Source organism: Ahaetulla prasina, chromosome 7 (assembly GCF_028640845.1).
Source record: "Ahaetulla prasina isolate Xishuangbanna chromosome 7, ASM2864084v1, whole genome shotgun sequence".
NCBI classification, from domain to species: domain Eukaryota; kingdom Metazoa; phylum Chordata; class Lepidosauria; order Squamata; family Colubridae; genus Ahaetulla; species Ahaetulla prasina.
Genome location: NC_080545.1, coordinates 32988323 through 33060411, shown reverse-complemented (window position 1 = coordinate 33060411; position 72089 = coordinate 32988323).

Here is a 72089-nt window from a genome sequence, read left to right as displayed (position 1 = left end):
TGGTCTTTGGAGACAGCCAGTCTGTTACATTTCTCTCTCTGCTCCTTGGGCCCCCACCTCAGGAATTTTTCCTCATGGCTTCTTCATGGCGCTTATTCTCTTCAGCAATTAAACAAGCCTTTAAGGCCTCCAAACATAATTCCTGCCTTGGTCTGCACTCAAATACTGCAGAAACTATGTCCCATGTTTCATCAAGACTATTTAACATCAACAGCACTTTTTGAGATTCAGGAACCTTCATTCCATGCTGTTCTAACGCAACAAATAAAGTTTGGATTCGTACCAAATGCTGCTCCACAGATTCTTCTGCTTGCAGACGGGCTCTGTATAACTTTCTTGATAATTGCACAATATTGCATGCTGACACACTCTAATGCACACTTCTTAACTTCAGCCAGACCTCCTTTGCAGTCTTTAAATTAGCTACATTGATAAATTGTTCATCTTCTAAACTTAAGATGATGTAGGCCATTGCTTTATCATGATGCCTCTGCTCTGCAGCTACTAATGGTGCCTGGGATGGATTAACAACAATATCCCAGAGCTCCTTAGCCTTCAGGAAACATTCCAGCTTTACAGCCCAAACAATATAGTTCTTCTGTCCCAAATGAGGCAGAGAATTCTCCTCAATTCCAACAGCCATCCTGCAAACCTTCTCTTTTTTAAACACAGGGAGTCCCTTAGCTTAATTACAGTTTTATAGCAGGGTACAAATGTAGGTCAAAAAGATTGCTCTTTAGATAACAGAAATGTGTGAAGAGAATGGAAAATGTCAAACTTCAATTTTGCAAGTTGTATAAGCATTGAGATAGCCACAAGATTAGTTGTTGAAAATGTAGACATTTCTTGCAGGAAACCTGTAACCGCATCCTGGAGAGGAGGGGGGAGCGAGATATTCGGCTGCTTTAGCAAAGCGACAGGAAGCCATAACCAATTAATGCTGATATGCTGTATTTTGTAAAGTATATAACTGCTTGTTTTTCCATAAGGAAGTTGTTCAGATGTCGCTATGGCTATATTGCTCTGAACCCTTTTTGCGCAAATAAAATGCAGCTCCTTTGATTCCAAGGTCTGAGTCTCATTATTCCTGCAACAGTTCAGTCTTTCTGTGTGCTCTGGGCCCATAACCTGTCAGAGTTTGCTGCAGAAATCCAAAAAGCACACATAGGTAACTGATTCAGCAGGATTCATTAGCTTCTCTTTATATCCATAATAACACATGAAATAAATATACAATACCAATGGCAGATTCTCCAATACGGTAGTAGTTACAAGCAAAATACAAGCAGAGGAAAGAACACTTTTTTGTTTCAATTCAGCAGACAGACTAATTTTAGCTTTAGCACTCAGAGCTTTATACAGAGCTAAAACACACCAAGGCTCCAAACTGTTTCAGTTTCCAAACAGCCCTTATTGGCTGACTTACTTGCTATGTCTATTCATTGGCTGACCCTTGTTACCATGTCTTCCCAGTCATGGACTCTCATACACACTAACAAGTTCTCATTCAGGAAGAGCTGTTGCTGCCACCTTCACAAAACCTACTTACTTACTTACTCCCTCCCTCCCTACAAGTCTCTAAGCAGTTTACAGAATACTATAAACATTAGAGTAAAAACATGGGTAAAAGAAAACAACAGGACACCAAGGAACTACCATGAGAAGGAGAGACTCTTCATCACAAATCTATTCCCCTGATTCTGTGAAATACTCAGGTTTTAATGGCTTTCTGAAAGCAGAATAATCCATTGGGTATCAGGCACCTGGAGTTGAGCAATGAAATTAGAATATCCTTCCTGCAAGATCTGATGGCAACACTCATAACTATAGCAAAATTAGAGTAATCTTACTGTGACAAAATCAGCTGTTAATAGCTTTGACTTTCAAATCACGTTGTGTGTGTTCTGAGACAAAAAAAAACCCCAGGTCTAATACAAGGATACTCACATGAATCAGGATCAGAATGATGCCATAGTATGCATGAACTTCTAGGCTGCTTCCAAACTCACCTCAGGGATGTTAAATTGAAAGCCGTCAAAACTCCAAAATAGTATTGTCAACCAGCTCTCTGCCAAATATACCTTTATGGCCAGATACACTTTAGGCTGCGTATATGATTCGGAAGAAATTGCTTCAGAATGCATGGAAATGTAGTGCAGCACATCATTAAAAACAGCAAGGTTTTTTTCTCCAGTCTTTTCTGTGAGCATGAAAAAAGAGGCATCTGCCTTAATGAGTTACTGACATGTCAGCTTTGAAGAAATGCTAGGCTTGTGTTTCCTTATGATCCAAAGAACCTGTTCAAAATCATGTTTGATCCATGCATAACCTACAGAGTACTTTTTCATTTCTTGGTGTACGAACATTTTCTTAAATATTTCAATTACAGCCAGCAACCAACATACTCTGAAGCAGCCTTATTTTTAGATTCTTGTAAAATCTTGTAAAGGACTTGAAAGATTGCAGTTATATTGAAAGGACAGCTTTGCCCATCCCCAAAGGGATAAGGACATTTTATAAGGACTAGGATAGCAAGTGGAAAAGAGAATGGCTTCAAACTGGTAGGATGAACAATCCATTGGGGCATAATTGTTTGAGTAACACTTAGTTTTTACTGCAGGAGGCTAAAATATGTGTTAGGTTAATTTGAAAGACAAAGCTAAATTGAACTCCCTAAGAAAATAGTTTAAATAGATGAACTTCCTGGAAAAATAAACATCATAAGTAAAAAGTGAATTTGCTTAATATAAGAAGTTATTAAAAGGGGAGGGGGTTAAACCTTAATGCTTCGGGTGATGAGAGGGTCCTTTCATAGAGTAATAAAATATTAAAGTTCAAATATCCCACAGGGACTGATTGAAAATTTATACGCTAAATTCTTTTTCTGGTATAATAAAGGAACTTCTGGTTTTAGCCCTGCAACTACTCTGACTTCATGTATTATTTGAAAAGAGGTTAGCATGTTGGAAGGACTCAAGACCAGCTTTTATGATACTTTTTTCTAGGAGGATTTCTTTTGGGGGCTTGGTTTGTACATGCAATATCAATTGAAATGTAGCAGTATCTACTGCTTCCCAGGATTACATTGTGGCATTGTATTATGGTTGGTGAATTCATTTGATAGTTCACTCTCCAAAGTACAGATACCTGTACTGTATCAAATTCATTGCTAAAATATTCCAGCTGAACCAAGGTTTTCCGTATTCTCTTTTTTTAGCTCATAAACAATCTTTATGTCTATAAACTGTGGACATAAGAAATTGTAGGGACATCAAAATTTCACCTTTCAGGCCCAGCTGCCAACAATGGACCCTACTCAACTGTATCTTTTTTTAGGACTATTGTACTGATCTCTTTGAAGTTAGTCTAGTGACAAATTTCTAAAATTGATCCAGTCTTTGAAATATTTAGTACTCACCTCTACATCACACACTGCATAGCTCCAAATTATCCACATCAGTTATCTTAGAATCATCATGTTTAATCACTCATCATTGCTGTTATAAACATGGTGTTGAAGGTGTCCAGTCTTCCTTAGTGTTTTTTGCCCTACAGTATTGCTTTTAAACAGTTAAAGCTAAGCCATGCCACAATTGTTCTTTAAAGATCCCAAATAGAAAATCTGCACAATTGGATGTAATCTTTATGTTTTACATTTGTAAAATAAAATTGTATGATTTTTATTGGAGTTTGTTTAACCTGCTATGAATTGGTATCATGCTCCCAAAGCACTTCTTCAATGGCAAGTGTTTGGAGGTAAACAATTTGTATTCCATTTTGATCAGGGATTCTTACATGGCATGTATATTTTTAAAAGCCTGTCAGTTATTTTCAGTTGTGTTTACCATTCTGATCCTTGTTTAAAATTGGGTGTGCCTGAACTCACTGATGTGTATTTTCAAATAGTTCTATTTTTTAACAGAAATCACTCTGAATACAGTTCTATGAAGTCTAGGGTTGACATCCACCTGTGTTGATCCAGCCAACAAAACAGGAAAAGAGGTTGGAGAAAAACAATCCAGTTGCCAAGGTACTATCTTCACACACTTCCTCCCTGGCTGTGGCTGCCCGACCTTCTTCCCATCTTCCCAGGAGTATGGGACTTCTCGCGACCAGGCCCTGAGCTCCCCTGCAGTTTGTTCTGCTGTTGGAGGATGGGCTGCACCTTGGCCCACACTAGCTCCTTACAGTCACCCATGCCAGGATTGCTCCAGTCTCCCCCTTTGGGTTCTTTTTGTGCAGGTCAGAGGGGACAGAAACTCCTTCAGCCTCCTGGTGCGGGACTTTGGGCGAAGGCTGGAGGGAAGCACTCCTGGTGGCGAAGTGCTAGAGGGCCTCATTCCAGTGGGACTGCATCATGGCCTGGAATTGGCTGACCATCTCAGCCTGCTGAGCTTCCAGGCACCAGCACCTGGCCTTGCAGTCCTGCAGATCTTCCCTCTGCTTGGAAAGCCTATGCTCACAGTCCTCAGTGAGGTGCTTCTGCTTTGGCCAGATCCAATTTGAACTGAGACAGCTGTTTTGCCAACACTTCCTTGTGGTGGCTGCTTAGCTCCAACAACTGTTTCCTGTTGGGGCCCTAAGAAGCCCATGTGGTGAGGTGAGGAGGGGCTGGGAGGGTAGGGGCGAGGAGACACCAGGTGAGGTGAGGCGCCCCTTAATGTGAGTGATGTTGAGTTGGCCACGTCCACCCAGCTATGCCCATCCAGCTGGTTATTAGGGCAGAGAACCAGTTATTAAATTATTTGAATCCCACCACTGCATCTTTAATATTTTTATAATTAACTCAAGGCGGCAAACATAGCTAATACTCCTTCGTCCTCCTATTTTCCCAACAACAATAGTCTTATAATATGATTTGGGCTGAGAGAGTGTGATTGATCCAAAGTCACCTAGCTGGCTTTTATGCCTAAAATGAGACTAGAACACACAGTCTCCCGATTTCTCGCTGGTTCTCTAACCACTACACCAAACTGAATGATATTCTATTTACTTGTATTTGTTTCCTCCTGCTTTTTTGTGATCTATTTTATACCTCTGCCCTTATGCAACTCGTTGTATTATTATTTGTTTTTGTGGAAAAGTTATAAAATAAAAGTGAAACATGAATTTAAGCAAAACCAATAGTGCTGGTATCCAGTATAGCTATCATCAAAAGAAGGCAATGCCCAGCAACCAAAAGGGAGGGACTGTGCCTCTAATAGCCTAAAGTGACCAATAAGAGTCAGGCAGATTCTAATTCTTGGCTGCTTTAGCAACCAAATGGTCAGTTATGCAAAATCACACCTGTCTCAGGAGAAAGGGCAAAATCTACTTTAAAACTGGAACAACTGAGCACAACTTTAAGGTGTCAGAAGTTAGGGCTGGGGATAGCAACATAATGAGGACATTGCAGAATATGTATTTACACAAAGCAGCACCTTTGTGGTAAAATTAGGGGCAAGTGAAAAAGAGCCATTGATACGGTATTAGATACTGTGGGCAGAAGTGCTTCAAAATATTTCTAGGAGTGGTATAAACAAGTTGGCTGTAAAGTCTATAAAGCATAAGAAATTCAGCGATACCTAAAATAAATGCTAGGTGTATTGGGTATTCAAAGTTCATATTCATGTCTCATTTAATAATTCTCCCTTGACTGCCCCATAGACAAAGTCAAGAAAAGTCATCCTTACTTTTCAACAATTGAATTAGAGATGGTACGCATGTTACATACCCTTCAGCCTGACAGGTTAAATCTACTCTAAGTGCACTTTATCCTGTCCAGGAGAATTGAGAAACTAGGGCATCAAGTTGAATTAACAAAGTAGTTTGCTCTGTAGTCTTTCAGTGTACAGGGATTCTTATTTTGCATTAAAAAAAACTTGATGGAAGAAGAGCTAATGCATCCAGAGGAGCTCCAAAGGTGTACAGTATATTGATAGTCAAAGCCTGTGTGGGAAGAAATATCCATCTGGTTCAGTTCCAAGTTGGGAGAAGGACACTGGAAACATAGAGGCTGACTGGAAAGATGGTTTATTGATGAACCACATGTGATTCTGGGCAGCTGACAAAATGGAATTGAGAGTGGGGCGGGTTTATACCTTCTTTGGGCTTTGTATTTGGGCTTCCTGTCCTGTACAAGAACATGGTCTTTAATATTTTATTGGCTGTTGTCAGATTCCTATGGTCATGTAGGGGTTATGTAGGGGTCATAGCTGGCTCTATAGGCAAAAGAGGAAAAGCAAATCCTAGGTGTTTGTCTGAACTAATTTTGTCAACCTTTTGTTTATTAATTATCTGAGTTACTGTCTTGACCCAATCTTACTGAATGGATTCTTAGAATGGATTTAGAAATCTGCATTTCTAAAGCTGGCCTCTTCAGTTTCTGCTTGGGGCACAGAAACTGGGACTGGTTTCTGAATAAGTTGGCCCAATCTTTCTTAATGAGGACAAAATATCTGCTGGGGGCTATTAAAAAAGACCGAGTCTGCTTTCTGTCTTTAAGAGCATGTTTCTTCATTTCTCCTTTAGGGAAATATAATATTCTGCCTTTTTAATATTTCCCAAAATATTTCATTTTTCTGGGGGGTAGGTGCTGACTTTCTACACTTGCTTATCTCTTTCTTTAGATAAAAAAATCATTCTTAGAAATGGAAGGATACATGGCAACTTAGATTATCTAAATTTAAAACAAACTAGTCTAAATTATGTATAAACAATTTAGTATGGTGGAAGGTGTTGCAGATTTTTGTAGAAATATGCACAGACTGAATTTTCAAGAAACCACCTTTTATATGATTGTGGATATGATCAAACCTAGATGTTACTACTTTAGAAGAAGTTGAATTATTACATCTATGAATCAACAGAGTATTCTTAGTGATACCTCAGTATCTGAAATTTTCAGATATATAGAAAAATCCTTCTGAATCTATTTTTAACAACTTTTTGAAGATTATTATTTCAGTCCGCATTTTATTAATTACACTCCAGTGAATATTTTTGTACTACATTTTGAAGATGTCTTTGTTTATATTATAATGTCCGTGTATATGTATATATGTATGTATATATTCATAGGTATATATTGAAAAAATTATTCTTGGACAAAATTGACATGAAAGAAAAAGGAATAAAAGCAACTAGAATGGAGGTGGAATTACTATAGGAAAGGATAGAAAGGATAGAATAAACTATAGGAACTCAATTCATGAAAGAATTAATATAAATATCAGACCTGCTCACATCCAATCCCTTGGGAAAGAAAAGCTTTCAACTCCATTTGGTTAAAGCGGGTGTCAGCAACCGCATGTGGCTCTTTGGGACCTCTCCTGAGGCTCCCTGTCCCATCACTGGCTGGCCTCGCCCTCCCTTCCCAGTCACTCCTCTCCTGGCCTAAGAAGGTAAGGGTGACGGCGGGGGATGGAGAAGCGGCAGAGGCTGATTTTATGGTGCCTCACTCTTGCTGGAGTGTCTTCCATCCTTATTGGTGCTGGGTGTGCTTCGTTCACCTGGGGAGATGCGCAACCTGCTCTCTGCCCCGAGACACTGGCCAGACCTGGCTGTGACTGACGCCAGCCTCACTAACATGAGGGCTGGCAAGGTGGGTATGGGATCTATGAGGAGGAGATGACAGAAAGGGAGATGGGCCGCAGTGCTCAGCTGCAGCTTTAAGAAGCTCAGGGCAGCAAGGTAAGAGGGCTGGTCCCATCAAACCTCGCATGTCGACCCTGGGAATCAGCTCGGAGAAAGCAGGAGTGCCCTTGCCAAAGATGCTCACTCATCAGCAGGTCTCCCCCTCTCTCTGTATCTCTGTGTGTTTGTGTGTGTGTGTGAGAGAGAGAGTGAGTGTGTGTGTGTGGGTGTCTATCTCTCTCTCTTTCTTTCTCTATTTCTATGTCTCTTCTCACTCTCAGAAAGGCTAGCAACCTCTCCTTGAGGCTCCTTGAGGCTATTCCTTTTCTTCTTGGCAACTTTTTGGAAATTTGGGCTAGCTGAAGAAGAAGCATGAGCCATGGTGGAGGCTTCCCACCTCCTCCACCTCCTCCTCCTCTTGCAACCCAGCTATGGCGGAGCCAGGAGTGTGTGCACGAGCGGGGAAACCCTCCTCAAGCTGCACTTTGGCTGAGCCCTGCTGCTCACTTGAGGAGGGTCTTTCTGCTCGTACCATGCTCTCCAGCCGGCCAGGGGATCGCAAGATGAGATGGATGGGGAGGGGGAGAGGGAGGAGAAGGAGGAGGGAAGCCACCACCATGATTCGTGCTTGTTCCTCAGCCAGCCCAAATTTCCAAAAAGTTGCCAAGAAGAAAGAAAAGGAGTAGTGAAGTGCGCCAAGGAGAGCTCGCTGGGCTTTCCAAGAGAGTGAGAAGATACACACAAACACACAGAGAGAGATACAGAGATACACAGAGACAGAGACAGAGACAGACACACACACACAGAGGAGGAGAGGGGGGGAGAGAGAGACATAGAGAAAGACACAGAGATGCAGTGAGAGAGGGGAAGAAAGAGGAAGAGAGAGAGTCAGATACACAGGGGGAGAGAGACACACAGAGAGATACAGAGAGAGGGGAGGGGAGAGGAAGAGATATGCAGAGAGAGATACAGAGAGGAAGGGAGAGAGGGGGAGATAGAGGGGGGGAGATACAGAAAGAGGGTAGATAGAGTGGGGATGAACATAGATACAGAGAGAGAAGGGGAAAGAAGGGAAGATACAGAGAGAGGGGGAAGAGGAAGAGGGAGAGAGAGGGGGGCGGAGAGGGAGGAAGAGAAGAGTTTTGTGGTTCCTGGTGTTGTGTTTTTTTTTTAACAGCTGCTTCTCTGCCCTAATGACCTGCTGACTAGGCATGGCGGGGGGGGTGGGAGTGAGTGACATGGAGTTGGCCATGCATACCCAGTGGCTCCCAGTGTTTTTTTTTTCTGTGGGAAACAGGTCCAAATGGCTCTTTGAGTGTTTAAGGATGCAGACCGGGGGTGAAATCTAAAAATTTTCCCTACCAGTTGTGTGGGCATGGCTTAATTGGTGGGCGTGGCTTGGTGGTCAGATGACTGGATGGGCATAGTCAATAACAATTAATAATAAAAATAATAAATGAAGTATACAAAACAATAAGAGGTACCAAAAACTTTCACACTTTACACACACACAACACAACAGACTCTCTCTCTCTCTCTCTCTCACACACACACACACACACAAAATGCCACATACAGCTTTGTGAGATTTTGTGTGTTTGTGTAGTTAGAGTGAAACACTACAGAAACACACCAAATCTCAGAAAGCTGCACAAATATTTTATTTTATTATTTTATTTTATTTATATTTTTTAGTTCAGAGGTCTCCAACCTTAGGAACTTTAAGGTTTGTGGACTTCAGCTCCCAGAATTCCTCAGCCAACAAAGCTGCCTGAGGAACTCTGGGAGTTGAAGTCCACAAGCCTTAAAGTTACTAAGGTTGGAGACCCCTGTTTTAGATAAAAGCAGCTAAATTTAAAACTTCCTTAACTTTAAATTGCTGTCTAAAAAAAAAAACTCCTTAAAAAAACCCCAATTAACTATTTTTAAAGCTCCCCCTCCCCCATTTAGTTACCCAATTGGAGGCAGGCAGATTGAGTTACTCACCGAGGAGATGGATTGCAGGCAGACAGATTCAGTTGCTAGCTGATGCAACTGATTGAAGCAGCCAAAACAAAGCAAAGCTTAGTGAGCCCAAAATAAGCAGCAATTAAGTAGGTGGGGAAGGGGTGATTGCCCGGGCAAGGGCGGGGGCTGTTGTAAGAGGTTGTAAAAAAATGATTTTAAAAGCCAGTGATGATTAGTCAACCCAGCTGGGATTGCCAGAGACTTTTAAAAGCTTTTTTTTTACAACCTCTTCGGCCGAAGAGGTTGTTAAAAAAAAAACTTTTAAAAGGTTCTGATGATCCCAACTGAGCCGCGTGATCATCAAAGGCTTTTTTTACTTTTAAAAGCATTTTTTCAGCTGAAGAAAAAATGCTTTTAAAAGTAAAAAAAACTCCTTAAAAAAACCCCAATTAACTATTTTTAAAGCTCCCCCTCCCCCATTTAGTTACCCAATTGGAGGCAGGCAGATTGAGTTACTCACCGAGGAGATGGATTGCAGGCAGACAGATTCAGTTGCTAGCTGATGCAACTGATTGAAGCAGCCAAAACAAAGCAAAGCTTAGTGAGCCCAAAATAAGCAGCAATTAAGTAGGTGGGGAAGGGGTGATTGCCCGGGCAAGGGCGGGGGCTGTTGTAAGAGGTTGTAAAAAAATGATTTTAAAAGCCAGTGATGATTAGTCAACCCAGCTGGGATTGCCAGAGACTTTTAAAAGCTTTTTTTTTACAAGCTCTTTGGCCGAAGAGGTTGTTAAAAAAAACTTTTAAAAGGTTCTGATGATCCCAGCTGAGCCGCATGATCATCAAAGGCTTTTTTTTTACTTTTAAAAGCATTTTTTCCGCTGAAGAAAAATGCTTTTAAAAGTAAAAAAAAAAACAACCTCTGATGATGGTGCAGCTCAGCAGGGGCAGGGGCCGAGGCCAGGGATTTTTGCTACCGGTTCTCTGAACCACCAGCCGCCATCGCTACCGGATCGGGTGATCCGGTCCAAACCAGGAGCATTTCACCCCTGATGCAGACCCCTGAGTTAAAGCAAAGATTCCTTTACTAAGGATGTTGATTGCAGTAAAATCAAGCTAGCTCTGAAATCTCCTGTGCTCACTAGATACAAAAATAGGGTGTAGGTTGGACCCCAGCCCGTCCCTTCGCCCTCCATGACCAGTTCGCTTCCAACCAACTGGAGCATCTTCAAGATTTTTTCAGAACTCTGAGGTGTTTGGGGGTAATCCACATATTTTTCAGAGTTCCTGACCATGGGATGCTGGTACAAGCAGGACCCAGCTGCTCTGGTCCTTGTCACCTATCATTCCCCCCTCCCAATTTCCTATCACATACAAACAAATCACATACACACAAAGTTTTATTCCCTTTCATCCTTCCCCCCTTTTTCACCCTCTTATCCTTTCCCCCCTTCTTCCCTTTTCCAGCTTTTGATGGCAGGATGCCTGTGAGGCACCAGGCCGAATCAGGCAGATCTGACATTTATTTATTTATTTATTTATTTATTTATTTATTTATTTATTTATTTATTTATTTATTTATTTATTTATTTATTTATTTATTTATTTATTTATTTATTTATTTATTTATTTATTTATTTATTTATGAGTCCCTAGGGAGGGACTCGTTTATTATTTATTTATTTATTTATGAGTCCCTAGGGATATAGGGCGGTATATAAATGTGAAAAATAAAATAAAAATAAAATTTATTTATTGTATTTGTCACAACATTATATATAAGCATAAGCATGGATTAACTATACAATATATAAACATATATATAATTTGTTTTCTGAGGTTTTCGCGGGTGTTTGTATGTAACCAAAGATCTACATATATATCATTATAAGTATATAATAACTATATGAAATTGGATACAATCAAAGGGAACATTTGGACAGGAACGGTAGGCACGTTGGTGCTCTTATTCACGCCCCTTACAGACCTCTTAGGAATGGGGTGAGGTCAATAGTAGATAGTTTTTGGTTAAAGCTTTGGGGATTTTGGGAAGAGACCACAGAGTCTGGTAGTGCATTCCAGGCATTAACAACTCTGTTTCTGAAGTCATATTTTCTGCAATCAAGATTGGAGCGGTTCACATTAAGCTTAAATCTATTGTGTGCTCGTGTATTGTGATTGAAGCTGAAGTAGTCTTCAACAGGAAGGACGTTGTAACAGATGATTCTATGAGTTACAGAGGGTGACCATCCACTTCCCTGCAGCCTTCTGTAGCTATTTCAGGACCATATTCTTGCATATAGGTTCAAACCTGGGCCAGGAAGAACCCCAATTGCTGGGGATCCCCATCAAAATTCACATCCAGTGGCGGGATTTTATGACTTCTTCTCAATGGTGCCATTCATATGCACCTAAAATCATTTGGACAACACATATAGTATTCTATCCCTCAATCAGTCTAGCCATGCTTTGATCAGAAAATTGGGAAAGACAGAAGTTTTTCAATAGTCTTGGGTCTGGCCAGGAATTCTTTCCCCTCACATCCATTTGCTTAATATTGTATTCTACCAGATTCCAGTTGCTTGGCAATTTTTCTTCTTCCCCCTTGTGGTCTAGCTTCCTTGTCCTAGTTAGTTAATTGCCAGTCTTTTCTGTGTATGTCTTACCATTTTCTCTATATCAGGTCATCTTTAGACATAATATCTTAATTTTTGGTTTAATGTCATAAGATGTTCTATCCTGATGTTAAACAAAATTTAACAGGACATTGTTCAATATAAATGAGAAATGTGAAAAGCCATATTAAAACTTAACATGTGGGATAAAAATCCATATAGCATGAACTGAATGGTGTTTAGAAATAAATAATAGAAAGTTAAAAATGAATTGGAAACTTTATTATGAGGAAACAAATTAATTAATTAATTATTAATTATTATCACTAAGATTTATAAAATATTATTGAAACTGAATTTGGGAAATGAACATGTAAAACATTATATGATTCAATGGGCAAGGAATTTTGGATATAATGTGATGCTTGAACAATGGGAAAATTTGTGGACAAATTTACATTAAATTATAATCTAAAAGAAAATTTCTATATGATGTATTGTTGTATTTAATACCTGATAAGTTAGCTAAGATGTTTAAAGGTATGTCAAATGAATGTTGGAAGTGTAAAAGTAAAGAATGGACTTTTTATCATTTATGGTGGACATGTGATAAGCAAAAAAAGAGAGTATGATTCATATTTTAATACAGGAAATTTTGAAAATGAGGATAAAGATAAAACCAAAATTTTTCCTTTTGGGCTTAATGGAAAAAAACCTGGAAATTTTTTTTTGAAACTTTGTTACTATATATGTTGACAACATATTGTGTGCATGACTGTTGTATGCACAAAAATGGAAGGACACTTTGATTCGTACCATGGACGAATGGTTGCAGAAGTTGATGGAGTTGCTGAAATGGCAAAATTGACTATTTTGATTAAAGGAAAAATATAAGTACCTTTGTTTCCACCTGTTCACTGCTTCTGAACTTTGTGCTTGAAGTGGAAAAAAAATAAAACTTTAATTATGGGTTTTACCGATTACATTGATAGATCCTTATAGAAATGGTTTGCTTATATTATTATGAACAAACTAAAAGTTGATATTTATGTTAATGCCTTATTTTACTGCAACAGAGAGAGTTGGAAATCAATGCTTCTTTTTCTTTTTTCTAATCCTTCCTCACTTCTCTTCCCCCTCTTCCTCCTCACAGGTTTCCTATTTACTTTTGTAGTTTGTATCTTATAACTCAATAAAAATGTTAAACCGAGAAATAAAGTTGTAAACCATTATAGCTGTAAACAGCTGAAAAAGTAAGCTTCATACAATTGCTTATAATTAGTAATCTTGTATTAGATTACTAGTACAGGTAGTCCTCAATTTACAACCACAATTGAGCTCAAAATATCTGTTGCTAAGCAAGACATTTGTTAAGTGAATTTTACTTCATTTTATGACCTTTTTTGCCACAGTTGTTCAATGAATCACTGAAGTCATTAAGTTAATGACAGGGTTGTTAAGTGAATCTGGCTTCCCTATTGACTTTACTTGTCAGAAGGTCATAAAAGGTTTAGAATAGAATAGAACAGAATAGAGTAGAGTAGAGTAGAGTAGAGTAGAGTAGAGTAGAGTAGAGTAGAGTAAAGTAGAGTAGAGTAGAGTAGGATAGGATAGGATAGGTTAGGATAGGATAGGATAGGATAGGATAGGATAGGATAGGATAGGATAGGATAGGATAGGATAGGATAGGATAGGATAGGATAGGATAGGATAGGATAGAATGTTTTATTGGCCAAGTGTGATTGGACACACAAGGAATTTGTCTTGGTGCATATGCTCTCAGAGTACATAAAAGAAAATATACCTTCATCAAGGTACAACACTTACAACACTTAATGATAGTCATAGGAGAAACATTTAACAATGATACAACACTTAATGATAGTCATAGGCTACAAATAAGCAATCGGGAAACAATCAATATAAATCATAAGGATACAAGCAACAAAGTTACAATCATACAGTCATAAGTGGAAGGAGATGGGTGATGGGAATGATGAGAAGATTAATAGTAGTGCAGACTTAGTAAATAGTTTGACAGTGTTGAGGGAATTATTTGATTAGCAGGAAAAAACTGTTCTTGTGTCTAGTTGTTCTGATATGTAGTTATCTATAGCATCGTTTTGAGGGTAGGAGTTGAAACAGTTTATGTCCAGGATGTAAGGGGTCTGTAAATATTTTCACAGCCCTCTTTTTGACTCGTGCAGTATACAGGTCCTCAATGGAAGGCAGGTTGGTAGCAATTGTTTTTCTGCAATTCTAATTATCCTCTGAAGTCTGTGTCTGTCTTGTTGGATTGCAGAACCAAACCAGGCAGTTATAGAGGTGCAGATGACAGACTCAATAATTCTTCTGTAGAACTGGATCAGCAACTCCCTGGGCAGTTTGAGTTTTCTGAGTTGGTGCAGAAAGAACATTCTTTGTTGTCTTTTTTGATGACATTTTTGATGTTAGCTGTCCATTTTAGATCTTGCGATATGGTAGAAACTAGAAATTTGAATGTCTCTACTGTTGATACTGTGTTGTCTGGTATTGTGAGAGGTGGAAGTATGGAAGGGTTTTTCCTAAAGTCTACCACCATTTCTATGGTTTTGAGTCTGTTCAGTTCCAGATTGTTCCAGTCGCACCATCAGGCTAGTCGTTTAACCTCCCATCTGTATGTGGATTTATCATTGTCTTGAATGAGACCGATCACTCTTGTGTCATCTGTGAACTTCAGTAATTTAACAGATGGATCATTAGAGATGCAGTCATTGGTATACAGAGAGAAAAGAAGTGGGGAGAACACATAGCCTGGGTGGGGGCTGTGCTAATTGTACAGGTATCTGATGTGATTCTGCTTAGCTTCACCTGCTGCTTCCTGTTTGTTAGGAAGCTTATGATCCACTTACAAGTGTGTTCAGGTACCTGTAGTTGGTTTAGCTTAGTTAGAAGAGTATCTGGAATGATGGTATTGAATGCTGAACTAAAGTCTTCAAAAAGAACCCTTGCATAGGTCTTGCATAGGTCTTACAAGATGTTGTAGGATGTAGTGCAGAGCCATATTAACAGCATTTATTATTTATTTATTTATTTATTTTGTCACAACAATATATGTAGGTATCATACAAAAAAGATTATATAGTATATAAACACATATATGAGTAAATATAAGGAGGTATAAGCATATATATATATATAGGAAGAAGAAAAGAAAAACAATAGGACAGGAACGGTAGGCACATTTGTGCGCTTATGCACGCCCCTTATGGTCCTCTTAGGAATGGGGTGAGGTCAATAGTAGAAAGTTTTTGGTTAAAGCTTTTAGGATTATGAGAAGAGACCACAGAGTCAGGTAAAGTATTCCAAGCACTGATGATTCTGTTATAGAAGTCATATTTTCTGCAATCTAGATTAAAGCGGTTGACATTAAGTTTAAATCTATTAGTTGCTCTAGTATTATTTCAATTAAAGCTGAAGTAGTCTTTAACAGGAAGGACATTACAATAGATGATTCTGTGAGTTAACTTAGGTCTTGTCGAAGGCGATGGAGTTCCAAGTTTTCTAAGCCTAGGATTTCAAGTCTGGTGGGATAAGGTATTTTATTGTTTTCAGAGGAATGGAGAACTCTTCTTGTAAAATATTTCTGGACACGTTCAATTGTATTGATGTCAGAGATGTGGTGTGGGTTCCAAACAGGCGAGCTGTATTCTAGAATTGGTCTAGCAAATGTTTTATATGCTCTGGTTACTAGTGTGGTGTTTTTGGAAAAGAAGCTACGCAAGATTAGGTTTACAACTCTTAGAGCCTTTTTTGCTATGTAGTTGCAGTGGGCTTTGGCACTTAGATCATTTGACATGAAAACTCCAAGGTCTTTAACGGGATGGGGGTCGTCTGTAAGGTAATGTCCATCTAGTATTTACTTAGTGTTTGGGTTCTTTTGTCCTATATGTAAGACTGAGCATTTGCTGGTTGAAATTTGGAGCTGCCAATTTTTAGACCAAGCGGTTAGATGATCAAGGTCATTTTGAATGATAGAAGTATTGTCTGTGGTGTTAAATAGTTTGACATCGTCAGCAAAGAGAACACCATTACTTGAGATATGGTCACAAAGATCATTAATGTATAGTATAAAGAGTGTTGGTCCAAGGACGCTGCCTTGAGGAACGCCACTCTTGACAGGAACAGGATTTGATAAAGCATTGCCAATTTTGACCACTTGTTGTCTGTTAGTCAGACAAGCAGATATCCATTTGTGAAGAGGTCCTGAGATGCCATAGGATATTAGTTTTAGGAGAAGTTTATCGTGTACTACTGAATCAAAAGCTTTGCATCATCTGTTGATCTATTTTCTCGGTATCCAAATTGCAAGGGGTCTAACAGCGGATGCATAATGGTTTTCAAGTGGGACAGCACTAGCCTTTCAAAGGTTTTCATCACTACAGATGTTAGAGCAACTGGTCTGTAGTCATTCAGTTCCTTAATGGTGGGCTTCTTTGCCACTGGGATAATAGAGCATTTGAAGCAAGAAGGAACATAGCACATCTCTAGTGATTTATTGAAGATATGGGTGAAGATGGGGGCCAATTGGTCAGCACAGACTTTTAAGTAAGAAGTAGTTATCTTGTCTGGGCCTGGAGCTTTTCCTGGCTTTTGTCTGTGAAATAGATCCTGCACTTCCTTTTCTGTTACCACGAGGGATTGTGAACCCAATGAAATGGGGTCAGTTGTAGGAGGCTTGGCTATTGTTGGTGTGTCTGAGATGGGGGTTGTGGAGATAGGTGGCTGTAGTTTCCTTTCAAACCTGCAGTAAAATATGTTCAGGTCATCTGCCAGTTGTTGATTTCCTTCAGCCTGGGAAGGAGGTTTGCCATAGCCAGTGATATTTTTAAGAGTTTTCCACATGTTTGCTTGGTTCATTTGTTGAGAACTGATTCTTTAGCTTTACAGAGTAGCTTCTTTTTGCTGCTCTGATCTCCCTTGTTAATACATTTCTGGCCTGATTGTACAGCATTTTATCACCTTTTCTGTAGGCTTCCTCTTTGGAATGAAGTAGCTCCTTAAGTTTAGCTGTGAACCAAGGTTTGTTGTTACTGTATATTCGCAAGTTCCTTGTTGGTGCACATAGGTCTTCATTGAAGCTGACATATGATGTTACAGTATCTGTGAGTTCATCCAGGTCTGCAGAGGTATCTTAAAAAATATTCCAATTAGTGCAGTCAAAGCAAGCCTGTAGCTTTAATTTTGCGTCCTCAGTCCAGGTCTTCATTGATTTAATTTTTGGTTTTGTGGTTTTAAGTCTTTGCCTATAAGCAGGTACAAGGTGAATCGTGTAATGATCAGTGTGTTCTACAGCTGCTCGTGGTAAAGACCAATAAGCAATTTTAGTGTTGTGTAGCAATGGTCTAAAGTATTCTTACCTCTAGTGGGACAATTGACATGCTGAAAGTATTTTGGTAGCTCTTTACTTAAGTTTGCCTTGTTTAGATGTCCCAAAATAATGGCCAATGAATCAGGGTATTTGGCTTCATCCTCCATAATTTGGTCAGCTAGAGTTTGTAATGCCTTGTTTACGCAGGCTTGTGGTGGGACATAAACAGCAATTAGAAGATGTTTCTGCAATTCTGTTTGATCGTTGAATCTGAAACCCTGGGATATGCAGGCTGCTATCTTCAATTGATTCATTTAACCAGGTTTCAGAGAAGCATAGGACTTCTGAATTGTGAAAATCAGAATTGTATCTCTTTAAGAGGAGTATTTCATCCATCTTATTAGAAAGTGAATGTACATTGATTAGGAAAATTGAAGGCAGAGGAGCTATATTTCTTTTATTTCTTAGCTTGATTAGAATTCCTGCCCGTTTACCTCTACTTGTTTGCTTCCTCTTTTTTTTTTTTTTTGGGTAATCCATGGCTCTGGGGAAATTGCTTCTTCCTGTGTTAGAATCTCCTCCATGTTTGTAAAGACAGGTGGAGGTGAGATCACAGAAAGCTGCTCCTTAAAGAAACGTTGCTTAATTTTTAGCAGATGGTCTCGTGAATAAGAAATCCGTAGTGAGTCGCAGAGAATAATTAAAAATAAAGAAACCATTAGAGAGCATTTCACCAAGGCAGCCTTCGGCGGCTCCATCTTAGATCAATTTAGTTTACTTTATTGATTAGACCTTGGGCCATATCAAAGTGCAGCATTCCAGACACAAATTATTATTAAAATCTAATAAAAACCATTTAAAATGGAATTGGATAAAATATGATTTAAAATGAAATTGGAATAACATACGATTTAAAATGAAATGAAATAAAATAGTTTAAAATAAAACTGAAATAAAATACAATAATTTAATATATAGATAAATAAAATATGATAAAATCATATTTTGGTATCACCTCTACAATCTATCCCAATCAGTCTCACATATGCCAATCTCAACCAAACCATTTTGCTTAAATATTGTGCTGTGTTAAATATTATTTTCAGATTCTGGCCACACATAAGGTAAGTTGTTTTGATATGGGGATCCCAATGGGTCATTCATTTGGTATGTAGACCAAGGTACCTTTCTCTCACCCTCTTATACAGGCAACAATCAAATAGGATGTGAGCCACATCTTCTACCTCAGCTGCTCTGCAAATGCAGAGATGTCCATTGTAGAATGGAATCTCCCATTTCTAACCATCGTGTCAAGCTGTTCAAATCTCTCTTCATAAATATCCCCCTAAGATGTTTTGGCAGTTGTAACTTTACATAGCTGCCTATTTGAAAAGTATATTTGTATTTGCTCAGCCATTTCAAGTTACCCAATTTACTAAAGATAGCTAAATCATTTTGTGCTTCTATATTCTTAATGCTTTGGGCAGCTCTTTTTTTAAAATTGTTCTCATGTTAAGCAAGAGACAGGAAGGCCACAGCTTCTTACAAAATTTGTTAGTTTGGTGATCCAGGAGATTTGTGATTGTGATTTTATTTGCTTTAGTAGACATAACTTTAGTAGACATAACATCAGTCTCCATTTCATTGACTTTGTGCCAGTAGTTATATGCTCTAATTTTGGATAGTGCATGAATTGTATGAATTCCCAATTCAGCTCTAACTGCTGCAGGAGATGTTCTTAGATCTACAACCAAAATACATCTCAAATGCTGGGACTGTGTTTGTTCTAGTACTGTAGTTGAGTATAGATCCCAAACGTCTGCTCCATACAAGAGCATAGGGGTAACTTTAGCTGTATATACTTTAATTAATGGGGCTAGGGACCCTGGGTAACTATGATTGTTTAATTTAAGCAGTAAATTAAAATGAGATTTTGCAAAAGGTGACCCTGGGACACTGCAACCATCATAGATACGAGTCAGTTGCCAAGCATCTGGATTTTGATCACATCACCGTGAGGGTGCAGCAGTGTGAAAAACAGTCATTAGTCACTTTTTCGGTGCAGTTGTAACTTTGAATGGTCACTAAAAGAATTGTTGTAAGTTGAGGACTATCTATATTCCTTACAGCAGAGATGTCAAACTCGTGGCCCATAGGCTGGATGCATCATGTGCTGGTCCCACCCCTGCACAGTTTAGCAAAGTGGGAAAAAGCACTGATACGTCACAGGACGATGCCATGACAACACGAGTTTGACACCCCTGCCTTAGAGTCTTCTTCATGCTTTCCTGTGATTAGCAGAAAGTTCAAAGCAGAGAGGGGGGAGGGACTTTTACTTCCTATATCAGCCGCTTGCTCCATACATGCTTGCTCCATGCCATGACCTCAAGTCCAAATCTTTTGTAAAGAAAATGTATAGGATAATGGGATAAGGTGGTCACGTTTTGTGAAAAAGAACATGGCCAATGTACAATATATAGCATTTTCCATTTTTAACCCTTATATATGTTTCTGAATTCATTGTCAACACACATGGCACAGTGTGTGTTGTGTCTTGTCCGCTCTCACCGCAGCCGGGGTCTTCTTATCTGCTTCCGAACGCTGAGGAATGTCCTAGTATGCCTCCCGGCCCCAGCCCTGGCTCCATGCCCAGACAGGCTGAGGAGGAGGGGGCACCTCCCGGCCCCAGCCCTGGCTCCATGCCCAGACAGGCTGCGGAGGAGAGAGCACCTCCCGGCCCCAGCCCTGGCTCCATGCCCAGGCAAACGGAGCAACTAGACCCCTCCCCCTCCCCCACAGCATGTGAGCCTGAGGGAGGTCAATTACCAACAGCTGCCGACTGGAGTGACCCTCGCGTCAGAAGACTTGATAGGCGGAGGCAACAGAAGGAAGGGAGGGGCAGGCCTGGATAAGTGCTGAGTCATGGAGCCACACCCCATGGCCTATATAAAGGATCTGCTTTCTGGCATTCTCTGAGTCAGGCAAAGTCTAAACATATCTTGCTGAAGTCACTTTCTGGTCTCCTGTCTGCCCTGAGGACTTTGCTAGGACTTTGGCAGAGCCGCAGAGGCACACCTGATTCGGATTTCCCTGACCCGGCCGTCAGCGGAGGAGTGGGACACAACAGTGTGCTACAGCACTTGGGTTATGTTTTTATGAGGTTTTCAGAAGTTTAGCTCTTGCAGGGCAATGTTGAACACTGTTACTCAGAAGCAATTTCTAAGTTGTTTAGTACACATATAAACATGAGCAGTATATAATTTTATTTAAGGTACATGGTGGGTTTTTTTGTTTTAGCTAAGAGTGAAGAAGAGTGAGATGCAAGTGTTTTAAATAAACGAGTTTCATGATTTAACATGGCACCAAACCCATCTAAGTCGCTTGGGAAAAGCTGAGCTTTTTCTTCTGTTATTATTTATCATGCTCTTAGTATTTTTAGTTTTTTCATCTTTGCTTTCTGATTGCATAAGGGCATCACTTTCTATTTGTGTCATAATTTTAATTAACTTGTAACTTGAATTAACTTTGATGACCTTTCTTTAACTTCCTCTGGTTTCTACTTGATGCTTAATGTCCCTGTTCAGTTGTTCAGTTTTTAACTGAATAATCTGGATTCCATGTAAGAATCTTGGTAGTTTCTTTTTAAAAGGACAGGTCTTTTGTTTAAAAGTTTTCCAATATCATGTCTGCTTCTTCAGATGCTCTTGTGTGAAAACAAGTACTATTTAAAAAAAAAAAAAGCACTATTATTTTTTATTTGAAAATCCTGCAGGTGTAGGATTTTCTGACTCACATTTCAAAGCCAACTGCTTCTTGTTATCATCTTGTCTACTTTCCTATTATAGTTTATACATTATAATATTGAAAGAACCTTTGATCATTTTATAGTTTGCTTAGGTCCTTGTGTAATACTGTCCCTCACTTGTCTGGGAGCATGTTCACATGTTTTGCTGGAAGACTGTATCAGGGAGGGAAAAATAATATCAGTCGAAACTTGTCAAATGATTAAAAAATAGATATGTTTTGTCTGGTGTACCCTACCTGCTTTTTTTCTGTGTTTTAACTGTGTCTTGTTAATTAATATATCTATAGTGGGGACAATAATTAATGCATTTCTTCATTCCTTTTCCATCTTCATTCTGTGATGCTGCAAAATAAAACCCATTATTATTTTTGATATTCTTTTCTTCCCAACAATACCATTATGTTTCTGAAGTAAGCCCAAAGCATCATCAATTCATTTTGATGTAATATAAATTGAAGCAGTTTGGGGATTTTAGCTTTCATTATGTTGGTGTTTACCCTATATTTCAGTAGTAAAACACTGGGTATATTTGTTTCTCTTTTTCAGAATATTTGATAATGTTTATGATAGCAATTGTAATTCTAAATAATTTCACTGTACAGAACATATTCAAAGTTAGAACCAATTCTGCTACCCTAAGACACTGACTGGGTTCACATATAATGCTAAACCTTTGTGTAGCTGTAAAAGCTTTTTGCTCCTTTAATACATCTTCCATTGATTAATCTTCCACTAATATTACAACATTACAGATAGTCCACATTTAGTGACTTCCCTGTTTAGTGCCTATTCATAGTTACAACATTGATGAAAAAATAACTTTCTGATCAATTCTAGCATTTACAGCCTTTGTAGGTCTGTAAAGAAAATCCGAAGTAAGATCATAAGCAGAGTCATAATTTTACTTAATGACTGCTTTGCTTAACTGTCCAGTTGGCAATCCCAATCATATTTTTAATTAATTTATTAATTTTTATCCTGCCTTTATTACTTTATAAGTAACTTGAGGTAGCCAACATTCCTCTTCCCATTTTCCCCACAAGAATAACCCTGTGAAGTAAAGGGCTGAGAGAGTTAACAACTGGCCCAAAGTCATCCAGCTGGCTTTCATGGAACTCGTCATCTCTGGGTTTCTAGGCCAGCACCTTAACCATTACTCCAAAGTGCTTGCTGAATAAGAGCTACCTGTACATTTGAACCCCAACATTAATTGATCTTATTATCTAATTATTTAATTATTAAAGCAGATGAGCTTCATAAACTTAGTATTTTACAATACAGTGAAGTTATTCCTGTTTTTGTTTCTGTTTGTCAAATTACAATAAATAAATAAATTGATTTTAATAAACCCATGCTGACTTCTAGTTATTACTTTACTCGTTTCTAGATTTTGATGGATCTGTTTATTTATTATCTTTTCCAGTATCTTCCAGGGTATTGATGTTAGGCTGATTGATCTGTAGTTTCCTGGGTCTGTTTCCCCCCCCCCTTTTTTGAAGATGGGAACCACATCAGCTCTTTTCCAGTCCTCTGGTAATTCCCTAGTGCTCCAGGATTTTTGAAAGATGTGGTGCAGTGGCTCTGATATAATATCTGCCAGCTCCTTTAGAACTTTGGGGTGTAATTCATCAGGTCCTGGTGATTTGTATTCATCAAAATCAGACAGGTGTTCTCTTACCATTTTTTTTTTGCTTATTTTAACTTTTATTTCTAGTCTGTCTTTTACAATTACATTTTTGATAGGTTGTTCTATTGTTTCTTTTTTGTGTGAAGACCGATGCAAAGAATGAATTAAGCAGCTCTGCCTTCTCTCTGTTGCCTGTTACTTCCTTGCTGTCTTCTCTTTAGTGAACCGACCATTTCCTTGATTTTTTTCTTGTTATTTATATGTTGAAAGAAACTTTTTTCATTATCTTTTACTTTTGTTGCAAGTCTTTGTTCATTCTGAGCCTTTGCTTTCCTGACTTTATCTTTGCAGATTCTAGCTATATGTTGATAGTCTGCTTTAGTTTTGTGTCCTTCTTTCCATTTTTTGTACTTGTCTTTTTTGTCTTTCAGTTTATCAGAGAGATCTTTGTGCAACCGTGCTGGTTTCTTCTTGGATTTCTTGCTTTTTTTTTCAGTGATATTGTACTGGACTGGGCTTTTATGATCATATTTTTCAGAGTTTCCCAAGCTTCTTCAGTTATTTTCCCCTTTAGAATTTTGATCCAAGGAATCTTTCCAAAGTTCCCTCTGAGTTTGTTAAAATCAGTTCCTTTAAAATCTAAGACTCTGGTATCATTATGTTCTATTGCTTGTGTTTGCGTTAAGTCAAATCCTAGTATGACATGTCACTTTCACTCATGGTTCCTGTGGTTTCAACTCCCTCCATCACTTTGTAAAAATTAAGTTCAGTATGGCTGTCCCTCTAGTTCCCTCCTCTACATTTTGGACAACAAAGTTGTCAGCTAGATTGGTCAGGAACCTATTCAATTTCTCACTTGGTGTGGAATTAGTATTTCAGTTGATGTTAGGGTAATTGATTCATTGACATCAATTGTTAGATATTGACAGTTTGCATAGTTTTCTATCTGCTCCGTTGTTTGAATGGGAAGAATATGTAAACATGATTGGCTAAGCTCTCTGGCAGCTCCCTATATAAGGGCGTCAGAGAGGCTAGCTGCTGGATTGTACATAGTTGCCAAACAGGCTTCAGCTTTTGTCTGAAGCCTGTTTCCAGTCTCCTCATTCTCCCAACTTAACACTGGCAATGAGAATGGGATTCGGAGAGGAGAACTGAAGCAAAAAGAGCTGACAATGAACATCCAGCCAAGTGTACATTGTGGAACAGCGGCCATTTTGTGTGCCAAATTCAAATGTGAAAAGAGCGGCAATGATGTCTGTGTTCCACCCGCCTATGATGTCTGTGTTCCACCTGCCTATGCCCTTCAATCCAGCAAAAGAAAATTGGGACACTTACATGACCCAATTCGAGTGCTTCATGGAAGCAAATGATCTTCTGGGGTTGTCAGACAACCGGAAAAGGGAATTATTTCTCAGCCATTGCAGCCACAAAATATTTGACATGGCAGAATCTCTATCTGAACCAACCCGGTACAATCTGTAACATGACAAGTGCTTCAGAATGCGCTGAAGACACACTATGCTCTGGCCTCATCGAAGATAATATGTAGCTATGAATTCTGGCATCAAATGCAGAAAAACGGCAAGTCTATCAACCAATATATGGCAGCACTGTGAAAGGCCACTGCCAACTGTGAATTCAGGGACTTGAATGACATATTGTTAGACCAACTTATCTGCAGAGTACAAGACCTCTGCTTACAAGGAAGGCTGTTTGTCAAGATGAACCTGACTCTGCAAGCCGCCTTGGAAGAGACAAGGGCCTCCGAATCATCTAAAAGAGCATCTGAGTCACTCTAGAAGCTCGCCACAGCCCCAGCGGTGGTGAAACCTACAGCCACCAAACATAAGGGGAAATACCACGATGATGAATCTGAAGGAAGTGAGATTGAGGTTTATCACACTGATAGAAGAAGGGCCCTTGAGCAAGACAGAAAAAAACAATCATGTACTAGCTGTGGGGGTCAGCACCAAGAGCCTCCTGCTGTTACCGCGATGCCATCTGCAGGAGGTGTAAGGGGAACTTGGCTAGAGTCTGCTGGGCACCCCTGCCTGGGCACCCCTGCCCAGTAAGTGCAGGGATTCCCTAGAGACTGCTTCACCAGAAGCACCAAAACTGTATAGACAGGATACATGGAAGCCAAAGTGGGCAAATAATAAGGCAAGACCTCCAGACACCAACCAAACACCATCTCAAAAGAAGCTAAGTGTGACAATAAAACTCGAAGGGTCGCCATGCGAGATGGAGATAGATACGGGGTCCTCAGTGACCATAATATCATGGCAAGCATTGAAAAAGGTGGTACCGAGGTCCCATAAATGACAGCTGACTCAGCAACAACTAAAACTAAGTGACTACCAAGAGAACTGTATTCCTGTGTTGGGCTGCAGATGGTTCAACATAAAATACAAGAAGTTCCAAGGAAGACTGTCCTTAATGGTGGTCGATGATAACCTCCCAAACCTGCTCAGACTGGACTGGTTCAGTGCCCTCAGATTGGGGGTTACTGGCATCAATGCCGTCACCAGCACTGCTGGAGACAACCTGATCCAGGAGTTCCAGGATGTGTTCAGCCCAGAGCTCGGCAAGTATGTGGGCACCCTTATATCTTTTAGCTTGGACCCTAGCATTGCTCCCATAAGAATGAAACTACAGAGAGTTCCATTTGCATTAAGACCCAAGACTGACTTGGAACTAGACAAGTTAATCCAACAAGGCATTCTAGAACCAGTCAACCATGTCAAATGGGAGACTCCCATCGTAACCCCCATTAAAGGAGACAGGTCTGTGCATATCTGTGCTGACTATAAGTCCACAATTATTAAGGTACTTCAGCAGAGCATCTACCCTGTGCCAGTCGTGCAGCATTTATTACATTCTGTAGGCCCTGGAACCATTTTTGCAAAATTAGACCTTGTGAAGGTGTATCACCAATTGCCAGTAGATGGCGCTACTGCCGAGACTCAAACCATCATAATGCATAGGGGGCATTTAAATGTCACTGACTGCAGTTCGGGGTTAGTGTCGCCCCAGGAATTTTTCAGAGTGTCATGGAATGGCTGTTATTTAAAATCCCCAGGGCAGTGTCTTACTTCTATGACATGCTGATAACTGCCAGTAATGAACAGCAGCTTTACTCCCAGTTATGGGAAGTACCAACAAAATTCTGCTCCTCAGGACTCCACATAAAAGGCAGTAAATGCCAAATCAGAGTCAGGGAGTTAGAATTCTTGGTGTACAGAATCACCAGGGAGGGCATTCACCCGACAAAAAGTAAAATCCGAGCTATACAAGAGGCACCTGTGCCAAAGAATCAGATCGAGCTGAAGGCATTCCTGGGGTTGCTGAACTTCTACAGAGACTTCCTCAAAAACAAAGCTACGGTTGCAGAACCCCTTCACAAACTCTGGCTATGTGGTCCCCATGGGTTTGGGGGCACAGAGAAGCTGCTGCATTTTCAGCAGCCAAGCGGCTGCTTTCTGCTGACAGATTTGTGATCCAGTACGACACGTTGTCCATCTTGGTGGTTTGTGACACTTCCCCCTTTGGTGTGGGGACAGTTCTCAGCCACTGCCTCCCAAATGGAACCGAAGTCCTGGTACCCTACTTCTCCAGAACTCTGTCTAGCACGGAAAGGAACTACAGCTAGCTGGACAGCAAAGCACTGGCTGTGGTTGCCAGGGTCAAGAGGTTTCATGAGTACTTATTTGGGAAGGATTTTGAGTTAGTGACTGACCACATGCCACTGTTGGGGCATTTGGCTGGGGATCGTCCGACTCCTGTGGCCATATCGCCTAGATTCATGTGGTGGGCCATTTTCCTCTCAGCTTACAGCAGCAAACTTTCCCACCGGCCCAGAAAAACTATGGGGCACGCTCATGCCCTTAGCCATTGCCCTCTGCCTGAACTGTTGGATGATCCTACACCAGGCGATCCAGTTCTACTTATTGACTGTCTTGCTTCTGGACTTTTGACTTCTGCTGAAGTGGTCAAGCACTTGGTTAAAAATGCTATGCTTCAGACTCTTTTGAACTGGGTGTGGAGGGGATGGCCAAAAGGCCCGGTGGGTGCTGAATTTGCACTGATTATTACTAAACAGCACAAAATATCTGCTCAAGGGTTTTTTTTTACTGTGGGGTGGTCGAGTACCCCCAAGCTTGCAAAATGCTGTTCTAAGGACATTACATGAGGGCCATCTGGGGATCGTCCAGATGAAAGCCCTAGCATGAAGTTTTGTATGGTGGCCCAAAATGGACCAGGAAATATGGGAGTGGGTAGCTACTTGCCAGCCATGCCAGGGGTCACAGCCAGCATCCCCGAAGAAATGGGAACGACCCTGAGCCCCATGGTCTAGAGTCCACACCAACTTAAAGGGCCATTCCACAGCCAAATATTCCTAGTGGTCGTAGACGCCTACTCTAAATGGCTGGAGATTATTTTAATGGGCACAACCACTGAAGACACAGTCATTAAGATGCTCTGAAAATTGTTCACCATCCACAGCCTACCTGATGTAGTCATTTTGGACCATGGTCCGCAATTTACTGCCACCCAATTTGAAGGTTTCTTGGCAGACCAGGGTATACAACATGCCCTCTCTGTGCCCTTTCACCTAGCCAGTAATGGTATGGCTAAAAGGATGGTAAAATCTGCCAAGGAGGCATTAGGAAGACTGGGGCCTGGTGATTGGCAAGGCAGGATAGACAAATTCTTCTTGTACCAACATATAACGCCCAGCGCAACAACAGGGAAAAGCCCAGCCGAACTTCTAATGGGTCACCAACTTCGATCAGTCTTAGACCGGCTTCACCCAAACTATGCCCCAGAAACAACAAAAGAGTCAACCAACCACACCAGGTTCTTTAGCATCGGGGACCTGGTATTCACAAAAAACTTTGCTGAAGGTCCCCTATGGCTATTTGGAAAGATAGAACAAATAATTGGACTTAAATCATACATCATGAGATTAGACGATGGGCGACACTGGAGGCAGCACATAAATCAAATCCATAGCCATCTCTGCCCTAACTCTAACAATCATGAAAACACCGAACTAAAATTTACTCCTTCCTTAGCAGATTCAAGCCCAATGGAGACTGAGTACGCACCTGAAGAACTGGGATCCAGCACAGCAAACTGATTCCAGTTGAGACCAAGACCCCTCCCAAAATGTTCCAGGAGTTTCCATGGGTAGATCAAGAGGCAGCAGCAGGCACTACCTCTCAGGCTGCTACTGCCACACCAACTGAGCTGTGCAAGTCCAACAGGACCTGTAAATGCCCCATCTACTTGTGCGACTATGTATGCAGATTGGTTTGTTCCAACTAAGAAGGGAGTGGTATTAGATATTGACAGTTTGCATAGTTTTCTGTCTGGTCTGTTGTTTGAGTGGGAAGAATACTCAAACATGATTGGCTGAGCTCTCTGGCAGCTCCCTATATAAGGGCAAGCTGTCAGAGAGGCTAGCTGCTGAATTGTATATAGTTGCCAAATAAAGAGCTGTTGTGTGAAGCCTGTTTCCAGTCTCTTCATTCTCCCAACGTAACGTCAATGAGTCCCCCATTACTATTGTAGTGTGTTTCCTTCATATATTTGTTAGTAGTTTGGCAAAAAGGACATCTACTTTTTCTACTTGGTTGGGTGGCCATAGGTATACACCTATGGCAATGTCATTCTGTTTTTTTCTTTTATATTGACTGATATGCATTCTAGGAGGTTTTCATCTTTGGTTTTGTGTATTTCTCTAGCAATGTAGTGGTCCTTTACATGTAGTGCAACTTCACCTCCTCTTTTATGGGGTCTGGTTTTTTTTTGAAGTTTGTATCCTTCTATCAGTATGTTCCAGTCATGCGTTTCATCCCACAAATTTGTAGTAATTCCAACTATATCATATCTACCTTCATTATTAATAATTCAAGTTCACCCTGTTTGTTCCCCAAACTTTGTGCATTTGTATATAGGCACTTGAAGTCTTGAGGTCTGACTCTGGGTATGCTTCCTATGTCTCCTATTTGGTATTTGAGTTTGTCTTCCTTCCCATCCTGCCTTACCTCATTATTTGACTTTTTTTCTAGGGGTTTTTCCTTGGAATTGGGTCCTAAAGATTGGCCCCCTCCCCCCTCCAAATTTAGTTTAAAGCCTTCCTGATAAGTTGAGCCATTCATTTTCTGTAAACATTCTTCCCAATCTTTGTGAGGTGCAGCCCATCCCTTGTCAAAAGCCCATCATGGAGGTAGTGCAGACCATGGTCCAGGAATCCAAAGTTTTTTTGGCGACACCAACCCTTTAGCCAGTGGTTCACCTCTAGAATCCTTTGTTCTCTTACCGAATGTTGACCTTTCATTGGACCTAACTCCTTAACTTTCTTGCCTAGCTTTTCATAATCACTCAATATTGTTTTGAAGTCCTTTTTTGTGTTATTTGTCCCTCCATGTAATAGTAGAAAAGGGTAGTAATCTGTGGGTTTTATTATTTTGGTTAGGTTCTCAGCCACATCTTTGATTTTTGCTTCAGGGAGATAGCATACCTCCCTAGTTTGTATATTTGGTTTGCAGATGGCTGGCTCTGTTCCTTTGGGAATAGAATCTCCTCTCACCAACACTCACCTTCCTTTTTTATGGGATGCAGTCTGGGGTGCTTTTCTGTTTATCTCAGGTGAGTTTGTTCATGTGACTTTTTAAAGGATATTTGATGATGTCTCTTTTCTAAGTGTTTGATGTTTTCTTTGAGGGAGAGGTTGTGGGTCTGAGTATTTTCAACTAGGGGGAGAAATTGAAATGCTCAGTTTTAATGGGGCTGCTTCTGTTTGGGTTAGATTGGGTAGCAGGGATTTGTTATATGAGTGCTGTTTTTTTCTTTGATTATTGTATTTTCTTCTATGTGTGACATACCTCCATTTGTCTTCCTCCAAGGGTTTATCAGAAAGGTCAAATCCTCTGGGAGTTATTTGTTCATTATTTGGTTCAATTTGGACATAGCTTTCTTGTGTAGGTTGGAGTTTGGCTAGAGCTGCCTCTAGTTCTCTTACTTTCTCCTCTAGTAGTTCATACATCTTACATTAAATACATGTATAATCTGGGTGTTCTTTGGGCATAAGTACATACATGGAACATACATTGCATACCACAATAGTATCAGTCACCTGTTCCATGAGTTTGTTTCTTTTTGCTGATTCTTTTAAGGGTAAAAAGTTTTTTTCTATCCTTTTTTTGGTGGTCTTTTTATGCTTGTTTTTATACCTTGTTATTTATTTTACTTGCTTACTATTAGGTTAGTTTTATTTATCTTTTTCTTCCCTATATTTTTAAAATTATTTCAGCTCCACTTCTTCCCTATCTTATTATTTAAGATTTGCCTTATTTGATTGATCTTTATTAATCCTATTCTTCCTTGATTTCTAATTTTCCACTTTTGTCATTATTTGCCTATTTATTTATCTTATATTTTCTATCCTGTATTTATTTTTATTCTCTGCTGGGATCTTGCCTCCCTGCCTAATGGAACCTCAGGCTTAATTTGTTGCTTTCACTTCTGTCATTTGTTGCTCTGGCCTCTCTCTGTTTTCTCTACCAGCTCCCTTCTGTCCTTCAGTGCTTGGATCTTTTCAGCCTTATCCCTTAAATACATTTATGGAGGATGCATTTCTCAAAAAGCTATAGTCATAATGTCTGTATGCAGGATTGTAGTTGGCACATCTAAAAACAATAGTATGAATGTCCTTCTTCCACCTTTTCTAGAAATAGAGTGTATTTGTGAATTTCTGATCCAGATTCCATGGTTATTGCACATCCATGCTCATAAAGAGTTCTGTGGTTATAAATGATAATTAGGGCCCAATGATAATTAGAAAAACAATCTGCTCCATCTTGATTTCTCTAGCAAGATGTGTTAGCAGCTATTCCAGCTGTTCTGCAATTGCTGCAAATGAACTTATTTTCTTCCTGTTTGAGAGGTATAGAGAATCAATGTCATATGTTTATTTATTTATTTATTTATTTATTTTATTTGATTTTTATACCGCCCTTCTCCCGAAGGACTCAGGGCAGTGTACAGGCAGAAGTAAAAAAGACAATACAATGTACAGTTTAAAATGTAAATTAAAAAACTTATTATAATTAGCCCGAAACTTTAAAATATATAAAAAACTAAAATCCCATTTAAAATTGATATTAAAATTTAAGAAAATTTAAAAGACCAATAAAATTCAAGCCAGCCCCGCGCGAATGAAAAGATGTGTCTTCAGTTCGCGGCGGAAGGTCCGAAGGTCAGGTATTTGGCGTAAACCCGGGGGAAGCTCGTTCCAGAGTGTGGGAGCCCCCACAGAGAAGGACCTTCCCCTGGGGGCCACCAGCCGGCATTGCTTGGCGGACGGCACCCTGAGAAGTCCCTCTCTGTGAGAGCGTACGGGTCGGTGGGAGGCATGAGGTAACAGCAGGCGGTCCCGTAAGTACCCAGGCCCTAAGCCATGGAGCGCTTTAAAGGTCGTAACCAAAACCTTAAAGTGCACTCGAAAGGCCACAGATAGCCAGTGCAGTCTGCGCAGGAGTGGTGTTACGTGGGAGCTACGAGTAGCTCCCTCTATCACCCGCGCAGCTGCATTCTGGACTAACTGAAGCCTCCGAGTGCACCTCAAGGGGAGCCCCATGTAGAGAGCATTACAGTAATAATGTTGTTGTTGTTAGTTGCGAAGTCGTGTCCGACTCATCGCGACCCCATAGACAACATTCCTCCAGGCCTTCCTGTCCTCTACTATCCTCTGGAGTCCATTTAAACTCATGCCTACTGCTTCAGTGACTCCATCCAGCCACCTTGTTCTCTGTCGTCCCAGCATTAGGCTCTTCTCCAGTGAGTCCTTCTTTCTCATTAGATGGCCAAAGTATTTCAGTTTCATCTTCAGGATCTGGCCTTCTAAAGAGCAGTCAGGGTTGATCTCCTCTAGAACTGACTTGTTTGTTCGGCTTGCAGTCCAAGGGACTCGCAGGAGTCTTATCCAGCACCAGAGTTAAAGGCCTCAATTCTTTGGCGCTCAGCCTTTCTTATGGTCCAACCTTCACAGCCATACATTGCAACTGGGAAAACCATAGCTTTGACTATACGCACTTTGGTTGGCAGGGTGATGTGTCTGCTTTTTAGTACGCTGTCTAGATTTGCCATAGCTTTCCTCCCCAGGAGCAAGCGTATTTTAATTTCTTGGCTGCAGTCCCCATCTGTGGTAATCTTGGAGCCCAGGAAAATAAAATCTGTCACTACCTCCATTTCTTCACCATCTATCTGCCAGGAATTGAAAGGGACGGATGCCATGATTTTAGTTTTCTTAATGTTGAGTTTCAAGCCAACTTTTGCACTCTCCTCCTTCACCCGCATCAAGAGGCTCTTTAGTTCCTCTTCGCTTTCTGCCATTAGAGTGGTATCATCTGCATATCTGAGGTTGTTGATATTTCTTCCGGCAATCTTAATTCCAATTTTTGATTCATCTAGCCCCACCTTTCTCATGATATGTTCTGCATACAAGTTAAATAGGCAGGCTGATAGTATACAGCCTTGCTGGACTCCTTTCCCAATTTTGAACCAATCAATGGTTCCATGTCCAGTTCTCACTGTGGCTTCTTGACCCGCATGCAGGTTTCTCAAGAGACAAATAAGATGGTCTGGTACTCCCATCTCTTTAAGAACTTGCCACAATTTGTTGTGATCCACAAAATCAAAGGCTTTAGCATAGTCAATGAAGCAGAAATAGATGTTTTTCTGGAACTCCAATGTCATATACTGGTTCATAAAGAGTTCTGTGTAATAGTTCCACAGCCATTTGTTGATATTTATGATAAACTGAGGACATGTAGAAACAAATATAGATTTACAACTTTATTATTCACTTAAAACTTACTCATTCTTCATTTACACATAGTGTATAGAATGCAACTCAATCTCTAGTTGATCAGACTAGATTTGATTTCCAGAAGAAGGGAAGTGGAAAGCTATCATGCATGAATCTCTTTTGCATAATGGCTGTTAAGTACTACAGTTTTCATCTCCTTTCATAACTTCCCATAAAGCTTCACCAATCCTAGCATGAAATGGCCCCATACCTCTTAGTACTTCTTCATTTGAATGCCATAGCTGCAATCAGTTTATTCAGGAATAATTGCTTATTTAAGCACCATTTCTTGTTGAGTTTTCATTCTTTTGTTCTGTTGTTTTTATGCATGCTATATAAATTGAAATCTATCAGAACAAATAAATTTGTAATTGAATCAGCAAGGACTGAAGGTTCACTGAAATAATACAAATTTTAATTGTTTACAAACTGTTAGGTGTGTAGAGGCTGAATGAATTAATGTAGGAAGAACATTGCAGAGATCAGGGGCTACTAAATAATAATAATAATAATAATAATAATAATAATAATAATAATAATAATAATAATAATAATAATAATAATAATAATAATAATAATAATAATAATAATAATAATGTTTTAATTTGTATACTGCCCTTCTCCCGAAGGACTCTAAAGAGAATTCCTGTCATCTGGATAATCCCTCCTTCACTTTTTGAAGTGAAGAGAAGGGAATTCTTAGAGGAGTCTCCTAGACAACTAATTCAAATTGCCAGATTCAGTATTTTTCACCACCTTCAAGTGGGTGTAGAAGCATATTGTATTTTGCATTCGTATATATTAGATTTATATCCTGCTTTTCAATCAAGAGCTCAAGGCAGTTTGCAAAGAGTGCCTTTCTCCTATTTTTCTTTGGAATTCTGGGAGTTGAAGTCCATAAGTTTTAAACCTTGCTAAGATTGAAAAACCCTGCAATAAATAAACAACAAACCCAAAGCAACAGACAAGAGATACGGTAAAATAGAATCCAGAGTTCAAAGCATGGCACAAGAAAAACATGACAGAGCTGAGACTGCAAAAGTTGTTCTCAGTATTTTATCTCAGAGACGGAAGCCAATAAATCAGCCATGCTGAGCCAGATGTCCAGTTGAAGTAAATTACTCATCAGAGTCTACTTTCCTGCCAGCCTAATCTGTATCTGACCTGCAGAGCTCAGCTCTTTGCGGTTGCAACTCTAAAGTACACTTCTGCTTGGGACAGGTTGGGGCCTGAAGGGCTTTCAATGCAGGGGTGAGTTCTAAATGTTTTTACTACTGGTTCTGTGGGCATGGCTTATTTTGTAGTCATGGCTTGATGGTCATGTGACTGGGTAGGTGTGGCCAACTCAATGTCACTCACGTCAAGGGGTGCTTCACTGGCCCCTCCCCTCCCAGCCATTCCTTGTCACACCCAGCCTCAACATTTCTATAGTTCTGTAAAAATGTTGTTCACCTTTTTTAAACTTTATTATCTACATACTATAGATGGACTTTCATGGACCACTGAAAAGAGGAAATGGCTCACATGCTTTGCCCAAGAATGTGATAGGCAACAGGCTTTTAAGGGGCTGCCAGAAAGAAGGGGGGGGGGGCAATGTATTTTCCAAAGCACCAGAAGGCAAAACAAGAAGCAATGGATGGAAATTGAACAAAGAGAGAAGCAACCTAAAACTAAGGAGAAACTTCCTGACAGTGTGAACCTATATAGGTACAGAAATATTTCAGTCATAATTTCACATATAAAATAGCTATTCATGTAATACAACCTGCATATTGTTCAAAACAGTCATTAGTATTATGGCTGATGTTTGACAGCAAGCCTAAAAGTCAAAGATTACAAGAGTGCTTCTTTCTCTGTATGTATACAAAACATCACATACCAGGAATAGCATATTAAGATGGATTTATGCAGTGGTGGGTTTCAAAGTTTTTTACTACTGGTTCTGTGGGTGTGGCTTGGTGGGCATGGCATGGCAGGCATGACAGGGGAAGGTTACTTTAAAATCCCCATTCTCTCCTCACCCAACTAACCTGCTCTGGGAAGGAATCAAACTCCCCTCTCTTCATTACCCCAAATAAAATATTACTCATAAGAAAAGGCTCCCAGAAAAGCAAGGAAAAATCAAGCTGCTAACAAGGAACCTGCCTGCATAAAGGAAACTTTTAAGAAGAAAACAGCTACTGGTGCTTAGAGATAATAGAAAGTGGAAGCCAGAAGTTCGGCTCCATTTACAAGCAGGCAGAAAACTCCTTCAAGACAGGATATTTCACAATGGAAATCGCCCAAACCTTTTTAGAAACACAAAGCCCATGTTGCACAAACCTCAAAACTTCAAAAACATAGAACCATATAAGAATCCCTCCTCTTATCCAGTTTGTTGTTCAGCTGACCCAGAAATGAACTGCTGAATGTCACTTTGCTTCTGCAAGTAAAAACCTCCTTCCAGCAGCTGCTTCTTGGCTTTTCAATTTAAAGCGATGCCGTCTTTTTTCCCCCCTTCTTCTTTGTCAAGTGATCTCCTAGCTGAGAAGTGAGTCCTGATTTTTTCATTCTAGCCGATCAACTGGGAGTCAGGAGGCAGCGAATAAATTGGGGGCAGGGACAGGCAGAGGTGGTATTTACCGGTTCTCTGAACGCCTCAAAATTTCCACTACCGGTTCGCAAAAACTGGGGAGAACTGGTAGCAACCCACCACTGTTTCAGTGGATGCTCTGGGGGCTTGTTGAATCTGCCTCAGCTGGAGTGGAGTTACCGATTTAAACATTGTTGGGATAACCCCCCTCTCCAATGTTATTATTCCTTGAAGCCCTTGGTTCTACTTTCTCTTCCTCATCAGAAGATGAGTGTAGCAGGAACATATTATCATCAGATAGATACAGAGCTGGTTGAACAATATATCCAACAGGTATATTTCAGTGGTTCCAAGAATGTATGGAGTGAAGTATTTTCCATTTTTTATTTACTAAATTTATATGGCATCTGTCTCACTGTTAAAGTGACTCTGTATCCAAAAACACTGTCTAATCTTCCAATTTTAGGGGACAAGGGGGAATTACTTGGGATTTAAAATTATTTGAGAAGCTGGAGGAACTGGCAAAAACCAGCAATATAAATGTCAACTGGTACAGATATAGGATCTTGATAGGAAAAGTGAAAGGCATGATGAGGAAATTTATATTGAGTAGCAATACATGCAAAAAGAATATGTGTACCTTGGTAGATTTGAAGTTGAATTTGAGCCAACAGTGCAAGCAAATATAATCCTAGTCTGCATTAATGTTAGAGTTGTTATTTATAGTCAAACTAGAAAAAAGAAGGGAATGCAAGCAGACACAATGGTTGTCTTTGAATATTGTTTATTGTTTATTTCTTATTATTCTGAACACTTTTATTTATTTTAAAACATCTAAAGAACAACATACATGAATGCATAAAGGAAAATGACTATTTGAAGAACTGTTCTATAGAAAGAGGGAATGCTATTGTTAAAAATTGTTGCTGAAGACAAAACAAATAAAATGGATTTAAATTACAAGAAAGCAGATTTCATTTGAAATAGGTCCTAAACCCAAGAGCTACTCAAAAGCGGCATCTACTGATTTACGGATCTTCCTTTTTTGAACATGTTTATGTAGATGCTGAGATGATGTAATAATGGAAACTTGGCTGAGAAGGAGCTTGATCTATAAGTTCCATCCAACCCTTGATTTCCCTGAAAATGTACTTCATAAGGGATTATATTATGTATCAATAGGATCATGTGAGATAAAGAGAGACCTTGAAGATTGGATATTTGCTAATTCTTTCTCTTACACTTCAAAGATTGCCAAAATCAAGCAGCTAAATTTTTGGAAGAGAAACTATGTATTCACTTGGGTGGGATCCCAAGTAAGTACCCTTCCCTTTTCCAGCAGCTCTCTGTGCTCTACCCTTACTGGTCAGAAAAATGTCCTAATGCCCTGAAGTGGTATGCAGGAGGAAGGGGGAAGGCTGGCACAGAATTGTATGCTGACAGCTCTATTTCCATAAATGAAGGGGGTGAAATCATTATGGGGAAAAAGAGAATCATATGAAACTAGCACAATAACTTAGCAAAACAAAATGCTTGGCAATTAATGAGAAAACCAGTCCATAGAAAAACTGTTGCATATATTTCAGTCATCCTTACTTCATTAATTATATGGAAATTATACTAGCTTTTTAATTAAATAATAATAATAATAATAATAATAATAATAATAATAATAATAATAATAATAATAATAATAATAATAATAATAATAATTATTATTATTATTATTATTATTATTATTATTATGTGTGTGTGTGTGTGTGTGTGTGTGTGTGTGTGTGTGTGTGTGTGATCATGGATAGATTTGTTTTGGTTTTAAGTTTCCAAACTGGGATATATCTGCATGCTGATAAATATCTGCATGCCAAACTGGGATATATCTGCATGCCATAGTTTTAGTTTTGCAGGCTGCTTTGTAAATAAAGAAATAAAACATTCTAATGGGGAGGTATTGATCTGAAAAAGTATACATATTATTAATATGCAGCATATAAAACAATTAGCATTATCCAGTAACTCAACTGTTTAAAATATTATGATACATAGACAAACTAAACAAGTATCAATCATTTATCAAGGCAGAAAATATTCCTGTTGTAGTTTATAAAGTGCAATTGCACAATATTATTGCCCTATGTTTCTAATTACATCACTTACATGCATTAATGGGTCCCATAGCTGCTCTCTAGGAAATAATAAATAGCTTAATTTTAAGAGAGACCCATCTCATTAAAATAATTTAAGAGATGCAACAGCATGACATAATTCGTAATTTTTAAATCAGATTTTTATATTAAATTAAACAGAATCCTGCTATGCTTGTTGTAGTAAATACCCCAACAGGAAAGAGCAGTATATAAAGAATTCCCTGCAGGTGATCTGGAAGCCATCATAGAAATAACTCAAATTATTTTTCAAAGTTCATTGCTCTTGAGATGCAAGTTATCTTAATATATTTCATACTATTGCAACCATTAGCATTGCATTCATTTCTAACTCATGCAATCTCAACAGTGCTTTCAGTTGAACAATTAGACCACATTTACCATAGACCTTAAACAGTTGAGAAAAAACACACTTGAATTTGCTTGCATAAATGCTCACAGCTGATATCAAATATTTTAAAACTGTGAAACCATAATATACTTTAATCTTATCAGTAATAGACTGTCATCTGCTACTTGAATGGTTGGATCTTATCAGTGAAAGCCTCAAATTATAGACCAATTCAGCTAAGGGGCATTGTTTTGGGGTGTCCCCCCTTCTAGCTCACAAAAAAATACAATTATTCAGTGGTCTTGTTCTCCCCCAATGTTAAACTATAATTTATCATTAAGAGGAAGAACTGCTTGTATTCTCCTTTATTGGGATGGCCATGGCTGGAACTGTTTTTTTTCATTTTTTATTAACTATAGTTCTTTATCCATTTAAAAAGTGGAGTAGTTGAAGTTAAACTTAACTAATAGAAATAGTTAATAGAAATGAAGAAACTGGGAGCCACTTTGTTCTAGTGGTTAAGGCACCAGGTTAGAAAGTAGGGGACTATGAGTTCAAATCCTACCTTAACTATGAAAGCCAGCTGGGTGACTTTGGGCCAGTAATCCTCTCTCAGTCCAACCCATTTCATAAGGTTATTGTTGTGGAAAAAATAGGAGGAAAGTGTGTTGGATATGTTTACCGTGTTATTTGTAAAATATAATGACAGGGATGATAGGCACATTAGTGCGCTTATTCACACCCCCTCTATGGACCTCTTAAGTATTAAGTGAGGTCCACGGAAATCAATTTGTGACTAAAACTGTAATAATTTGTACCCGAGACAACTGAATCAGGTAGAGCATTTCAGACTTCAATAACTCTATTACAAAAATCGTATTTTTTACAGTCAAGTTTAGAACAATTTACATTGAATTTAAAGCGGTTGTCTGCACAAGTATTATTGCGATTAAAACAGAAAAAGTCATTTACAGGTAAAACATTACTATGTACAATTTTGTATACAATAAGTAAGTCTGAACGCAAATGACGCAGTTTGGCAGATTATGCCAAACCAATATTATCTCAGTCTTCAACACAGTGACTAAATTACTAGACCAGAGAAATACTTTGGATATAATATACTTCAGGAAGACATTAGACTTACCAAATTTGAGAGTGATACTAAGGTGGCAGGAATAGCCAACACCCTAGATCCATGAGGTGAACCTATGGCACGCGTGCCATAGGTGACACACAGAGCCCTCTCTGGTGGCACATCCGTCAACGCCCCAGGTCAGATCTCTGTGGCGTTTCTTTCATGAGCTTCTGTTTCCCTGCAAATGACGAAACAGAAGCTCACGAAAGAAAAATATCTTACCTCTTGCTGCACTGCTGGTGTTGATATGCCCTGTCTCCTGCCGGCCAGCTGGTCTTAGGCTGCACATGCACACATGTCCAGGCATGCACACATTTGTGCATGTCTGGGCATGTGCATGTCCACGCATGTATGTGTTAGCACGTGTGCACGCACCTTTTAGTTTGGGCATGCACACGTGCACAGATTGGGCACTCAGTGTCTAAAAGCTTCGCCATCACTGATCTAGGGCAGTAATAGTGAACCTTTTAGGGACCGAGTGCCCAAACTGCACCCAAAACCCACTTACTTATTGCAAAGTGTCAACACAGCAATTTAACCTGAATAATAAGGTTTTTACTACCAGTGGTGGGATTCAAATAATTTAACAACTGGTTCTTCCTAATGACCTGGTGGGTGTGGCTGGGGGGATCATGTGACTGAGTTGGCATGGCCAACTCGCCATCACTTATGTGGGTAATGCTTGTATGAGACAGGCAGGGTTGGGGAGGAAATCCTGGGGTCTCCAGTGGGGGGGAGGGGGGGCGGGAGGAAAGAAAGAAAGATACAACCTGTTTGTGTGTGTGTGTGTGTGTGAAAAAGAGAGAGAGAGAGAGAAAGCACATCGCTGCAAGCCCTGATATAACTCTCTGAGATTGGATCAGATCTCTCTCTCTCTCTTTCTCTCTCTCTCTCTCTCTCTCTCTCTCTCTCTCACACACACACACACACACACACACACACACACACACACACACAGGTTAGATTTGATCTCTCTCTCTCTCTCTCTCTCTCTTTTAGGCAGGCTTAGAAAGTCTGCCAGGCCTGGCATGCTGTGAATGCCCCTCACTCGCCCCTTTGCCTGGCTTCCCTCCTCCACGGTCTCCTCAGTGCTTGTTCATGTTCACTAGTTTTCACGAGCTTGACACAGGCAACAGTACAGCTCACATTGCCCTTTCCATCCTGATGTTGGTGAAGCTGGGCACCGGTGAGGGCTGGCTTTTTTCCTAGCTTTGTCCAGCTATCAGGGGGAAAATGGATGGGGGCCTGGGAAGGAAGTCTGCATCAAGCTAGACTGGGAAAGCTGGCTGTAAGAGGAAAAGAAGCTGGGTAAGCCAGACCCATACCCATATTTTGACTACCTTTTCTTGGTTGACTTAGATTCTTTAGGCAAGAATCAACACCACAATAAACCAGTGTTCCTCAATCTCAGGAAGATGTGTGGACTTCAACTCTGAGAATTCTCCAGAAAATGGCAATCTATGAGGTAGGTGAGAAGGCCAAAGTCACTAGTGAGTTTTTGTGGTTAAAGTTAGACTGGAATCTGGATCTTCCTGCACATAAACCAGCATCTTAACTGGTACATGTCATTAGCTAAAGAATATTGTTCAGAACTAATGTTGTGTGAGAAAATATATGCACAAACCCATTGATTTGGATTCTTACAATTGCTGGTTGATTTGTTTCTAGAATGTTCTGTGGCAGACTGGAGACTAGATAGATGGATAGAAAGAACTTTAGCTTACTAGGTGTGTCTACTTAATATACCATTCACTGAATATAACATATTTATATCATAGCTTTATATGTAAATCAAGCCTCTATTTAAATCATGATGAAAAAAAATATTGGTGGCTTACCGAAGTATGTGAAACCAGCCTTTATGTTACACATTATTTGAATTTACTACAAATATATTGATGGTAACTCAAGAAATACAAAAGTTTGATATACTTCTTTTTTGTCCAGATATTTATAATGTGGTACAGTTTTCTGACCTAAAGATTTATCCATTTAGCCATTGATGGAGATATATTCATACAATAGCTAGCATTACGTTAAGGTTTTTACCACATTACAAATATTTCTTACGTTGTTATTGTAGTGTTCAGTTTCATTTCAATATGTAGCTAGAAAGAGCTAATTCTTTATTGGCCTTGTAAATTACTGCTCTTTTTGCATTATTCAGGGTAATTCAGAACAGGTTTCTTTGAAGCATGACTTCTCATTATTAACAACAATATAAAAATACTGAATGTTCATTTTCTTTGTTTTTGAATGTCTTACTTTTTCCTCTGCTTCCTTATTAATGCCTTTGTTTTAAAAATGGGGCATGGAGACTCATGATCTCAGCAAGTATCTTAGTGAATATACTTTTGCTCTGGGGCAAGCAGAATTTAATATTCATGGATCTGGCTGAACTTGAAGGGAATCAATGTGGATTCTCAAGCTTTAGGTACTGGGGCTAAATATCAGCTATGAACAACTTATCAGAGGGTTGGCAACATTATTAAAGCATCATGTTAGAGCAAGATATATCTTAAATTGAAAAAATCCATTGAACGAGCTATATCATTTCTAGTTGACAGTCCAATAAAATATGGCTAAGAATAAAATTCTTTGTTTAAAAAGCAGAGATCTCAGCAGGGAACTAGAGAATAAAACAAGACAAAGGAAGGCAAAACAGTAACATAAAAACAGAATCTCATAACTTACTGTTGGTGGGTCTCTATTCAATGCTGTTAGCAGGTTCAATTTCCAGACAGTACTTGGATCTTTTATTGGACACACTGGTCGACTGCAAAAATCAACCTGCAGTTGCAGTCTCACCTGCATAAACACATAAGCATAAACAGCTGGTTTTAACCTCTGGAATTGTTTTTTTTTTTGCCAAAGTTTTACACCTAGATCAGAAGTCTCATAATAAAAAGATAAAGTCTGAGTTCCAAACCAACCCATGAAATGTTTATAAGTACTGTATAAGTCTTTTATTTTTTTACAATACCACAATCTTTTCCCAGAAAGTATAATTAAGAAATATTTTTTGCTATTGTATGAGCATTAACAGGACAAACAAACTGATAAAATTTGAAATAAAAATAGCCATTTAGGAAGTAAAACCATCTTAATGGTGGTGTTTCTCCTGAGCCATAATAATTTGATATTATCCCATTTTCTGTTTTTAGGTTTAATAGCTTTTATTACAAGGGCAAACTTCAATTTACAAGATGAGATAGTGTTCTTGGTTCTTTTTTAAACAGTAACTCAATACTGTGGGCAATTTTTGGAATACCAAGAAGTGTTAAAATGTTATGCTGGGGTTTTTGTTCAAGTCAAGAATATAATTCAGATTCTGCGAAGCTTATTTTTCATTCTGCCATAGCCTCAAATTTTACAAAATTTTGTCAAGTTTCCTCTTGTAATTTAGGACTCACATCAGTAGGGTCTGCTAATATTAGGCCTATTTTGTCTGCATAGAGATTGATCTTATTTATTTATTTATTTATTTATTTATTTATTTATTTATTTATTTATTTAGTCATACAGTATATATAAGCATAAGCATGAAATAACTATACAATATATAAGCATATATATAAGCATAAATATGTAATAACTATATTAATTGGATATAATGAAAAGAAACAATAGGACAGGAATGGTAGGCACGCTTGTGCTCTTATGCACGCCCCTTATGCTCAGTTTTATTGATTAGCAGGACTCTTACAACCTGGTCTGATCTAACAGAGATATAATATCTTAATTCCCAATAAGTTCCTTAGTTCTCTTTAACTCTTTAACTGTAAGGCGGAGTTTAATTTCGGAATCATGGTCAAATAAAGATAAACACAAGTTAATATAATCTTACTGTCCTATAACTTTGCTGAATCAAAATTTAAAGATTTTCATTGTTAGTTTGGTAAGAAGACTAAAATATTTCATAAGGTAGTATATATAAACTCTGAACATGAGAGTTATTAAAAACAGATATATTGCAGATCTGTTTCACTGCATTTTGAATTGTCTGCATTATATTAGAGACCCTAACATTCTCTTATCTATTCTTACCTTAGAGGTTTTTAAGCCTTTGATAGACCACAATCAAATCAATGTAATCTACTTGATTACATTGGTGGTACACCTTCACATTGGCATTTTAAAACATATGGTAACTCCTTTTCAAATAAACCTCTGGAATACTGAATCATTTGCCATCAGTAGGAGCAAAAAGCAGGGATGCTCAGTATCTCCCTGGATATCTGTACTCCCTATTGAAGGTTTTGTATCTGGATTGTAGTATCAGTCCATAACAGGCAGAGCTTGTATCTCAACAACATTATCAACATTTTGATAAACTCTTCGGATTGACTCCGGTTTTAAGTCCAATACTCTTTTCATACAGTCAAAAACTAACTCTAATATATCATACAGAGATAAGGATGGTTAGTAAATGTAGCATTCATTCTCATTTGGGGGCAGTGAGAGCTATTACCATGCTTAATTAAATAAAAATCTGATTCAGATGATGATTTGATTTCATCAGAGCCAGAGAGCAAAGAAATTGTAAGTAGACTCTTTCTATTCCCAATTATATTCTTCCTAAGTTCATGAAATACTTTCTCCACAAATTAATTTGCATGTGAAATAGAAATAGTAAGGTTTTGTTGTATTTAATGGAGTTTATTTCTATTTTTTCTATGTTACACTTTACTGCTGTTCTGTATGACGTTTTACATATTGTCTTTTAAAGCATCTTCTCTGGAAAATATTGATGCAGCATTTCAAGAACAGGACCTGTTGTTATGGTAACTCAAGTTGTAAAATATGTAAAATATGTGTTGCATAGATAAAATAGAGTACTTCTTTGTGGAACACTCATGTGGTGAAAAAAAATCATATCTTTTAGGTGATAAGTTGCACTCATTTTTAGTTTCCTTTGAACCTTTATTCAGGCCATATTGTGTTCTAGAATCATTCAGTTTATCCATATCCTAACCAAAGCATTCTGTTTTACTATTTTTTCTTGGGAATATCTGCTACACTTTTGGAAGGAGATTTATTGCTATGAACAATAAGTAATTGCCACTCAATGAACAAATCAAAGATAGGTTGTTTTGATCTAAAATGGTGTAGCCAGGCTTTTTCTGTAGCACAGCTGGATTCGAAACAGTTTTACTATATTTTCAAACACCATCTTGAGCATCTCATGAATACTGACCTCTTTGATAATCATAAAAAAATAAGTGAACATAATGTTGTTTATTGAAAATTCAGATTTAGCACAGGATTTATTAACTGGGGCATTTACAGTTGTTTGACAGGATTCTTAAGGAAAGTCTAAGCAGGGTTTCCCATAAGTAAAGAAAACATGGGTTTTATTTAGATGAGCAGAACAACAGAGTCGGAAGGGACCTTGGAAGTCTTCTAGTCCAACTCCCTATTCAGACAAATAGTTGTCCAATCTCTTCTTAAAAATTTCCACAACTTCTCGAGGTGAGTCTTCCCACTGATTAATCATTCTAACTGTCAGGAAATTTCTCCTTAGTTCTAGGTTGCTTCTGTCCTTGATTAATTTCCATCCATTGCTTCTTGTCCTGCTTTCAGCTGCTTTGGAGAATAGGTCCCTCTTCTTTGTGGCAACTCCTGAGATATTGGAACACTGCCACCATGTCACCCCTAGTTCTTCTTTTCATTAAACTAGACATACCCAATTCCAGCAACTGTTCTTCATGTTTTGTTGCCTTTCTGTACTCTTAGAGTCTCAACATCTTTTTTATGTTATGATGACCAAAACTGGATGCCGTATTCCAAGTGTGGTCTTACCAAGATATTATAAAGTGGTATTAACTGTGTTGGCTTTTTGGCAGCTATAGCACACTTCTGCTTCATTGTCCACTAGGACTCCAAAATCTCTCTCACAATTATTACTATTGAGCCAGGTATCATCTATACTATACCTGTGCATTTGTTTTTTCTTGCTTAGATGTAGAACCTTACTTTTTTAATTGAATTGAATTTCCATTGAATTTCATTTTGTTAGATAGGGCCTAACGTTCACATCTGTCAAAATCCTTCTGTATCTTAAGCCTATCTTCTGAAGTGAATAATCTGTCAGCTTGGTATCATCTGCAAATTTGATGAATTCCCCATCTATCCTCTCATCCAAATCATTGATGAAGATATTGAAAAGTACTGGGCCTAAGACAGATTCTTGGGGTATCCCACTGTATATTTACCTTCATGGTATCAGGACTGACTGACAGACCGGTTGTGGTCACTGTATCATCTGTTACCATCTTGACCGGCCCAGGATGGGCCTCCTGCCGGACTTTCTTGGTGATGCGAACGTTTACGGCGGCTGACCTTCTTGCCCTGCGAGATGCCCCTCTCTCGCGGGTTTGGCCCTCCATACTATCGAGGGCCCACCTTGAGGACGGGCTTTGGAGCCCGAGAGGTGGCATGCTAAAAATAGGAGGCTTAGGGCTTTTAATTAGTTGTTTTAAGAGATTTTTAAGGGAGTTTTAATGGGGATTTTAAGGGTTTGGAAGGGGAGGGATTTGACGGGTAGGGGAGAGAACCTGTCGGGGAAGGGGTGGGAGGGTTAGGGCGGGTATTGGGAGTAGCCCGCCGGGTGGGGAGCCAGTCCTTGCGCGTGCTCGTGGCGGTTCAGTAATGGGTTCGGAGGTTATAGGGGGGGATTGCGTTCCTTTTGGTGAGGGTGGTTCCATTTGCACGGTAAGTGGGAGGGGCAGATATGGCGGAAGGGGGGGACCGTATCGTTCTGGGGGGGCGCGCGCTCGATGTCTGCAGGCGATCGCGCGCCCCGATCCCCCTCCCTTCTCCCGTTCCCCGGATGGTCAAGACCCTCAGAGCCTGGGCCTTCGTCTGATGTTATGCAACGCACGGTCCGTGGCCAATAAGGCCCCCCTAATACATGATCTGATTCAGGGGGGTGCCGCGGATATTATAGGCGTTACGGAGACCTGGTTGGGCACTGAAGGGGGCGTGCCCCTGGTCGAGATGTGCCCACCGGGTTTCCGTGCATTCCATCAGCCGAGGGCCCAGGGTAGGGGTGGGGGGGTGGCGGTTGTTATTAAAGAGAGTCTAGAGCCGAGGGAGACCACTGTACCTCAGATTGCCGGGTGTGAATCCCTCTTTGTGAGGTGGGGTCATAGGTGTCAGATGGGCTTGCTGGTCACGTACCTGGCTCCTTGCTGCGTGACAGCCGCCCTGCCCGAGCTCCTGGAGGTGCTGGCTGGGGTGGCAGTTGAGACCCCCAGACTTTTAGTCATGGGGGATTTTAACTTGCCATCTTCCGGCTCGTCATCGACGGCAGCTCGGGAGTTCATGGCTTCCATGACGGCCTTGGACCTGACCCAAGTAGTTGATGGCCCTACTCACATTGGGGGTGGCACTCTGGACCTGATTTTTCTCTCTGGTCAGTGGTTGAGAGATCTGGACTTAAAGGAAATAGTCACTGAACCTTTGTCATGGTCAGATCACTCTCTTCTTCGCCTGGACTTTCTGACCACCATTCACCACCGCAGGGAGACGGAGCCGATACGTTGGTTCCGTCCCAGGCGCCTGATGGACCCGGATGGGTTCCGGACGGAGCTTGGGCCATTTCCTGAGGGTCTGGCTCACGGCTCGGCTGAGGAACTTGTTGCGGCCTGGGAACGGGCCGCGGCGGGGGCCTTAGACCGTGTCGTGCCTTTGCGGCCCCTGACCCGGCGCAGGCCCCAACCGGCCCCTTGGTCCTCCGAGGAGCTGAGAGGGATGAAGCGCCGGAGAAGACGCCTAGAGAGTTCCTGGAGGTCTAGCCGTTCGGAAGCTGATCGGACACTAGTGAAGTCCTATACTAGGACTTACCTAGTGGCATTGAGGGAAGCGAGGCGTAGCTACGCCTCCTCCCTCATTGCATCGGCAGATAACCGCCCAGCCGCCCTGTTCCGGGGGACTCGCTCCCTCCTACACCAGGGGGGGCGGGATGACCCGTTGCAGGGACGTGCTGAGGAGTTTAACGGTTATCTATACGATAAAATCGTTCAGCTTCGGGATGGTCTGGACCAAGATTGCGGTGACGCGGGTGAGATGCTCGAGGGTGGTCTTGGCGATATTGTTTGGGATGAGTTTGACCCTGTGGCTCCCGAGGACATGGACAGGTTGTTGGGTAGGCTGAATGCCACCACGTGTTTACTGGACCCGTGCCCCTCCTGGCTGGTGCTGGCCACTCGGGAGGTGACACGAGGCTGGCTCCAGGCGATTACGATTGCTTCTTTGGTGGAGGGCGTCTTCCCGGCCGCCTTGAAAGAGGCGGTGGTGAGGCCCCTCCTTAAGAAGCCTTCCCTGGACCCGGCTGTTTTAGGTAATTATCGTCCGGTCTCCAACCTTCGCTTCGCGGCGAAGGTTGTAGAGAGTATGGTGGCATATCAGTTTCCCTTACACCTGGATGAAACTGTCTATCTAGACCCGTTCCAGTCCGGTTTCCGGCCCGGTTACAGCACGGAGACGGCTTTGGTCGCGTTGGTGGATGATCTCTGGAGGGCCAGGGATAGGGGTTGTTCCTCTGCCCTGGTCCTATTAGACCTCTCAGCGGCTTTCGATACCATCGACCATGGTATCCTGCTGCGCCGGTTGGAGGGATTGGGAGTGGGAGGCACCGTTTATCGGTGGTTCTCCTCCTATCTCTCCGGCCGGTCGCAGTCGGTGTTGACAGGGGGGCAGGGGGCGGCCCGGAGGCGCCCCACTTGTGGGGTCCCGCAGGGCTCGATCCTCTCGCCCCTACTGTTTAACATCTACATGAAGCCGCTGGGTGAGATCATCAGTGGTTTCGGTGTGAAGTACCAGCTGTATGCGGATGACACCCAGCTGTACTTCTCTACACCGGACCACCCCAACGAAGCTATCGAAGTGCTGTCCCGGTGTCTGGAGGCCGACGGGTCTGGATGGGGAGAAACAGGCTCAAGCTCAATCCCGCCAAGACAGAGTGGCTGTGGATGCGGCATCCCGGTACAGTCAGCTAAATCGCGGCTGACCATCGGTGGCGAGTCAGTGGCCCCGATGGAAGGGTTCGCAACTTAGGCGTCCTCCTGGATGAGCGGCTGTCTTTAGAAGATCATTTGACGGCCGTCTCCAGGAGAGCGTTCTACCAGGTTCGCCTGGTGCGCCAGTTGCGCCTTTCTGGACCGGGATGCCCTATGCACGGTCACCACGCACTCGTGACGTCTCGCCTGGATTACTGCAATGCTCTACATGGGGCTCCCCTTGAAGGGCATCCGGAGGCTGCAGTTAGTCCAGAACGCGGCTGTGCGGGTGATAGATGGAGCCCCTCGTGGCTCCCGTATGACACCCATCCTGCGCAGACTGCACTGGCTACCTGTGGCCTTCCGGTGCGCTTCAAGGTTTTGGTGACCACCTTTAAAGCGCTCCATGGCATTGGGCGGGTTATTTACGGACCGCCTACTGCTACCGAATGCCTCTCACCGACCCGTGCGCTCTCATAGAGAGGGTCTCCTCAGGGTGCCGTCAGCGAGGCAATGTCGCCTGGCGGCGCCCAGGGGAAGGGCCTTCTCTGTGGGGCTCCCACCCTCTGGAGCAGACTACCCCCGGCCTTCGTCAGCTTTCGGACCTTCGGACCTTCCGCCGCGGGCTCAAAACATACCTATTTAATTGTGCAGGACTGAGCTAGATTTTAAATTTATGGGTTTTAACTGGGTTTTATTTTTTATATTTTAAAATACGGGCTTATTGAATAAGTTTTTTAATTGTTTTTATAGTGTATTTATGTGTCTATGTGTTTTTTAAGTGCCTGTAAACCGCCCTGAGTCCTTCGGGAGATAGGGCGGTATATAAATATGATTAATAAATAAATAAATAAATAAAAATGTAGATGCAGTTCCATTGAAGACAGCACCTTGAGTGAAGTTGGTCAGTCAGTTAGGAATCCATCTGATGGTGATGCTGTCTAACCCACATTTTTCTATTTTATCAAGTGGTAGGTTGTGGGCTACTTTATCAAATGTCCAAGTAAATTAGATTCAGAGCATTTATCTGGTCCACTAATTTTCTCACTTTGTCAAAAAATGTAATATGATTTGTTTGGCATGATCTGTTTTTGACAAACCCATAGTCTAGGATGGACAGATGCTCTCTTACCATGTTTTTCCTATTTTAACTTGTATTCCTAGTCTATTTTTTATGATACTGGTTTTTTTTTCCTTTTGTGTAAAGACAGATGCAAAAAATGAGTTAAGTAGTTCTGCTTTATCCCTGTTACTCATCATTCTTGCATTTTCTCCCATTAATGGACCAATCATTTCCTTGACTTTTTTCTTGTTTTTTACATGTTGAAATAAGCCTTTTTTGTTATTTTTTACTTTGGTCTTTTTTTTTTACTTTTACTTACTTAATTTTGAGCCGTAGTTTTCCTGACTACATCTTTGCAGGCTTAGGCTATTTGCTGATATTCTGCCTTAGTTATGTGCCCCTTTCCCCCTTTTTCATATGCGTCCTTTTTGTCTTTCAGTGTATCAGAGAGTTCTTTATGCAGCCATGTTGGGTTTTTTTGAGAGCTGTTATTTTTCTTCTCCATTGGAATTGTGCTAGACTGGGCTTTTATCCTCTGAAGTTTCAAAATTTCCCATGCTTCTTGAATTGTTTTTCCCCCCTTGAGGATTCTCCTCCATGAAATCCTTCCCAAGCTCTAAGTTTATTCAAATCAGTTCTCTTAAATTCCAAGACTCTAGTTTAACTTTGTTCTACTACTTGTACTCACATAATGTTGAATTCCAATATTGCATGATCACACACATACCCCAACCAAGTTCCTGTGACACCTTCTATCATTTCATCTCTGTTAGTGAAAATTAAGTCTAATATGGCTGATCCTCTTGTTCCCTTCTCTATTTCTTGGGAGACAAAGTCGTCTAGTAGGTTTGTCAGGAACCTGTTGGATCTTCCACTTGGTGCAGAGTTTGTCTCCCAGTGGATATTGGGGTAGTTAGTCACTCATTACTATTGTGATGTACATACCTTACCTTCCTACAAACCTTAGTTAACTGACTAACAAAAAGTTAATCTATTTCCTCTGGGTGGGTGGCCTATAGTATACACCTATGGCAATGTCATTTCCCCCCCTTTTTTAAATTGACCCAAATGCATTCAAGATGGTTTCTAGCATTGTTCTGCTCTATTTCTTAGAAATGTAGTTATTTCTTATATTTAGTGCAACTCCACCTTCTCTTTTATCTGTTTCTTTTAAATAACTTAAATCCCTCTAGCTGTATATACCATTCATGGATTTCATCCCACCAGGTTTCTATAATGGCAACAATATAATATCTGCCCTCATTTACTTGAGCAGGGCAATTCATTTACAATTTAAATGAAAAATGGCAGTACAGCTCAATAAAATTGTAAAAATTGAGAATTTTATTCAAGAAACCACAGCTAGCTATGTCATGTGAACCTAGTCAATATCTACTTGGGATGCAAAGGTTAGTAGTTATAATTGGATTCTTAATGCTATCTGGATAGCTATGCCAATGAATTTATTCTAGGATTAGATATATATAAACACAAGTGACTTTTGATTTCCCCTTTACATCTAGGCATACTGTCTTTTTAATGGTATGTTCTCCAATATGTTCCTATAGCTATTAAGAGCTTAACAGCAGTTGGATTCTTGCAGCATGCTAAACTTTAATACATCATGGTTTATGACTTTGTATGATTTGTAAACCTATCAAATTGTAGTTTATTCAGTGTTGTTTGACAATTGTTGACTTAACCAAATATATAGGCCAGTTCATGTTATACTCTATATGGAAGGTGTTCTATCAACTCAGAAATGTGCTCGCTGACCATCTTGATCACGAGGCCAACAGATATTTTGCTAATATTTTCATACTTTGAATTCAGATATAATCTGCTTTGAGGCACCATGTTTGGATGATATTTTTTATACCTGAACTATATATGTTTTACTAGTGCTAGTCAGAGAGATAGGTAAGATAAGAGATAAGAGATATAGCCAAGAGAGAGATAGTCAAGATTTATTTTCCTTAGCCCCAAGTTAATAGGGGCCGAGATAGCTCAGGCTACAGAGAAGCCTGTTATTAGAACACAAAGCCTGCAATTACTGCAGGTTCGAGCCCGGCCCAAGGTTGACTCAGCCTTCCACCCTTTATAAGGTAGGTAAAATGAGGACCCAGATTGTTGGGGGGGCAATAAGTTGACTTTGTAAAAAATATATACAAATAGAATGAGACTATTGCCCTATACATTGTAAGCCGCCCTGAGTCTTCGGAGAAGGGCGGGATATAAATGTAAACAAAAAAAAAAGTTTATTTTTTTTTAGTATTTGTGGTCATTGTCATTTTGTATAAACAACTTCTTTAGACTGAAATCATTTCTATTTTAATTCTGACCAAACCAAGAAAAGTCAAACAATTTTGCATAAAACATTCAAGAGATTTCAAATATTTCATATAACTTTTCAGAACAATTGACTTATTTTTCTTTTTAAATCTTTATGTCTGCATGGATATATCTCCTGGAGTTGTTCATGTTGTTCCTTCTTGAAATAAAGGTTCAGTGATTTCAGTGTGTGCAGGATGGTTGCATATGCCATTCTCTTCTGCCAAAAAGTGACAGAGACACAGCAGGGTGGGGAGAAAGTTCAGTCTTCAAGTCATTTTCTACTGCTTTTCTTGATGTCCTTAATTTTCATATAGCAAGTGATAACTAAGAAGGTATTTTTATATTTGGTCACACTGTAGTTAACAAGCCATGCCTCTGATTACTGTATACAGCTAGCAGACCTTAATATGGCCAGTGTGAATATAAAACTATTCAGCAGAAAGCGTGAACTGCTGAAGATGAGAGCTTCTGCTTTCCAATTCAGAGAACTCAGGGATAAGTTGGTGATTGCTTAACTTTGCATGTTGCCTTTATCCAGTTGGAAAGAGAAAAGCTGAAAAAGAGCCATGATACACCTTAACCAGATACCTACGTTATATATTTTGCATCAGGCAATGGATTATAGCTCTGTTTCTCTGTGTACAGCAACCATAGATCCTTTATCCTAAGGGGGGGTTCTTTATTTTAGATATTTTAATTAGAATATGCCTTTTGAAAAGCTTTTCTTGATTTTGGTCTTGAATTTTCCTTTGTAAAGCACAGTTACAAATTGTTTACAAACATAAACAATTATTTTTTCCCCCTTGAGAACCTCTTTCAGATTTGTTGCTTTTTCAGGTTTGTCCTGAAAATAGAAAAAGGTAAAGATTTCTCCTGTCCAGTCATTTGTGACTCTAGAGGGTGGTGCTCATCTCCATTTCTTAGCCAAGGGAACCAGCATTGTCTGAAGAGATTTCCATGGTCGTGTGATCAGCTGAAGTGCATGGAACACTGTCACCTCCCCTCCGAAAGGTACCTATTTATCTACTCGCATTTGCCTGCTTTCAAGGAGTTCAGCCCACCACACAGAGCTTGGGTCTCAAATTGAGGCTGCCAACTTTCCAGCTTTCAAGCTCAGGGTCATTAACTGAGATGGTCCCATATTTACAGTAGTAAAAAAAATTAAAGATCTCGGCAGCTGGCAGATGCTGCAGAAAGGTACTGGCAGCTTTCCCAACTGATCCTTCTATGCTTCACTTGAAGAACAAAGTTGCATAGGCCACATGGCCTTTTCTCTACCCCTTACAGTAGTATGATGTCCTCAGAACAGATTGTGGACTTCATTCCATTACCAGTACTGATTCAAGATTCAACTTCCATTATAGTGAGGCCCTGTACATGGAGTGGACTAGAGGAAATTTCCATATTGTCCTTTGCCTCATGGGAAACAAAGTCATACATCCAGGTAAGGAATTTTTTTAAATGTTAGTTTAATATAGTATCAAGAAGCCAAGTACTTAAACCATTGGGATTTAGAGCATTATTTTGCTATCATTGGATTTCTTAAAAATTCTTAATTAGAATAGTCTTATATTCTCCAGTTTTAAGATCACTTCTCAGAACATCATAGGGTAGGCAGATGTAGAATTATAACAGAAATCACAGCAAGCTTTTCATCCCCCATTGAATCCAGTTTGATAAGGCTTCAAAATTCACAAAAGATATGTGCCAAGAAATTAAGCTTTCCTTGGTTCAGTCAGTGCATCAGAGATGCAATTAAGTTGCAGTGTCACTTGCAGTTCCCAGTTGAACATGACCATATGTGGCTCTGCTCTATTTTACTTATTTATTTATTTATTTATTTATTTATTTATTTATTTATTTATTTATTTATTTATTTATTGTTTATATTTATATACCGCCCTATCTCCCAAAGGACTCAGGGCGGTTTACAGGCATTTAAAAAACAAAAAATACAATAAATACAATTCTAAAAACAATTAAAAAATTAACTTATAGTTACAATATGCAGTTAGGAAGCACAATATTGTGACAGTTTGCTAAGGTCTACTTTGAAGAGAAATAAAAGGACTATTTCTTTCCAGACAACCAGCACTTTGTGCAGTGTGCTTTTTTTGCCAGCTTTTTTAAAGTTGTGACTAGAAGGAGAAACTTCTTATTAAATTATTTGTTTAGTTATAAGATTTATATCTTACTGTTCCCTTGGGAGCTCAATACCACATAAATATCACCCCCTTCTCATTTTTCAATACAATAACAACATCATCAGGATTGTCCCAAAGTTACATTGATAAGCTTCAGTAACTCATGGAAAATTAAGTTCCTGGTTTAAACTACTTTTGTTAGCCTGACCATCATCACTTTCCTTCAAGCTTACTGCCAGCTGCCATGAAATTGGAGGGAGGGAGTAATGGGTACTGAAGAGGGGAAGATGCAGGCGGTGTGAGACTGGAATTGCTGACAAGCAACAGGGAGGCTTGGACTCAGAGAGGCTAGCTTGGTTTTTTTAACATCTTCAAAGTCAGCCGTCCTGGGAAAAGCATGCACAAAGGCAGTGTGGAGCTGTGGACCAGAGACGTTCCCAAAACATCTTCCTGGCTCATCATTGGACTCTGGTTGCCTAACTATTGGGGGGATGGGCTCTCGGGTTATTTTCAATTTATCTTTTCACATGCATTTGCTTCAGATCTTGCCTGGCTTTTGCTGCAATCAGTTCTTTCCTAGTAAAAGTATCTTTTCTCTGAATCTATGGAGACAAGGGTTTCTTAGGGACTGATCAGACATAAATGACAGAGATACCAAAACAAAACAAGAATAACAAATGACAAAAAAGATAAGAACCAGACGAATACAAAATAAACCCACATAATCCAAGCTGACTTCAGTCACTCTCAGCAAATGCTGAGTCATTTCAACATCAAACGACTACTTCAGAATTAATTAAAGCACATAATTGTTTTCTTAAACTCTGATTCTAATCCTTGGTGCTAAAAATATAAATATATAATAAACAGATAACAGGACCCTGACATTCCCAGGTTAAGTATCATTATCAGAATGGAATAGAAGCCAGTGTCCAATGGCTGGATCATTTGTCTCTTCGGGTAACAACTGTAAAGAAATAGCAAATGGATAGAATGCACAATATTACTTTTTATCAACTGGTGCTGATCAATCACCCAATGTAGATTTCATCATTGTATTTTCTCCTGTTTAGAATCTTTAGTCCTTTTTAGTGTCCAGTTTCTAAAACCATAAAGTGGCTTATCTTTGTTATGATTTACAATAGCCAAGATAAATCTTGTTCTTACAAGTACTAAAGAACCTATACTTTATATAGTTAATTCAGAACTCTTATAATAAAAGTCAATATTCCAAATTTATCTTTGTTTAATCCATTTGTATCTTTTTTAGATCAAAATCTTGTTTAGCTTTACTTCAATTTCCTCAAATTCTTTTAAGTTTTTTCTTATGTTCCTTTGTGCAGAGCTAAAGATACATTCATCTGCCAACTTTTCAAACTTTTTATTTTGAAGGTCACTAATAGCTTTAATATAAATAATAAGCCATTTCTGAAACTGATTAGAAAGTTAGTCTTGTAAATTTAATGTCCTTTAAAAGGCTCCACCATGATTGCCAGCAAGATAGCTGATTGCGTCATCTCCTGGCACTCAAATCAGCAAAAGACCATTGTCCTGCCATCTCCTCATGAGGAACAGCTAACCAGAGCACATGTGAGGGATGTATACTCACTGATTCTTTGGTCTTTGTCATAATCACCAACTCTGCTTCTGTGGAACTTCTTCAGTTTGCTATGGCTTCCTGGGAAATATTAGGGCTCATGACTTCTCAAATCTGGATTATTGGACAGCCTTCAGAGTACTGTTCTCTGAAAAAACATAACACTTTGCCACAGGGGTGAAATCTAAAAAATTTCCCTACCAGTTCTGTGGGCGTGGCTTAATTGGTGGGCATGGCTTGGTGGTCAGATGACTGGGTGGGTGTGGCCAATAACAATAAATAATAAAAATAATAAACAAAGTATACAAAACAATAAGAGGTACCAAAAACCAACTTTCACACTTTATACACACACAGTACAACACAACTGACTCACACATAATGTAAAAGCAACTGCACTTCATCCAAAATGGCCCCTGCAACAAGCAGGAACCTCACACAGCCACAAAAAGCTCAAAAACCAACTTTCATACTTCACACACACAACACAACAGACTCTCTCTCTCTCTCTCACACACACACACACAAAATGCCACATACAGCTTTGTGAGATTTTGTGTGTTTGTGTAGTTAGAGTGAAACACTACAGAAACACACCAAATCTCAGAAAGCTGTACAAATATTTTATTTTATTATTTTATTTTATTTATATTTTTTAGATCAGAGGTCTCCAACCTTAGGAACTTTAAGGTTTGTGGACTTCAACTCCCAGAGTTTCTCAGCCAACGAAGCTGGCGGAGGAACTCTGGGAGTTGAAATCCAAGAGCCTTAAAGTTACTAAGGTTGGAGACCCCTGTTTTAGATAAAAGCAGCTAAATTTAAAACTTCCTTAACTTTAAATTGCTGTCTAAAATAAAAAAACTCCTTAAAAAAACCCCAATAAAATATTTACTTACCCAATTGGAGGCAGGCAGATTGAGTTGCTCACCGAGGAAATGGATTGCAGGCAGACAGATTCAGCTGCTAGCTGATGCAACTGATTGCAGCAGCCGAAGCAAAGCAAGGAGTAGTAATTAGGTAAGAGGGGGCGATTGGGTGGATATGAGCGGGGGCTGTTGTAAGAGGTTGTTAAAAATGATTTTAAAAGCCTGTGATGATCAGGAAACTCATCTGGGATCGCCAGAGGAAAAAAAGATTTTAAAAACTCATCTGACAATCCCAGCTGAAGTTGCCTAATCGCAGCCCAGAACATCTTAAAAGGATTGTTTTAACAACCACTTTGGCCAAAGAGCTTGTAGAAAACATGTTTTTTAAAGGTTCTGGTGATCAGGCAACTCAGCTGGGATCGCCAGCAGTAGTGGGTTGCTACCGGTTCTCCCCAGTTCACAAGAACCTGTAGTAAACATTTTGAGTAGTTCGGAGAACCAGTAGTAAAAATTCTGCCTGGCCCCACCCCCAATCTATTGCTGCCTCCCGACTCCCAGCTGATCGGCTAATAGGAAAAAATCAAGACTCTCTTGTCGAAGGAGAGAAAAAAAAACAAGACACCGTCCCTTTAAATTGAGAAGCCAAGAAGCCTCCCAACTGATCGGCTCACTTCTCAGCCAAGAGATCGCTTGGCAAAGAAGAAGGGGTGGGAAACACTCTCATTTTAAATTGACAGAGCAGCTAGAAGCTCCTTTCTCGGTCAGCTGAACAACAAATTGGATAAGAGGAGGAATTCTTATATGGTTCAATGTTTTTGAAGTTTTGGGGTTTGTGCAACATGGGCTTTGTGTTTCTAAAAAGGTTTGGGCGATTTCCATTGTGAAGCATCCTGTCTTGAATGAGTTTTCTGCCTGCTTGTAAATGGAGCCGAACTTCCGGCTTCCACTTTATATTATCTGTAAGCACCGGTAGCTGTTTTCTGCTTACAAAGTTTCCTTTATGCAGCTGGCAGGAATGTGGAATTCCAGGCAGGTTCCTTGCTAGCAGCTTGATTATTCCTTAATTATCTGGGATATTTTATTTGGGAAATGAAGAGGGGGGAGTTTGATTCCTTCCCAGAACTGATTAGTGGGGATGGGGAGGAAATGGGGATTTTGAAGTAACCTTTCCCTGGAGTAGGGAGGGAATGGGGATTTTAGGCTTGCTATCAAACATCAGCCATAATACTAATGATTGTTTTGAACAATATGCAGGTTGTATTACATGAATGGCTATTTTATATGTGAAATTATGCCTGAAACCTATATAGGTTCACACTGTCAGGAAGTTTGTCCTTAGTTTTAGATTGCTTCTCTCTTTGTTGAGTTTCCATCCATTGCTTCTTGTTTGCCTTCTGGTGCTTTGGAAAATACTCCCCCCCTTCTTTCTAGCAGCCCCTTAAAAGCCTGTTGCCTATCACACTCTTGGGCAAAGCATGTGAGCCATTTCCTCCTTTCAGTGGTCCATGAAAGTGCATCTATAGCAGAGGTCTCTAACCTTGGCTACTTTAAGACTTTAAGACAGCAAAGCTGGCTGAGGAATTCTGGGATCTGAAGTCCATAAGTCTTAAAGTGGCCAAGTTTGGAGACCACTGATCTATAGTATGTAGATAATAAAGTTGAAAGAAGGTGAACAACATTTTTGCAGAACTATAGATATGTTGAGGCTGGGTGTGACAAGGAATGGCTGGGAGGGGAGGGGCCAGGCGAGGTACCCCTTGACATGAGAGACATTGAGTTAGCCACGCCTACCCAGTCACATGACCATCAAGCCACACTCACTGTCACATGACCATCAAACCATGCCCACAAAATAAGCCATGCCCAAAGAATCGGTGGTAAAAAATTTTAGAACCCACCCCTGATTGCCAGGGGAGCCTTTTAAAATCTTTTGTTTTTATAACTTCTTTGGCTGAAGAAGTTGTTAAAAAAACAACTTTTAAAGGGTTGTGATGATCCCAGCTGATCTGTGCAATCATCAAAGGCTTTTTTTTTAACTTTTAAAAGCCTTTTTTCGGCTAAAGAAAAGATGCTTTTAAAAGTAAAAAAAAAAAAACCTCTGATGATGGCGCGGTTCAGCTGGGGCAGGGGGTGGGGCCAGGGATTTTTGCTACCGGTTCTCCGAACCACCAGCCACCATCGCTACCGGATCAGGTGAACCGGTCCAAACCGGGAGTATTTCACCCCTGCTTTGCCAGTGATAAGCTAATTACAAATGTGGATTTTTTTTTCACTGTGGGTAATAAAGTGCATCAAATACGTATATACTCGAGTATAAGCCAACCCGAATATAAGCCGAGGTACCTAATTTTACCACAAAAAACTGGGAAAAACTATTGACTCGAGTATAAGCCTAGGGTGGGAAATGAGGCAGCTACTGGTCAATGTAAAAAATAAAGATAGAGCCAAGTAAAATAACATGAATATTTATTTGAACGAAAAACAATAAAAGTGCAAAAGTGCAAAATGTTCGGCGCTCATTTTTATTATGCAGCGCCCCCTGCTGGACATCTATCAAAAATACAGTATCTTTTAAAAGTACATCGAGACGTAGACTCGAGTATAAGCCGAGGGGGCCGCTTTTCAGCACAAAAAACGTGCTGAAAAACTCGGCTTATACTCGAGTATATACGGTACTTCATTTCTTTGCCATCATTCCACTCTACTCTACTCTATTCTTCTCAATTTTATATCTACCACGTTTTTTTTAATTAAGGTATAGTGAAGAAAAAACTGTCTGGACAGACTGGTAGATGGAATTCCACAGTTTTGGCAACATCACTCAAAAATCATAACTTTACCTGTGTCTATGTGACTTTCTTTCCAATGCAGCATCTGTAGAAGGCCTTTATCTGCAAAGCATGAGTTAGAGTGGAGATGTTCCTTCAAACTGAAGGCTTGATAGTAATTGAAAACCTCTGCAATTTAAACAAGCTCTCTCTTTGGTATTCCAAAGAGAGCTGTGTTGCTATATTTTGTACCTCTATTAAGGACTTACTTAGTATGCCATTGCCCTAGCCTAATTGGAAGGTAAATAGTGTATAGATAAGGGGCAGAGCTGTTAGTTCATCCTCAGATATTGTTCCTAGCCACAATACTGATCTCATGAGGACAGTGTAAGCTCTAGAACCACTCCCAAATTATGAATTTGATTATTTGGGAGAAGAATAGGAAGGCATTGGAAAGGTTTTCTCAATTTGAGGTCTCTCTGGACCCTCACATGTGCCTTAACTCAGTTTCTGTCAGTTATACTTCCTCCAGACAAAAATCATATCCACCTAGGATTCAATCAGGGAATGTAGCATGCCTAATGAATATAATCCATATAGAAATGACATACAGAACCCAATAAACCTGCAAAATAATTTGGGAAATGGAATCAGACTGTGCCCTCCTTCACTCTAAAGACTGTGGATTAGAATAGAAATCTCCCTGATACTGTCATTTGAAATCTAAGTCTGAAGAAAGACTAGAAAGAATACCTTGATCAATAGTATTAAAGGTCAGTATAACATTGAAGATATGAACAGAAATAAATGATCCTTAATTTTACTTTCTTAGCAAATTGTGGAATTCAGCATGAATGTTGGAGTTTCCAAGAACAGCATCATCAACAACAACAATAGTACCTAGGCAGGTGCAGAATAGGGAGTACTGGCTCAACAATAGTATCTGTGAAAAGGATCTAGGTGTCTTCATGGATCACACTTAAGTATGAGTCAGCAGTGTGCTATAGCTGCCAAAAAAGTCAACACAGTCCTAGGTTACATCAACAAAGGTAGGGGAGCATCAAGATCACAGGAAGCGATAGTACAACTCTATACTACACTAGTAAGGCCACATTTGGAATACTGCATCCAGTTCTTGTCACCATGGTACAAAAAAGATGCTGAGATCCTAGAAAGACTGCAGAAAAGAAAACAAGATGATAAGGGGCCTGGAGGCTAAATTATATGATGAACAGCTAAGGGAACTAGATATGTTTAGCCTAAAGAAGAGAAGACTCAGGAGACATGATAGCAGTCTTCCAATACTGAAGGGCTGTCATAAGGAAGAAGGTATTGATTTATTCTCCATAGCACCCAAAGGCAGGCCAAGAAGCAATGTCAGAGGGAGATCCAACCTCAAAATTAGGAGGAATTTCTTGACAGGGAGAAAGGTTAATCAATTGAAGAGCTTGCCCCCCAGAGTTATGGCTGCTTCATCACTAGAGGTTTTCAAGAAAAGATAGGACAACCTTTTGTCAGGGATGATAACTGACTCTTGCCGTGGGCAGAGAATTGGACTAGAAATCCTCCAAGGTCCCTTCCAACCCTTCTTTGGTTGAGTGTACAAGTAGTTCTCCAGTTACAACCATAATCTTGCCTGTCATGGTCATAATTCATGATGGTCATAAAGTGACTAAATTTATGACTTTTTGCAACAGTCATTAAGCAAACCACCATGGCTGTTAAGTGAATGCTGTGGTCATTAAGCAAACCAATGATTTGCTGTGAGTATGGTTTTGCTGAAAACCAAGTAAATACTGAGTTTGGGCAAAATAATAAAACATAATCATATAACCATGAGACCCTGCAAACAGCCATAAATATGCCTGATTGCTGAGTGCCTGAAATTGGAACTTTGAATTGGGGTCATACATATTTCCCAAGCAGGACTGTTGGAACTTTGAATGGTCTCTAAGTGACCTGTTGTAAATTGAGGACTCCCTGCATGTCTAAATCTTCCAAGTCTAGCCTACCAACCTGGGATTGCTAACACCCAGCAGATCACAGCAAAGACACAGATTTTTAAAAATATAAAATATATTGTTTGCTCAGTTATAATGAATTTCTCCAAGTAAAGACATCTAAGATTCTACCACAAGAGTCTACTTGTGTTCTCTTAATGGAAAAAGCAAAATGCTGCTGCTATTCTGCTCATCTATTAATATGCTGAAGGATTGCAACTCCTTAACGAATCATGAATGAAGGCAAATATATGTGCCTCAGAATATTGTTGCAGACAAACTGGGTTGGTCACTGGGACAAGAGATGTAGTCTTCCATGCTCCACTCATGCTGGAGCCCATCCTCAAGGAATTTTTCACTCTAAAACCAAATTGAGTTTAGTTTAAAGAGTGAACAGATTAAGAACTGGTTCAAGTGTGCTGTCCTTTCTGATCTATGCTTTGTCCTGGCTCAACTCTTCCCATAATCCTAATAGCTTTAACCAAAAACTTTCTACTATTGACCTCACCCCATTCCTAAGAGGACCATAAGGGGCGTGCATAAGCGCACAAACGTGCCTACCGTTCCTGTCCTATTGTTTTTCTTTTCTTCTTCCTATATATGTTTATATGTGCATATACTATATAATCTTTTTGTATGATGTTGTGACAAAAATAAATAAATAAATAAAAATAAAATAAACAGAACTGATAGATGAGCTTGCAAACCCATCATTTTGTTTAGATTTACTCACTTTCTCTATCTCCATGTGGTTTTCTTAGGGAAAATTAACCATGTTATCTCTGCTTCTCTTAGAGAATCCCAAACATATTAAGAACACTTTAAAAAATAATCTGTATGTTTGTTTTGAGAGAATAGCTGCTATCTCCTTTCCCTCATGGAAAAAAACCCCCTCTCCTGGCCTACAATATTCATTCCAACTCAGATAACTATTTAACTCCCCAGCTCCCTGCTCTCTATCTTGCAAAGCTTTGGGAATGTTAAGTGGAGCCCTATTAGATGAATCCAGTGGTCTTTTCCCAAGGCAGGCTGGGAGCTGCCTTTAGTCTATCAACGAACAGAATGTGAGAGCAATAGTGCTGCTTTCAGTAATGTTTCCAAGAAACTTGGAGCAAAGGCATGTAATTTAAGAAGTCTTTCCATTACTCTTTTTTTTATAAGGAAAGACTGCCCCACCCCACACCCTCCCAAAAAAATTCCCTGCATATTTTTCTCCCTGAGAGATAAATGAAGCTGAGCAATAGGCAACTCAGCCAGTCACCATCTCTCTTCCCCGTCCTAGAATTCATTTTATTAAGCCGTTCTTCCAGGCTGGCCATATCATCATACAAAGAGAAACAATTGTTTTAGATAGTAAAAGTTAGGTGGGTGATATTTACCAAAAAGGAGGAGCTGCATCCATTTCAACTGTTCCTGTAATTCCTGTGTTAGCCAATTGCATCACTTTCAGTGGAGAATTCTGTTTTGTAACATATACTGCAGAAAGATTAATTTGCCAATGTAATTTACTTTTATACATGAAACAGTTAGGCATCATGCTTGGGCTAAACCTGCCTATTCTCTTATTTTACTCAGGAATTTTTTCCTGCCTGATCTTTCCTTTGTCTGGCAAAATTTCCTACCATTATAATCTATGGCAGCTGTCAATACCACCACCCCTTTCATTTAGAAATGGAGATTTTGAAAAGTTTCCTGAATTTCTGCATTTTAGGTTAATGGATTTTCTAAATATTTTTCCTTGAAGATTTATAAAATAGATTGGAAGCTGAATGTTTTTGTTTAAAGGCTATAGAATCAAGCTTATAGTTTCATTATCATCAGAAAAGAACACAATTGTGCAGGAAGGCTTTGAAAAACAATTGCAAGGATAGTGCTTTAAATTTTTTAATAGGTTGAGTTTTTCTGTGATATATCTATTCTTTTTGATGTCAGCTATAACATACATTATATTGATCTGTCTCCTGAGTGGCCTGCTTTAGTTTATAAGGACATGGTGGTGGTAGATGTAAGGAAATGTTGCCTACAGATCCTATAGCTTCCTTTTGCCCTGTTAATTCTGGGATAAATTAAGCTATGTTAACTGGGAAAATAAGAACAACTTTAGGAGTGAAAAATGTTTTCCATGAATCTTGCCAGACCTATTAAAGCATGTTCCAGTCTTTATTCCAGAATTAATATTTACCATTTTTAGCGCTTGTGTCATTTTTCCATTTGACATGAAAGCATTTTAAAACTTTCTGCTTATTTCTTTAAAGTATACGCCTAAGATGTGTGTGTCTGTATGTATTGCCCACTTCCACTAAATTACAAATAATATTAAAGCAAGAAAAATGATATTAAAAGAAGAAGTATGGTCGAACTGCCAATTTAACGGAACAAAATGGAAACTGTATCTTGTCCTTTTTTCTTTTCAGTGTGATCATTTTGGAGGCAGTCAGTGTAAATATGGAGAGGAGAAAATATGTGGTCAAGAGAATGAAATTATGCTGAGTAATTTACTAGGAATGGGAATAAGTTAATTCCTATATTTTCTTAAGGCTTCGTAGAGATTTAGGAAGAGACTCTTGATGTGAGATCAATAGTTTACTTTGCAGCATTCCCACTTTCCACTGCTGTTCATTTTCAAAAGCAGTCTGCAATCCTTCTGACATAACTGTCCTGGACTCAGACCAAGTCAGTCTGATCCCTTAAGGAAGTAAAATTCTTGACTCTATTTGAAATGAAAAGGTACTTTTACTAAGAGATGCTGACTGCAGAAGAGTCAAGTGGAATTGGAAATTCCTGCGTACTAATACAGAACTAAACCCCTGGTTTTCCGTAGCTATCCCCCGGTGATCCATCTGGGTGTAGCCAATCCAGCACCACCGAGATGTTTTGAGAAACTTGCCACTCTCTGTGAATATTTCAGGACCAAACTTGGGATAGGAAAACCCCAGTTGTTGGGAATCTCTGTTAAATTTCAAACCCAGTGGTGGGGTCTTGCGGCTCCTTCTCCTCTGCAGTAGTAACCCCAAAGGGCCCATCGCGCTTACTTAGGGGATAGCTTTCAAGGGGTTTTTTTAAGCTTCCATGTTCTTGTGATTGGTCCATACCTGGAATGAGATTTTGCTCCCTTCTAAGAAATGCCTCCAGGAGGGAAGTGCCCATCTATCAGCATACACTGTCTTCTCCCACACAGCCCATCATTGTTCAGTTTTGGTTAGCTTTCTAGAAATGTAAGTGCATGGCTGCAGCTGTCCTTGCTCATTTTCCTGCATCAGAATGGCTCCCACTGCTACATGACTGGCATCAGCTTGGGTGATAAAAGGTTTATCAGGGTCAGGATGCTTTAGCACCAGTTCGGAGGCAACAGTTTGAGCTTTTCAAATGCTGCTTGACATTCCATAGTCCATTTTAGAGATTGGATAGGCTTAGGCTTGTCCCCTCCCTTCATTTTCAACAGGTTTGTGATGTGAAGGGCTATCTGAGAGAAGAAGGGAATGAATTGCCGATAAAAGTTAGCAAATCCTAGGAAGATTTGCAATTGCTTCCTAGTGTGTGGGGGCACATATTCTAGCACTGCTCACAACTTTTGTGGGTCCATTTAACCCCCTCATGGGAAATTCGATAGCCCAAATAATGGATCTTGTTTTGGTGGAATTAACACTTAGTTAGCTTGGTATATAACTTAGCAGCAGGGAGCTTCTGTAGGGCATCTCTAACCAGTTTCACATGCTCATCTTTTGTTTCCATGTAGATCAAAATGTTGTCTAAAGACACCAGTTCCCCTTTGACAGGTGTTCATACAACACCTTGTTAATCAGTTGCATGAATACGGTAGGTGACCCTTGCAGCCCAAAGGTGGGCACTGTAAACTGTAAACAGCCGAGTGGGCAGTTAAAAGTGATTTTCCATTTATCTCCCTCTCTAATTCTAACACAGTTGTATGCTTCTCACAAGTCCAATTTTGTGAAAATCCTCCCCTTTGCCAAATGAGCCAACACGTCCTTCATTAGGGGAAGGGGGTACACATTTTCCACACACACAGTGTTCAGCCTGTGATTGTCTACACAAGATGAAGAGACTTGTCCTTTTTCTCCCTAAACAGGACCAGGATGGCCACTCTGGGTTGTGCCGGTTAGATGAAGCCTTGGGCTAACTTCTTGTCAATGTAAGCACGTAGTTCAACTAATTCATCTAACTCCCTGGGAGTCATCGAATAGAGTTTTTGTTTTGGTAGCTTGGCCCCACAGATGATTTCAATAGTGCAGTCCATGAGTCAGTGGGAGGGGGCAGTTCATCTGACCCCTTTTCACTAAATTCATCCCTCAGATCTTGGTATTTACTGGGGATGACTGGAAGGGGTTTCTCCTGCACTGCCACTCCCATTTCCTGGCATAACCCCCTTTTCCAGTCCATACGTGGCTTCCATCTTTTTAACCAGGCCATTCCACAGGACAAGGGGCTACTTAACAAAGCTCCCCTGATCTGTGATCTTATTCGGGGGAGTCTGCGGACCTTATGGGCATTACAGAGACCTGGTTGGGCATGGAAGGGGGTGTTCCCCTTGTCGAGCTGTGCCCTCCGGGTTTCCGAGCATTCCATCAACCGAGGGCCCAAGGTAGGGGTGGGGGGGTGGCGGTTGTTATTAGGGAAAGTCTACAGCCGAGGGAGTCCACTGTGCCTCAGATAGCCGGCTGTGAATCCCTCTTTGTGAGGTGGGGTCATAGGGGTCAGATGGACTTGTTGATCACGTACCTGGCTCCTTGCTACATGACTACAGCCCTGCCCGAGCTGTTGGAGATGCTTACCGGACTGGCGGTTGAGACCCCCAGACTTATGGTCATGGGGGATTTCAACTTGCCATCGACCGGCTTAGCATCGACGGCGGCTCGGGAGTTCCAGGCCTCCATGACGGCCTTGGACCTGACTCAAGTAGTTGATGGTCCCACGCACATTGGGGGAGGCACACTGGACCTGATTTATATCTCTGGACAGTGGTTAAATGATCTGGATTTAGGAGATTTAGTAACAGAGCCTCTGTCATGGTCAGATCATTTTCTCCTTCGCTTGGACTTTCGGACCACTACCCACCACCGCAGGGAGACGGGACCAATACGGTGGTTCTGTCCCAGGCGCCTGATGGACCCTGAGAGGTTCCTGACGGAGCTTGGGCCGTTTCCTGAGCGTCTTGCCCACGGCACCGCCAAAGAACTAGTTGCGGCTTGGGAACAGGCCGCGGCTGGGGCTTTGGATCGTGTCGTGCCTTTGCAGCCTCTGACCCGGCATAGATCTCAACCAACCCCTTGGTTCTCCGGGGAGCTGAGGGAGATGAAACGCCGGAGAAGACGCCTAGAGAGTACCTGGAGATCCAGCCGTTCCGAAGCTGACCGGACACTAGTTAGGTCTTATTCTAAGACCTACCTAGTAGCATTGAGGGAAGCGAAGTGTTTTTACGTTTCTTCCCTCATTGCGTCGGCAGATAACTGCCCGGCTGCCCTGTTTCGGGTGACCCGCTCCTCCTTCATCAGGAGGTGCAGGATGACCCCTTGCAGGGTCGTGCCAGGGAGTTTAGTGGTTATCTATACGATAAAATCACTCAGCTCCGGGATGGTTTGGATCAAAATTGGGATGATCCTGGTGAGAGGGTGGAGATTCGTCTTGTGGAGATTGTTTGGGATGAGTTTGACCCTGTGGCTCTCGAGGACGTGGACAGGTTGTTGGGGAGGTTGCATGCCACCACATGTTTACTGGACCCGTGCCCCTCCTGGTTGGTGCTGGCCACACAGGAGGTGACATGAGGCTGGCTCCGGGGGATCATTAACGCTTCTTTGTTGGAAGGGGTTTTCCCTGCCGCCTTGAAAGAGGCAGTAGTGAGACCCCTCCTCAAGAAGCCTTCCCTGGACCCAGCTGTTTTGGGAAATTACCATCCGGTCTCCAACCTTCGCTTTGTTGTGAAGGTTGTAGAGAGTGTGGTGGCAAGTCAGCTACCCCAATACCTGGATGAAGCTATCTATCTATCTAGACCCATTCAAGTCTGGCTTCCGGCCCGGATACAGTACGGAGACGGCTTTGGTCGCGTTGGTGGATGATCTCTGGAGGGCCAGGGATAGGGGTTGTTCCTCTGCCTTGGTCCTATTAGACCTCTCAGCGGCTTTTGATACCATCGACCAGGGTATCTTGCTGCACTGGTTGGGGAGTTTGGGAGTGGGAGGCACCGTTTATCAGTGGTTCTCCTCCTATCTCTCTGACCGGTCGCAGATGGTGTTGACAGGGGGGCAGAGATCGACCGCGAGGCGCCTCACTTGTGGAGTGCCACAGGGGTCGATTCTCTCGCCTCTCCTGTTCAACATCTATATGAAGCCACTGGGTGAGATCATCAGTGGCTTTGGGGTGAGATACCAACTGTACGCTGACGATACGCAGCTGTACTTTTCCACCCCAGGCTACCCCAACGAAGCTATCGAAGTGCTGTCCTGGTGCCTGGAAGCCATACGGGTCTGGATGGGGAGAAACAGGCTCAAGCTCAACCCTTCCAAGACGGAGTGGCTGTGGATGCCGGCACCCCAGTACAGTCTGCTGCAGCCGCAGCTGACTGTTGGGGGCGAATCATTGGCCCCAATGGAAAAGGTGCACAACTTGGGTGTTCTCCTGGATGGACGGCTGTCGTTTGAAGACCATTTGACGGCCGTCTCCAGGAGACCTTTTTACCAGGTTCGCCTGATTTGCCAGTTGCGCCCCTTCCTTGACCAGGATGCCCTGTGCACGGTCACTCACGCTGTTGTTACCTCTCACTTGGATTATTGCAATGCTCTCTACATGGGGCTCCCCTTGAAGTGCACCCGGAGGCTCCAGCTAGTTCAGAATGCAGCTGCGCAGGTGATAGAGGGAGCCACACGCGGCTCCCATGTAAAACCACTCCTGCGCAGGCTGCACTGGCTGCCTGTGGTCTTTCGGGTGCACTTTAAGGTTTTGGTTATTACCTTTAAAGTGCTCCATGGCTTAGGGCCAGGGTATTTACAGGACCGCCTTCTGCCATCACACGCCTCCCACCGACCAGTGCGCTCACACAGAGAGGAACTTCTCAGGGTGCCGTCCGCCAAGCAATGTCAGCTGGCGGCCCCCAGGGGAAGGTCCTTCTCTGTGGGGGGTCCTACCCTCTGGAACGAACTTCCCCCTAGCTTGCGTCAACTGCCTGACCTTCGGACTTTTCGCCGTGAGCTGAAGACTTATTTGTTTATTCACGCAGGACTGGCGTAGGAATTTTATATTTTAATATTTTAAGGGTTTGAATTTTAATTTTTTGATACAAATTTTAAGGGCTTTTTAAATGTTATAATTGTTTTAAAATTTGCCAAATATAGAATAAGTTTTTTATTTTCTGTTTTTATATGTACATTGTTTTTTGTTTTATTGTGGCTGTGACCGCCCTGAGTCCTTCGGGAGAAGGGCGGTATAAAAATAAAAATAATAATAATAATAATAATAATAATAATAATAATAATAATAATAATAATAATAATAATAATAATAATAATAATAATAATAATATGAAGCTCAAAGTCTCTGAATGGGATTCTTAGGAGTTGGGTGGTGAAAGTGATGGGAATGGCCCCTGTGACTGAGCCATCCAGCTGGCAAAAGACAATTGGTGTCTTTAGCCTTCTCAGGTGTATTCCAAACTTCTCTACCAGGGCTGAGCTCACTAAGCATCTGGTGCATCCCAAATCCAGAAGGGCTTTTAAGGATGCCTTCTTTATAGTCGCCAGGAGATGTAACTCTATGGGCATGGTAACAGGTGTGATCATGACACTTACCAAGGGGTCGTCATCAGAGTTGGTATTGGTTAACCCCTAGTCTCCCTCCAATGGGGTCAGAATTCCCTTTTCTCATTTAGGTGAGGGGGTGAACTCCATGACCCCTGAGATCTTTAGGGCCATCTCCTTCATGTGGGGTTGCTATCTCATGGATCCCAGCATCTGGTCCCCTTTCTTGGCTGGGTGGTTAGCACTCTGCCACATTTGAAGCAGATGGTGAAGTGCATTGGCTGGACTTGGGCTTTAAAGGACAGGATTAATTTAAAGAATAAAAGAATATTAGCTATAGAAGGTCACAACCTGCAGAGAGGGTGGCATGCCTTTCTGTGGGAAACAGGATCTACAAAACAACAATACTTCCATAGACACTTGATTAGAGATTCGCTAATAAATAATTGGATTAAAGTTAAAAAGAAACATTAAGTAAAAATCCCAACTTGGCTATCCACAATGGAAGCGATGAGCCACTTAAACAATTTAGACTTAAATAAAAAGTTAAAATATAAAGACCTATTAGCTATCCATGGAAAGTTAAAAACAATACTGGACCTCCAAGAACAAGGGATAAGAGTGGACTGGTGGGCTTATCTCCAATTACAAAACAGCTATAAACAAGATATAAAAAATTATGGAATATATCTTAAACCACAACAATTAGACAAAATTTTATTAAGACCAGATTAAAAAAAATTACTAAAATTTACAAATACCTTCTGGAAGTAGAACTGGAAGAAGAAGTAGTGAAAGGATGCATGGGGCCAAAATATTGGACACAGCATAAATCTATCAGATTAGGAGAACATATGGAATAGAAACCATAAACTAACAAAATCAGCAGCATATAAAGAAAACGCATATAAAATGTTCTACAGGTGGCACTTATCCCCTTCGAGATTAGCAAAAATGTACCCTAAAATGAGCCCCATATGTTGGAAATGTAAAAAGAAAGAAGGAACATACTACCATATGTGATGGTCCTGCTCTGAGGCTAGAAAATATTGGCTTAAAATTAAAGATTGGCTACAGGAAATTACTAACGAACAATTAGATTTAGAACCGGAACTCTTCCTACTGGGGATCTTCAAAAAAAATGTGAAGAGCACAAAATATCTAGTACTATACATATTAACTGCTGCCAGGATGGCCTTCACTCAATGCTGGAAACAGCCATGCACACCTGCAGAGAAACTTTTCGTACAAAAGGTCATTAATTGCGCAGAAATGGAGAAATTAACGTTGAGTTTAAAAGATAAAGAGGCATCAATATTTTACAATGTGTGGGAACAGTGGTATAACTGGATAGAGTGGAGATAGATTAAAGATAGATAATCATTAAGTATAAGTAATAGATAAAATAAGAATGTAAACACTCACAATTAATTTTTGTAAATGTCTAGTTTAATAAAAAGAAGGACTAGGGGAGACATGATAGCAGTGTTCCAATATCTCAGGGCTTGCCACAAAGAAGAGGGAGTCGGGCTGTTCTCCAAAGCATCTGAGGGTAGAACAAGAAGCAATGGGTGGAAACTGATCAAGGAAAGAAGCAACTTAGAACTAAGGAGAAATTTCCTGACAGTTAGAACAATTAATCAGTGGAACAACTTGCCTGCAGAAGTTGTGAATGCTCCAACACTGGAAATTTTTAAGAAAATGTTGGATAACCAGCTGTCTGAGATGGTGTAGGGTTTCCTGCCTGGGCAAGGGGTTGGACTAGAAGGCCTCCAAGGTCCCTTCCAACTCTGTTGTTATATTATATTACATTACGTTAATGTCACGTCACGTCACGTCACATCACGTCACGTCACGTCACGTCACGTCACATCACATCACATCTTATCTTATCTTATCTTATCTTATCTTATCTTATCTTATTTTATTTTATTTTATTTTAAATAATTTTTGTGAATAATTATTTTCCTGGGCTCCAAGATCACCGCAGATGGGGACTGCAGCCAAGAAATTAAAAGACGCTTGCTCCTGGGGAGGAAAGCTATGGCAAATCTAGATAGTGTACTAAAAAGCAGAGACATCACCCTGCCAACAAAAGTGCATATAGTCAAGGCTATGTTTTCCCAGTTGCAATGTATGGCTGTGAAGGCTGGACCATAAAAAGGCCGAGTGCCAAAGAATTGGGGCCTTTGAACTCTGGTGCTGGAGAAGACTCCTGCGAGTCCCTTGGACTGCAAGGCGAACAAACAAGTCAGTCCTAGAGGAGATTAACCCTGACTGCTCTTTAGAAGGCCAGATCCTAAGATGAAACTGAAATACTTTGGCCACCTAATGAGAAAGAAGCAGTAGTGGGTTGCTACTGGTTCTCCCCAGTTCGCAAGAACCGGTAGTAAACATTTTGAGTAGTTCGGAGAACCGGTAGTAAAAATTCTGCCTGGCCCCACCCCCAATCTATTGCTGCCTCCTGACTCCCAGCTGATCGGCTAATAGGAAAAAATCAAGACTCACTTGTCAAAGAACAATGAGAGAAAAAAAAGACACCGTCCCTTTAAATTGGGAAGCCAAGAAGCCTCCCAATTGATCGGCTCGCTTCTCAGCCAGGAGATCGCTTGGCAAAGAAGAGGGGGTGGGAAATGCTGTTGTTTTAAATTGACAGAGCGGCTAGAAGCTCCTCTCTGGGTCAGCTGAACAACAAATTGGATAAGAGGAGGAATTCTTATATGATTCAATGTTTTTGAAGTTTTGGGGTTTGTGCAACATGGGCTTTGTGTTTCTAAAACGGTTTGGGTGATTTCCATTGTGAAGCATCCTGTCTTGAATGAGTTTTCTGCCTGCTTGTAAATGGAGCCGAACTTCCGGCTTCCACTTTATATTATCTGTAAGCACCGGTAGCTGTTTTCTGTTTACAAAGTTTCCTTTATGCAGCTGGCAGGAATGTGGAATTCCAGGCAGGTTCCTTGCTAGCAGCTTGATTAGTCCTTAATTATCTGGGATATTTTATTTGGGAAATGAAGAGGGGGGAGTTTGATTCCTTCCCAGAACTGATTAGTGGGGGTGGGGAGGAAATGGGGATTTTGAAGTAACCTTTCCCTGGAGTAGGGAGGGAATGGGGATTTTAGGCTTGCTATCAAACATCAGCCATAATACTAATGATTGTTTTGAACAATATGCAGGTTGTATTACATGAATGGCTATTTTATATGTGAAATTATGCCTGAAACCTATATAGGTTCACACTGTCAGGAAGTTTGTCCTTAGTTTTAGATTGCTTCTCTCTTTGTTGAGTTTTGATCCATTGCTTCTTGTTTTGCCTTCTGGTGCTTTGGAAAATACTTCCCCCCCCACCCTTCTTTCTAGCAGCCCCTTAAAAGCCTGTTGCCTATCACACTCTTGGGCAAAGCATGTGAGCCATTTCCTCCTTTCAGTGGTCCATGAAAGTGCATCTATAGCAGAAGTCTCTAACCTTGGCCACTTTAAGACTTTAAGACAGCAAAGCTGGCTGAGGAATTCTGGGAGTTGAAGTCCATAAGTCTTA